This window comes from Canis lupus, chromosome 14 (genome assembly GCF_011100685.1).
Source record: "Canis lupus familiaris isolate Mischka breed German Shepherd chromosome 14, alternate assembly UU_Cfam_GSD_1.0, whole genome shotgun sequence".
Classification (NCBI taxonomy): domain Eukaryota; kingdom Metazoa; phylum Chordata; class Mammalia; order Carnivora; family Canidae; genus Canis; species Canis lupus.
In genome coordinates, this window is record NC_049235.1 from 24,964,452 (window position 1) to 25,036,540 (window position 72,089).

The window sequence follows — 72,089 nt, forward strand, 5'->3', positions numbered from 1 at the left end:
GGGGTGCCTGGGAGGCTCAGTGGGTTAAACGTCTGCCTTCTGCTCAGGTCATGATCCCAGGGTCCTCATTGGGCTCCCTGCTGAATGGAGAGCCTGCTTCTCCCTCTCCCTTTGCCCCTCGCCCTTCCTTGTATGTGCTTGCTCTCTCTCATAAATAAATAAATAAATAAATAAATAAATAAATAAATAAATAAATAAATCCTTTTTATAAAGTAGATAATAGAAAATATCTAATTAATAGGGTTTCTTGGATTTTATTCCTTTATGATATAAAGCTAACAGACCACGCTTGCAGTGTAAATTCCCGATTAAGGAGATAAATTCTCCTAGAGCATAACAAACTAAAATGTACAGCTGTCTCTCTGGAATACATTAAATTACAGGCACCACAATATTGTTAGATGTTTCCAACCTACTGAAGTTCCTTGTCATATCTACATTTGCCACCACTAACTGACATGTCTGAAGTTTTGTATGCCTTCTAGATTAAGTTGCCATGACCATGACATGGGCTCTTTTACCTCTTTGCTACTCAGACTGTAATGTGCCCAAATATGTAGAATAATCAGTATAAAAAATCGTAAACTAGAATGACTATAAAAACTCTGACTAAAATGTTTAGATTCTAATATAAAATTTAATAAATTTTGATTGATTTGATTTTCATTATACAGGAAATAAAATATTGTCATCCACAACTCATTCGCTTCAGAAGAAATATCATTTTTAATGGTTGTACCAAAATATTGGAATAATATTAGTTGGGAGATGATTTGGTTCTCTTTTTTACAGTATCTTCTCAAAGATTATACTTAAGAACTCTGATACAGAATTTCAGTTCTTATGATAACTTTATTTTAGCAACACAAAAACCAAGTGTAAAATATGTATAGGTTCAGTTGCCCAGTGCTGTACTAGCTTCAACCAATTCTTAGCTAAATATACTTTCTACTGTCTCTAGAAGAACAAGCACAGCCTTTTATGTGCCAAAGTCACTCCTTATAAACATCATTCCTATGTTTTCTCATTGTATAGGAGTAGCCAAAACATGGCAGATAATATATCATACAATATAAAATATAAGCAATACATAATATATATTAGACAAATATGAGTTTTTCTTCTATTAATGACATCTTCATTAATTGAACCAATAGAATCAAATTCTTGGACTTTTGTTTAACTGCTCATCTATCTCTTATATTTTGTCATAAGTCTTGCCAATTATTCTGTGAGGTATCAGTGGTATTTATATTTTTCTTTCCATTTTTGTCACTGTTAAACTTGCCCAAACCTATATCAACTCATGCCTGGCTATTTGAAATAAACCAGCTAGCTAGCTGAGTTCCCAGAATCTAGGTTAAACTGCCATATTTCCCTCTCCTCCCAATCCCCCACCCCACTGCAATGATTTTTGCATATCACTGACAAATAAAACTAATGGTCTTCCCCAATTCTGAAGTTACTTCTAATTTTGAAAACTTTTGCCAATTTTACTAATTTTTTTTTAATTTTCAAGTGCTTTACTCTTCAAACATCTGCCAAGTATTTTAAAACTCATGTAAGCAATGCTTCTAGATGTAAGAAAATAACAACACCAATCAAGATGGCATCAGAGAGTGAATGCCTCTCTGTCTTACTCGCCCACTCCCTCACCCACATGTGGCTCTGTGGAGTGAATTCTGAGTTCTTTGAATTCTTTTCCTGAAGATATTTGTATACCAGATGGGCAAATGCTCTCATCAGTTCCCCTGCAGTACAGGCCATGTCTCTCAGAGCAATCTTCAAGCACTGCTATGGAAACAGTTGGCTTGGTTTCCTACTGGCCATCTTTATAGGATGAGCAAAGTGAAAGTAACATTTAAAGAATTTAACATGTGGGAAATGAACTGACAATAATGATTGACCTCTAGCATTCTTGTTACCTGTGTAACACTTTGAAGTATTATTAGCTATTTATTCCAATGTTGCTGCTTATTTTATGCCACACAAAAACATAATCTTAGGATGAAAGTGTTAGTGATGCTGCATATCAATTTTCAGTACATTAACACACTATTGTGGTTTTGAAAAGCAATTTCCTGAAGTTCATTTGAAACCAAGTTTTGGTACTAACTAGTGGTTAGATTTTATGAAAATTAGTATTTATCCCTCAAATATTTCTAGACAAAATCAAGAGGTTAATTTAGAATGTTTTTATATTTCCAGAGTTAATCCTTCTACTGCTTTCAAAGTTATTTATTCAATTTGACAGTTCCGATTTAAAGAGATAATAATCAATGTACTGGGCAGGCTCTAGGGAAACCTGTGCAATCCCCATCTGTCCCTTTCTCATTGTTCTGATTCCTCCTGCCATACTTCTATCCTAAGCTACTAGCATCTCCCACCTGGAGTATTAGCTTGTCTTTTAACTCATCTCCCTTCTTGTACTCTTGCCCCTTGGGAATCCATTTTCCATTGGCGAATTAGAATGATGTCTGTTTTTTTTTTTTTTTTTTAAGATTTTATTTATTTATTCATGAGAGGCACACAGAAAGAGGTAGAGACATAGGCAGAGGGAGAAGCAGGCTCCTCGCAGGGAGCCCGATGCGAGACTCCATTGTGGAACCCAGGGATCATACCCTAAGCTGAAGGCAGGCGCTCAACCACTGAGCCACCCAGGAGTCCCAGAATGATATGTTTTAAAAAGAGAGTCAGATTGTGCCACTTCCCAACGTAAATCTTCTAAGGGCTTCCTCCCATTGTATTTCTAACAAAATCTTAAAACTAGTATTGTTACTGTATCTCATATCACTCCTCACTCATTCATTAAGTTCCAGCTACTGGCTATCTTTCTGTTCCTCAAAAAAAAAAATCAAACTTGTTGCTGCCTTAGAGCTTTTGTACCTGATTATCAATCTGTCTAGACTGTTATGGTAACTGGTAGCTTCTTCTCATCCTAATCTCAGTTCAAATGTCACTTTCTCAGTGTGTGGCCTTCCCTTACTGCACAATCTAAGTACCACAGCAATAACTTTAATAGTACCCTATTTTATTCTTTTCGCATATATTACTGTCTGAAATTATCTTAATTCTTTTTTTTTTTTTTTACACGTTTACTGTCTGCCTCTTCCCCCAGAATATAAACCCTCTGTGAGCAGGGATTTTCTCATTCTTACTCATCATTGATTATTTACTCCCCACTATATTACTGGATATGTAATAGCTACTTGAAAAGTATTTAAGTGTATAAAAATGATTAATTTTATTAACTTTTTTGTGTAATCTTCAAGATACATCAATGAAATATATAAATAAATAGCTCATTTTAAAGTTGGATAGGCTCTCAAAGCTCCATAACCCAAAGTAAGTTTGGTAATCATTGGTTTAGATGATGTTTAAAATAAATCTATTTTAGGGATGCCTGGATGGCTCAAAGGTTGAGTGTCTGCCTTCAGCTTAGGGCGTGATCTCGGGGTCCCAGGATAGAGTCCCACATCAGGCTCCTTGCATAGAGTCTGCTTCTCCCTCTGCCTATGTCTCTGCTTCTCTCTTTCTCTCATGAATAAATAAGTAAAATCTTTAAAAAATTAAAAGTAATCAATCTATTTTAGACTGGGTTCCCTAGAAAGTGGTTGTGAGACAAGGATTTAAAAAACTGATACTTCATTTGAGAAATGCAAGCCCAGAGCAGCCACAGTGAAGATTAAAGGAAATAATAGAGGAAAAATGTAAAGTGATACAAGGTGATGTATTACCATGTTGGTTATTGATTCATAAATAATCATGAAATACACAGTGGATTCCTTATCATCTGTATCTATGGAACACATGGGGATTTCTATCAACAGGCTTTAAGGCAAAATCATGACAGCGCAGTCCGGAAAGAGAAAAGAACTTATGACTCTGATTCCCTACTTTTTCCTCTTTCTAGAGGTCAAAATTCACCCCATGGGTTTTTAATTCCTTTATCGTCCTGAATGGCAGAATTTCTTTTCTCCCTCTTAACAGTGATAGATATCCTGCCTTATGGTTTGGCATTTTATTCCACCCCGGGAGAGATACAGGAGGCCATAAACTCTGCACCTGCAACTGGTCAGTCTAACTAAGTGGCAGTAGCCAAGGAGGAGGATCTGACACTCCCAGGGCTGATTCTTCTCAGCACATCATCATGAACTGATTCCCTGAGCGAGAGAATTTTGCAATGAGTAGTACATCTTTGCTCATTACCTCTTTTTCTATTTCAAATCATTCTCTCCTCCTATACTGCCATTCTTGGTTAATCATGCCATTGTAATCACACCATTGTCTTCCCAAAGTCTGACGGAAAATGAATCTCATTCCCTCATCCAGTGTGTTACTAATTCCTGGTAATTACGTCGCTTAAATATCTCAAATTCTTCTCTGCCAATATCCTCAATTACTTCCATAGCTGGCTCAGCCTCTCTTACTTTGATTAAGGCAATGATTTTTTAAATGTTGTGACTTGAAATGTGTCCCCAAAATGATATGTGCAAGTCTTAACTCGCAGTTTCAGTGAATGTGACCTTATTTAGAAATAAGGTGTTTACAGATGTAATCAATTAAAGACTAAATGGTACTGGATTAAGGTGTTCCTGACTCAGTATGATTGGTGTCCTCATAAGAAGAGAAGAGATACACAGCTGCATAGGCATACTGTCACGTGAAGACAGAAGTAGAGATAGGAATAATACAGCTGCTAGCCAAGGAATGAAGCACACGATTGATGCCCAGCTCCTCTAGAGCTTTCAGAAAGAGCATGGCCCTGCTGACACCTTGATTCCAGACTTTTAGCTTCCAGAACTGTGAGAGAATAAATTTCTGTTGCTTTAAGGCACTGAGTTTGTGATACTTTGTCATCATAGCCTTAGGAAACTAATGCACTGACTAAACTCTAGACCCTCAGTCTTACAGATCTCATGGTCATTTACCACTCTCCAAATGGCTACTATGTCTCATGGGTTCTTCTGTGATCTGGCTCCTTGCCTATTTCTGAACTCTAACATCCTGCACTGACACCGTACATTATGTAGGTGAACCATTTGAGATAGAGAAGAGCTTTGGCTGAAATTGTTTGTATTCACCAGACAAAATAGTCAAATGAAACAAACACAGTCACTAACTTTGTTTATTCCTTTCTTTTTTGTTTTCCTGCTTAAACATTTTTAAAGAAGCTGAAATCAAATGACTACTAGCCACAATCATGATATTTCCCACACATTTCTTCTCCCTTCCCTTATATTCCCTTTCACTATTATTTATATTCCCCACATGAATGAGAACATATAATGTTTGTCCTTCTCTGACTGACTTACTTCACTCAGCTAGCCACAATCATGAAAATCAGGAACAGACTCTACTACATGAATAATCATGTAAAACGAAAAAACACAAGACAATGCAGAAGGCCAGAGCATACTACTGTAATCAAATATAATTTATTTTAAAAATCTGACATGTTAATAATATGCATAATTGCTATTTTGCATATCGTAATCAGCAATAAATGGCAAACACTGTTTTTAAATGAATTATAATTAGTAACCAGGAAGTTACAAAATTTATATATGTACATGATGATATTGTGATTCCATCAGTAATTTTGACTCCCCTTCTGGAGCATCAATTAGCCACCATCCTTTGAATAATTTACTAAGTGTAAACTCAGATCATCAGAGAAATTTAAGACTACTTTCTGCTCTAAGCAGGCTTCAAAAGCACTTGACAGAACCATAGTAGACAAAGACCTTGACTATTGAGCTTAGTAAGATTGCTCACCTCAAAGTGTTTGGACTTGGGAGAGGGGTGGACTGGTGCAGTGCATAACAGAGATTGTGATAAAGATGAATACAAATTAACATTGGATTGCCAGAATATGGGGTTCTTGAGATAAAGATGGTAAAATAATGCTTGGATATGGAGGTGAGAAAGAAAAATAGCCAGGTAAGAAGACCTGGGCTCAAAAATGAAAAGGTACCCATCTTAGGGACAGGAATCTTTATCTTAGAAATAGTCTCTGGAATCCAGTCTTCATGGCAAAACACATAAGAGCATTTGACATGATTAATACAAAATTATATTTTAACGTGATAGTAAACACTGAAAAAACCAGGACTACATTGGGAAAATTAGTGGATTTCTTAACTAAAGAATTAGAAGGAATTTATCATTATTTTTAGTTTATTATTCTCAAGAACGACACTATCAATCTCATCCAAATGTCCACACTCTCTGGCTGCATACACTTTTTTAAATGTTTTATCAAAATGTCAAACATACTACTTTTAAGAAGGCTTTTACAAAGCACATATCACATGCCTCTGTCTTCCCTGCTCTATGTCCCACTTCCCAGAAGCAGTCCCTTTTAATAATTAAATTTCTATAGTTAGGATATTCTGATGATTTGTCCCTATATCTCTAACATACTTTTAGAAAACAATTTTTCTAATTGTAAAAATATTACACATTTATAGAATCTTTACAAGGCACAGGAATTTTAAATAAGAGACTAAAATCAGTTTCTCTTTATCACATGAAGATGATTATAAGCATGTATAAACATGATGGTTTGTTATTTTTTTATTTGAACTGTATATGTGTGAACATATATTTTATGCCTAAGTACTATATATATACACACTTTATGATGTTCACATTTAACAATTATTTTAATATTTGTATAATATTCAACCAATGGAAGACATTAAGTGATTTTAATTGTCCATAGTTTTTCTCCTCCACATATACTATGTGGTCATGCACTCTTTCCATTTGATTGTCTTTTTGTAGTATCCTGAAATTATTGTTAACTTTCCTGCCAATCATTCGATTTTCTATGACGCCAAATCTATTCTTTTATGCCTCTATTGTACGTTGTAAAACTTTTATTGCATTTTATTTACTTTATAGTTTCATATTACTTTGCCCAATCCTTTCTTCTTCTAGAAATAATTTCTTCAAGCATCATTTTTTAATCCTTTAATTCCAGAGTCTTATTTTTCTTCTGTATATGTTTTATTTTCTAAAAGGTAATTCTTCCTAAGGCCTATTAGACACATTAAGTAATTTTACGAATTTTACTATGCTCCTGATATAAATACTTTTCAAGCAGAACTCTTTCATTTGGTATTTTTCTTTTCTAAAAATATTTCCACAGATGGATGCCACCAATCTTAATTTTACCTTTGCTGAAGGTGAAATGAAGACATTTATCCAAACTCCATGTTGCCTTTGGACAATCCCATTCCTTTCCCAATTGTCTACATTCCCTCTCTCTTGGATGGCTGTCAAATGACCTTATCACATCATAGTTCACAAATTGGTTGTTTCTCAACCCTTTGTTCAGGGTCATTGGGGATTGATCTACCATGATTCTGCTGGACCGAAGTGAGATTGTTTCCTCCTCCCATTACTTGGCTTTATGACATTCTGAGATAATTGAATGCCCAAAACATATGTCCCTATGATGTAATATCTCTAATGCTCTTCTGTCTCTGCTGTCCACAAAAATGATTCTCACATAGTACTTAGTGCTCACAGTGTAGAGATTTCCACTGACAATCCAACACCACTTCATAGTTACTGCAATTTCCTAGGAAGTACAAAATAAGCATTACTCAAACTGTTATCTAATGCAGTGTATCCACAGAAGTCATTCAGATTAATTGAATTAATTAGAATAAGTAATTATTTTTATGTAATTTGGGTCTGGAGTATTGTCATTTGTGTTGAATATTTGTTGAGCAGCCACTAGGTATAGGGTACTGTCCCATACAAGTTGGATTCAGTTTTAAAGTCAAAAGCAGTCATGTAATAATATTTGTTAGATCACATATTTATATTATGTATTAGGCCTATGGCCGAATGTGTTTTGGAACACAGTTCAATTGTTCCACTTTCTCGCTGACCTAAAGGAAATCTAGAGGTCTGCTTTCCATTAACCGAGCTGCTGTTTGCTTGTCCACTGAGGAACGATGTGGCATTTATGTAAAGTGACAAAGCTACGTGATATTACCATTATACTGCCCAGTGAGCTGTGGCACTAGCCATTGCCCAACAGACAACTAATTACTATATGCATGTGGGGAAGTACAGAACACTCATTCCAGAGATTGCTTGGAAAGAAAAATAAATTATAGCATACAGCTTATATTAAAAATCATTTGATGTAGTTAGAAAATAAATTTAACCACATTTCAGAGTCACTGAACTTTGAATAAAATATAAGACCAACCCATTATGCTGTGTATTTATTTTAGGTTGTTTAAACTAAACAGCTTTTAGTTGTTTAGATGAAAAAAATTAGATTACAAAAAAAGATATTTTTTCTCTTAAATATAACCATATGTCAACAAATTTGTGATATTATTTTTTTATCTTTAATAGAATGCATTCTCTCACTAGTACTCTTAATTACCTTAAATGACTCAAATACTTCTTAAAATAGTTTGGAATGCCTAGTAAATCCCTTTTATTGCATCAAATTTTTTAATCTATTGTTAATTAAAATAGAATCATGAATATGTCATGGAGTGATAGTGTCTAAACTCATCAAAAATCTAAAATTAATTAAATGTGAGAAATAATATCTAAATTGTTTCACGTTGGTAAAACACTGTTCTCTGTAGAACTTGTTCTTTGAGTAAAGAAAAAGAAAAAAAAAAGAACTTGTTCTTAGATATTTCACAATGACTATATTGAACTTTAGCAGAAAGTTAACCAGTTCTTTTATTATTGTCATTGGCAGCTGATATTAGATTCAGAAAATTCAGATGCAGATCACAATATCTAGTTGCTAAAAATACCTAGTGACTTATATTTTCCCCAAATAGTTATTGACCTATATCTAATTTCTCTGAGTTCTTTTGGAAATAAAGATGTTAATCTCGGTGTCAGTAACCTCAGTACAATTGATTGATATCATAAATGTTCCCATTTCTTAAAACAGTAGCAGCTTTTATGAACTTAACAAAACTTTACCAAGCCCCTATTATATGCCATACTCTGTGTTGCATAGAAAATGACTTCACATCCATGTTACTTTTTTTTTTTACGTCTATGTTACTTTTGATCATCCACAAGTTGTAAATTTTCCAATATCAAAAGGTAAGAGATACACTTTTTAGAAAATACGGTTTTGAGTATGAATTAATGTAAGGCTTCAACTTCCTTTTGCTTCATTTATATAAGACTCCTATTAAAAAGATGATGTTGGAAAATTGTGCAAGTTACGTGTTAGGGGTTTTTGTTGGTGAGCAACAGACATTGTCTCTGGCAAAACTAAGAAAGGTAATTAACAGGAAGGGCAGAGAACAAGGTGCTTATAAATTCGAAGAGAAACTTAAAGAGCTGGGTTTAGAAAACAGAAAATCAACACTATCCTCTAAGTAACAGGAACTGAGTGAGAATCTGGGATGACCCAGTGAGGATGAATTAATTTCATCTATTTCTTCTATTTTTGCAGCACCTAGCTCAAGATCCAAATTTCCAGGTGACAGAAATAGGAATTGGCTAAGCTTAGGTTGCTTAGTTTTGATAACTGAGCTGTTGAATGGAAAGATGTAGTAGAAGCAAACCTTAGATATTCTAGTAAGATGGTAAATGTCAGACTTTACAATCCCATTTTAGTAGCACAAAATGGAGGAGGGTTAATTCATTAGAACGAAACTGGGATGCTGTCTAGTAGGTAGAAGCATGGGAGCCGAACTGCTAAAAGTAATTCAAAACATTTATGATGGTTCCTGTTCTTTTCTGTTGTAAACTCTTCCATATATAAACCCCCACCAACCACATGCATGTGTGGCATGCTCAGATCTCTAATGAATTGCTTACCGTCTTCCAAGATAATTGAACCTCTGATTTAGAAAGCTACTGAGTATACAAATGGTGATGCCAATATGTGACCATCAAGTAACAAATAAGTAGAGGTGCTAATGTCAAGCAAACATTAGCTTCACAGCAGCTGAAAATTAAATGGACTATTGACACTCTAAAACATTAATATTGCTCACATTTTTATATGGTAGTTAATATATCAAAGTAACCAATAGGTACTGGTGAATGTAGAATTGTAAAAGTACTGACACTTGCCTTTTTAAGAGGACATTATATGTAGGGAACAAGATCATGCCACCAAATAAGGAACAGTTTCTATGGTTTCTGAAGTGTGCAAGCTACTTGATAGAGATCCCTTTTTGACAAAGTACATCTATCATTATACATGTAAATGATGACCAGTTGATGCAAAAAAAAAAAAAAAAAGGTTGGGAAGAAATTGGGTTAAAGAGAGAAACAAAGTTGGGACTCTAGGAACAAACACTAGTTTTTTTCTTTGATTTTCTTATTAATAAGACTCTGGAAGCTATAAGAAACCAGTCAAAGGATAAACTCATATTTAGGAAAGCACAGGGATAATAAAATGTTCTGAAGACAGGTATATAAATTGTACCAGAAGTACTCTTTTTGTCTCTGAATTCAGTAAGTCCTAGCATCAGTCCTGGAGGTGAGCTCTCTTGAATGGTAAAGCATCTAATGAATGATAAAGTGGACACTTGAATGGGTCTAAGTGTCTTTGTTCAAAGCTCTAGGGATCACTTAAGGAGAGGTCAGAAAATTATTGCATATTTGCATACGAATTTTTATGAGTTTGGTTTTTTCAAACACTTATAGGGTTTTGAACTTACTTTTTTTTAAAAAAGATTTATTTATTTATTTACTTACTTATTTATTTATTTATTTCAGAGAGAGAAAAAGTGTGCTAGAGCTAGCCAAGTCGGGGGAGAGGCAGAGAGAGAGGGAGAGAGAATCTCAAGCAGACTCTGCTCTGAGTGCAGAGCTAAACTTGGGCCAGATCTCATGACCCTGAGATCATGACCTCACTTGAAACCAAAAGTCTGATGCTTAACTGACTGAGCCACCCAGGCACCCCTAAACTTACTGTTTAAAGTAGTTAAGACAGGAGATCCCTGGGTGGCTCAGTGGTTTAGCACCTGCCTTCAGCCCAGGGCATGATCCTGGAGTCCTGCGATCGAGTCCTGTATCAGGGTTCCTGCTTGGAGCCTGCTTCTCCCTCTGCCTATGTTTCTGCCTCTCTCTCTCTCTCTCTGTCTCTCATGAATAAATAAATAAAATATTTTAAAAAATAAAATAGTTAAGACAGACGCACTAACTTTTGAAAATGAATTGGTGATGACATGCTACAATGGAACACAAGTTTTAGAAAATAGTTGCTAATATTATTTTCATGGTTCTGTGTTTCCTCAAATCATCTAATGATGATTGATTATGAGACACTGAGCAGAATCTAACATGATTAAAGTTTCTTATTTATGAAAGGGATGGCATGTCATTTTCATTTTTACACAATCTTTAATGAATAGTCATAAATATTTTTCTTCAAGTAAAATATCTATGATTATTTCAGGTAAATAATCTCTCATAGACCAGTAAAAGAAGGATTTACTATTCTGGAAGGTCTCTGTCTGAATTTTAAAGACACTTATAGGTGGCTATAGTTTTAACTAGATTTTAAAGGAAAAAAGTTGGGATAGACTGTCTCACTAGAGAGAGGAAGTTAATCTGGAAAACTGGTTTCAAAAAGGCTTAGACATTTTGTAAACATTTCAAGTACATTTGCCTTCTATAAACACTTCTTTCTTTATGCAGTGATTTCATGATTTGGAGGTCCAGATGGTTTGATGGCAAGTAAGACAGGACCTATTAAATATAAAAAGGATGGCTCCTTTGCATTTCTTAGAGAAGAAGAAAAAAATACAATGGATACTAAAATTTGAAAACTGGGAAAGGAGAATTTTAAATATTTTAAGTGTTTAGAGTTTGTTAGAGTACCTTCAGAGAATTTTTTTTTTACCATCTAACCAATAAAATAAAGTGATTGCAATTAATAAAAAGGATACCTTAGTGAAAGCCTACTGATATTATTTTCCTTGGATTACCTAGGAAGTACAAAATAATTAGGAAATAATGAATCCATGCTCAAAGGATATCAGCATCCTTCTGTTACAAAATTAGGATACACGAGGCTTTAATTTTCAATCCACAAACACTTAGGAACCCCAAAGTAAGGGATGCTTAGGATGCTATTATTCAAACAGTAGGTTCTCAATTTCCTTGCACAATAATACATTGCAAATACAGGATAATTTCATCAGAAATATACAGACCAAAAAATCCGTTAAAAATAAGTTTCTGTTAGTTAGGTATACACCAAATTGAAAGGATCTTGACAATTTTTCTTAAAACTTCAGTTTTAATTGCCTTAGCCTCAAGGCAGCTATAAACTTGAGAAGTGACAATTTATATGGATTTTATGAGCCTATTTACTCTGTTATTCATGAAAAAGTTACTTCAGCAACTGATGTTCCTTGTGTTACTTATACTACCTATGAATTAACTAATATATTCTTAAGCAAAAAGAGCTTATATTAAGAAGGCAATATATTAGCAATGTATGTTTGAAATCAATATCATTGCATAATTAAGAGTTAATTTAGCAGAAGACTTTCTACAAAAGGACATTTGTGAGAAGACTGTGGTCCATGGGAAGCTCATCTACTCTAATTTGATTTGCTCACCCAATCAACATTTATAGGACATTCAGCACATAATAGAATAGGTACTGGCTTACAAAAGATATAAAAGCAACTCTTGGGATCCCTGGGTGGCACAGCGGTTTTGCGCCTGCCTTTGGCCCAGGGCCCGATCCTGGAGACCCGGGATCGAATCCCACGTCGGGCTCCCGGTGCATGGAGCCTGCTTCTCCCTCTGCCTATGTCTCTGCCTCTCTCTCTCTCTCTCTCTCTCTCTCTGTGTGTGTGACTATCATAAATAAATAAAAATTAAAAATTAAAAAATAAAAAAAATAAAAGCAACTCTTCCTGCTTGAGATGCTCACATTCTAAAGGAAACATTTCAAATCATTCTCCAGCTGAGAATGATAGTGACTTTTTTTAATTCCTGGAAATCTACAACTTCCTATTGAACAAATAAAGTTATAAATCAAATTTATATCTCATGCTAAAGATGAAATTGAATTTCAATCACAAATACAGAATAAAAATTTCTATATTAAACTTGCAATACATATATTTTTTGATGATTAACCACCATGTCACAAGCTGGTGATAATTTTTTTAGCTGTCAACCCCTTTGATTCTAGTAACATTGGTGGGCATTCCATAAACAGCAAAAGGTATTTTTGGTGTTTGACATGAAAAAATTTGAGTAAATACACAATGTGGCAGAGAATAATGTAACATAATTTTTGCTTGAGGGAAAAAACTAGGTTTAAACTCTGGATCTGCTGCTTCTAGCTAGTTGAACCAGAGGGCAGGGTGAGATGGGGCACTTCATTTACTTAAGAGTTTCTTCATGTTTATAGTGACAATGATAAGTGAATCTTTGTCTTATAATTTTGTGGTCATTATAAGGATTAAATAAAGGTGACATTTGTAATATAGTGAAGTAGCAATTAAAATTTTATCATTATTGGGACGCCTGGGTGGCTCAGTGGTTGAGCATCTGCCTTCAACTCAGGGTGTGATCCCAGGGTCCCAGGATCAAGTTACTCATCGGGGCCCCCACAAGGAACCTGTTTCTCCCTCTGTGTTTCTGCCTCTTCCTCTGTGTCTTACATGAATAAATAAGTAAAATATGTTTAAAAATAAAAATCAAGTTAAAAATAAAATTTTACCATTATTGATACTGAAAAGTTCACCAGAGTGTAAGCTCCTGGAGAACAGGGATGATAGTTCAATGCTATGGAGCAATATGTACTGTCCAGAGACCAACAACATCAATATTACTTGGCCCGTACTACAGGCCCTTTGGAGTAGAATCTCTGTGTGGGACCCAGGAATCTTTGTTCAACCAAGCTGCCATGCTAAATTTTGAAAAGCCCTGCTCTAGTCTGCTCTCAGGTATATTTCCAGTGTCTAGTGTCCAGAATTAACAGCAGGTAATAAATAATATTTCAATTAATATTTGTTTAGTCATTCTATCATTTTTTTTCTTTACCTTAAGCCATCTTTTGTGACTGCTTCCCCTCATGCTTTTGGGAAGCACATTCTGACAAAAGCTGGCAATTTTCTTCTTTTGTGTGTGTGTGTGTTTTTTGTTTTTTTTTTGCAAAAAAAAATAAAGAATCAAAATTATATTTGCAGATATTTTATATTGTTGGAAATTCCCTTTGGGATTACAGTAATAGTGGTGTCCATATCATATGGCAGTTGTGAAGTTATTGGGAAATGCATATGAAGCATTTAGCAAAATTCTTGCTATTATATTGTGTACACACAAAAATAACATTGCATCATACTCTGTTGGTCTTTTCTTCCTAACTGAGCTAAAAAAATAAATTTTATTAGAAATATGAATATATAGAAACAACAAAAGGAATTCATCTTGCAAGAATGAGATAGAATATTGCCTTTCTTTACTATTCCTTTGTCTCAATTCTCCTTTTCAACTTAACATATACCATTGTGATTTTAAAAACCTCCTTACTATGCTAAAGATAAGAGAGTTTGAGCTGTATTTAACTCTTTTATTATACTATAAGATATGGTGAAAAATAAGGATTAATAACTTAAGCAAATTACTACTGCAGATCTCGATTCAGAGGTTTTGCATGCAATATGCATAGAAATGGAATCTTTGGAAAGGAAGGCTTGTGTAAGTTTAAATGCAGTAATAATCATGAAAATGAAGAGTAAGTTACCCATTCTACAAACATTTGATTCTCTCAACTAATTATGTCTAATGAAATACATGTTCATTAGTGAAGCATAGGACTTTGAGTCTGTCTGTTTTCTTTTGGTCATTGGTTAGGTGGAGATGCAATGCATTCGATGACTTCCCACTGAAAGAAGAAATAGGATAATATGCAGTTATGCCTGCAGTTACAAAAATGGTGAGAAGCCTCTTGTAGCTTAAAAAGGTTTTCCTCTGGGAAATGCACTTTTAAAAGCTTCAAAGAATGTTAAAGATTTTCAAATAAGCTATAAATGGACATCTGCAGTCTATGCTGTACTTCAATAAGATGAGAATGGTTGTCATGTCAAATCTCTACAGGCTGTCTTTGCTCGTGTTTTCCTGGTTGAGAAATTCCACTCAAGCAGAATGAAACCTAACCTTTAATATTACATTCTGTAGAACAGGCCCCAGTGACACGTAAGAGGATCTTATCATGGGATCTCAATGGATGTGGTTTAAAACAGCTTCTTTTTTGCAAGACAGATATCAGATGGGAGTTCTCTTCAAGAGAAAGAGCCTATTTCCTCTTCAAAGTACAATCTGAAAAATGAAAAGTTGTTCAAAATAATCACAAAAAAGCAGACAAGGATATTAGCATCACAAAATGCTTCATGCAGTATGCAAGGCTCAAAAACCTACATTGATCTGTGAACAAAATATATATTTGAAAGATGTCCTAATCTATTTCAAGTTGTAACTACTAAGCTATAAAACTCACAGACCATCAAAAGTGAATAAATCCCATGTAAATGCATGGTAAAAATACATATATATGTAAAGCTCAATGATTTGAATAATTAAAATTAAGTATTATAAAATAAAACTAAGATTGTCATCAAACACAATAAATGTATTTAAATTGATAATAAGTTTGATTAATTTACTAATATGATTTCTATTCACTTATTAGTCATTTGATTTCTTACCTTATTTACCCTGGAAATTGAGGTGGAAGTTGTTAAGTTCTGAGGCAAAGTATAATTTCTTCTTTGATCAGAAGAAAATAGATGTGAACTTGATATTAAATCTAAGTTTTAGAACTTTAATAAAAGATTATTGGCTATGTACATTAGCAATGTCTTGCCAAAAAAAAAAAAAATGTGAACTTGGGCAGAAATTATTTGGACTATTACTAACATTAATTAAAAATATTATCTTTTGGGTAGCCCGGGTCTCTCAGCAGTTTAGCGCCACCTTCAACCCAGGGCGTGATCCTGGAGACGGGATCGAGTCCCACGTCAGGCTCCCTGCATGGAGCCTGCTTCTCCCTCTGCCTGTGTCTTATGCCTCTCTCTCTCTCTCTCTCTGTGTGTGTGTCTCTCATGAATAAATAAATAAAATCTCTAAAAATATATATTATCTTTTTTAAAATGTGGATTTTTGTATCTGGAGATATCATGTGATAACAAAGTAGATCTTTGGGTATAAGATCTCTCTTGTGAGGAGCACCATATCTCGATAGAGAACTAAAATGAGGATATAATTAAACTGTTATTTTGATGTCTGTAGGCTTGAAAAACAAGCAACTTAAATTACCGAACTTACTGTGATTCTTGAATGCATTGTCAATATTGATTGCATGAATCGGAAATTTCAAAACTTTTAAGAAGTTTAACAAATACTTACATAGCAGTTACTATGTATACAGATACACAGAACTTTAAGCACTCTGAAAATATTAGCTCATTTAATCCTAAAAATAACTCCTTGAAATAGATATTACCATAATCACCATTTTTTAAAAATTTATTCATGAGAGACACAGAGAGAAAGCCAGAGACATAGGCAGAGGGAGAAACAGGCTCCCTGCAGGGAGCCCGATATGAGACTCGATCCCAGGACCCTGGGATCACTACCTGAGCCAAAGGCAGACGCTCAACCACTGAACCACTCAGGCATCCCATTCAAGATTTTTGATTAGGGAAACAGAAGCCTCAAGTAGCCAGCTACCCCACCCTAAGGTCACAAAGTCATGGGGCTGGTATGAATCCAGCCAGTGTGCTGCCAGGACATGTGACTTTAACCCCCCACGTTAGCTGCTACTTCAGGCAGCAATTCGTTTGTTAAAGTTAAATTTTCTTATAGAATACACTTTAATTGAATGGGTTAGAATTTAGGGATTTTCAGAAATATTTGTCTGGTTGACTTTATTTATTTATTTATTTATTTATTTATTTATTTATTTATTTTATTTTTTTAAATCAAAGTTGCATATCATCTGTCCTAAACTCTGGGGGGAAATGAATGTGTTGATAACAATTCAAAATCAAGTTTGTAGAAAGAGGAAGTGGAAGTTCGATCAGTTTAAAAACAGCAATATTTTCAACATACAGAATACAGGCCCCAGCCCAGTTCTCGTGAGCTCCAATTTGAGATTTATGACTGAAAAATGAATTTTGAATTAAAAACTATGTGGAGTTTAAGTTAAACTGTAATATAAAACTTCAGGGAACATGAATATACTTTTAAAATATTCTTTTTAAAGACTGGTAACTGATCATGGATATTGGTAGAGGCGTGAATCATTGCTTGTGTGAGGCAAAACAATGAGACTTCTCATGCTGACAAGGAAACTTGAGAACGAAGTTTTAATTAAACACTGTTATTTCAGGATGAGAGCATTTTATATTTATTATTTAACTTTTGTGAATCCTCTGAAAAGAAAGGAAGAGCCAAGGTCATACATCAGGGAGAACATAGGAAAGAATTGTTCAACTCAGTTGTTTACTGGGCAGCTCAAGGTGCAAGGTGGCAGAGCTGCGGACTGTGATGAGATTTTCGAATGGCCTGGCCACTGTCCGACTCTGGGTGACCACTGCAGGGCATCAGTGGGACCACAGAATTGGCAGATCTTCCAAATTTCAAGAGAAGTTGAAAAGCCAACTTGTTTCCAAAATAACGCAAATTTTAAGTGATAGTTATAGACCAGGCTGTGACCTCCTGTAAAATAAGACCTTTAAAAATACTTTGCTGGATATTTAATGTGTACATATAATTAAGGGCAGGTAAAGGAGGAAAATCGTGAAGAATAAACATCACTGAAGAGAAAAATAAAAGGATAACAAAGAAGAGTAGTGTTTTGAGAACAAGGAAAAGGAATATTTCTAAGCAGGACCACGTTGCCGTGCAAAAGCAGTAAAGAAATCTTGTAGATCCCTCTGAGAAATGTCAAATCACTGGATTTGAAAATTAGAGAGTTCCCAGTAACCATGAATATTCAGTAGAGAAATTCAAACAGCAGCCAGATTGTGAAACCAAAATTCTTAAACCTACAGTCTATAAACAATGCAAATTATATGTAAAGTAGATATTTTATTGAGTGATAAAGAGTGAAATAATATTCCTTTTTTTTATTTTATTTTATTTTATTTTATTTTATTTTATTTTATTTTTTTATTTTTTATTGGTGTTCAATTTACTAACATACAGAATAACCCCCAGTGCCCGTCACCCATTCACTCCCACCCCCTGCCCACCTCCCCTTCCAACACCCCTAGTTCGTTTCCCAGAGTTAGCAGTCTTTACGTTCTGTCTCCCTTTCTGATATTTCCCACACATTTCTTCCCCCTTCCCTTATATTCCCTTTCACTATTATTTATATTCCCCAAATGAATGAGAACATATAATGTTTGTCCTTCTCCGACTGGCTTACTTCACTCCGCATAATACCCTCCAGTTCCATCCACGTTGAAGCAAATGGTGGGTATTTGTCATTTCTAATAGCTGAGTAATATTCCATTGTATACATAAACCACATCTTCTTTATCCATTCATCTTTCGTTGGACACCGAGGCTCCTTCCACAGTTTGGCTATCGTGGCCATTGCTGCTATAAACATCGGGGTGCAGGTGTCCCGGCGTTTCATTGCATCTGTATCTTTGGGGTAAATCCCCAGCAGTGCAATTGCTGGGTCGTAGGGCAGGTATATTTTTAACTGTTTGAGGAACCTCCACACAGTTTTCCAGAGTGGCCGCACCAGTTCACATTCCCACCAACAGTGCAAGAGGGTTCCCCTTTCTCCGCATCCTCTCCAACATTTGTGGTTTCCTGCCTTGTTAATTTTCCCCATTCTCACTGGTGTGAGGTGGTATCTCATTGTGGTTTTGATTTGTATTTCCCTGATGGCAAGTGATGCAGAGCATTTTCTCATGTGCATGTTGGCCATGTCTGTCTTCCTCTGTGAGATTTCTGTTCATGTCTTTTGCCCATTTCATGATTGGATTGTTTGTTTCTTTGGTGTTGAGTTTAATAAGTTCTTTTTAGATCTTGGAAACTAGCCCTTTATCTGATATGTCATTTGCAAATATCTTCTCCCATTCTGTAGGTTGTCTTTGAGTTTTGTTGACTGTATCCTTTGCTGTGCAAAAGCTTCTTATCTTCATGAAGTCCCAATAGTTCATTTTTGCTTTTGTTTCTTTTGCCTTCGTGGATGTATCTTGCAAAAAGTTACTATGGCCGAGTTCAAAAAGGGTGTTGCCTGTGTTCTTCTCTAGGATTTTGATGGAATCTTGTCTCACATTTAGATCTTTCATCCATTTTGAGTTTATCTTTGTGTATGGTGAAAGAGAGTGGTCTAGTTTCATTCTTCTGCATGTGGATGTCCAATTTTCCCAGCACCATTTATTGAAGAGACTGTCTTTCTTCCAATGGATAGTCTTTCCTCCTTTATCGAATATTAGTTGCCCATAAAGTTCAGGGTCCACTTCTGGATTCTCTATTCTGTTCCACTGATCTATGTGTCTGTTTTTGTGCCAGTACCACACTGTCTTGATGACCACAGCTTTGTAGTACAACCTGAAATCTGGCATTGTGATGCCCCCAGATATGGTTTTCTTTTTTAAAATTCCCCTGGCTATTCGGGGTCTTTTCTGATTCCACACAAATCTTAAAATAATTTGTTCTAACTCTCTGAAGAAAGTCCATGGTATTTTGATAGGGATTGCATTAAACGTGTATATTGCCCTGGGTAACATTGACATCTTCACAATATTAATTCTGCCAATCCATGAGCATGGAATATTTTTCCATCTCTTTGTGTCTTCCTCAATTTCTTTCAGAAGTGTTCTATAGTTTTCAGGGTATAGATCCTTTACATATTTGGTTAGGTTTATTCCTAGGTATCTTATGCTTTTGGGTGCAATTGTAAATGGGATTGACTCCTTAATTTCTCTTTCTTCAGTCTCATTGTTAGTGTATAGAAATGTCACTGACTTCTGGGCATTGATTTTGTATCCTGCCACGCTACCGAATTGCTGTATGAGTTCTAGCAATCTTGGGGTGGAGACTTTTGGGTTTTCTATGTACAGTATCATGTCATCGGTGAAGAGGGAGAGTTTGACTTCTTCTTTGCCAATTTGAATGCCTTTAATGTCTTTTTGTTGTCTGATTGCTGAAGCTAGGACTTCCAGTACTATGTTGAACAGCAGTGGTGAGAGTGGACATCCCTGTCTTGTTCCTGATCTTAGGGGAAAGGCTCCCAGTGCTTCCCCATTGAGAATGATATTTGCTGTGGGCTTTTCATAGATGGCTTTTAAGATGTCGAGGAATGTTCCCTCTATCCCTACACTCTGAAGAGTTTTGATCAGGAATGGATGCTGTATTTTGTCAAATGCTTTCTCTGCATCCAATGAGAGGATCATATGGTTCTTGGTTTTTCTCTTGCTGATATGATGAATCACATTGATTGTTTTATGGGTGTTGAACCAGCCTTGTGTCCCAGGGATAAATCCTACTTGGTCATGGTGAATAATTTTTTTAATGTACTGTTGGATCCTATTGGCCAGTATCTTGTTGAGAATTTTTGCATCCATGTTCATCAGGGATATTGGTCTGTAATTCTCCTTTTTGGTGGGGTCTTTGTCTGGTTTTGGAATTAAGGTGATGCTGGCCTCATAGAACGAATTTGGAAGTACTCCATCTCTTTCTATCTTTCCAAACAGCTTTAGGAGAATAGGTATGGTTTCTTCTTTAAACGTTTGATAAAATTCCCCTGGGAAGCCATCTGGCCCTGGACTCTTGTGTCTTGGGAGGTTTTTGATGACTGCTTCAATTTCCTCCCTGGTTATTGGCCTGTTCAGGTTTTCTATTTCTTCCTGTTCCAGTTTTGGTAGTTTGTGGCTTTCCAGGAATGCGTCCATTTCTCCTAGATTGCCTAATTTATTGGCGTATAGCTGTTCATAATATGTTTTTAAAATCGTTTGTATTTCCTTGGTGTTGGTAGTGATCTCTCCTGTCTCATTCATGATTTTATTAATTTGAGTCTTCTCTCTCTTCTTTTTAATAAGGCTGGCTAATGGTTTATCTATCTTGTTAATTCTTTCAAAGAACCAACTCCTGGTTTTGTTGATCTGTTCCACAGTTCTTCTGGTCTCGATTTCGTTGAGTTCTGCTCGAATCTTTATTAACTCCCTTCTTCTCTTGGGTGTAGGATCTATTTGCTGTTTTTTCTCTAGCTCCTTTATGTGTAAGGTTAGCTTTTGTATTTGAGTTCTTTCCAGGTTTTCAATGGATGCTTGTATTGCGATGTATTTCCCCCTTAGGACTGCTTTTGCTGCATCCCAAAGATTTTGAACGGTTGTATCTTCATTCTCATTAGTTTCCATGAATCTTTTTAATTCTTCCTTAATTTCCTGGTTGACCCTTTCATCTTTTAGCAGGATGGTCCTTAACCTCCACGTGTTTGAGGTCCTTCCAAACTTCTTGTTGTGATTTAGTTCTAATTTCAAGGCATTATGGTCTGAGAATATGCAGGGGACGATCCCAATCTTTTGGTATCGGTTCAGACCCGATTTGTGACCCAATATGTGGTCTATTCTGGAGAAAGTTCCATGTGCGCTTGAGAAGAATGTGTATTCAGTTGAGTTTGGATGTAAAGTTCTGTAGATATCTGTGAAATCCATCTGGTCCAGTGTATCATTTAAAGCTCTCGTTTCTTTGGAGATGTTGTGCTTAGAAGACCTATTGAGTATAGAAAGAGCTAGATTGAAGTCACCAAGTATAAGTGTATTATTATCTAAGTATTTCTTCACTTTGGTTAATAATTGATTGATATATTTGGCAGCTCCCACATTCGGGGCATATATATTGAGGATTGTTAAGTCCTCTTGTTGAATAGATCCTTGAAGTATGATATAGTGTCCCTCTTCTTCTCTCACTACAGTCTTTGGGGTAAATTTTAGTTTATCTGATATAAGGATGGCTACCCCTGCTTTCTTTTGAGGACCATTCGAATGGTAAATGGTTCTCCAACCTTTTATTTTCAGGCTGTAGGTGTCCTTCTGTCTAAAATGAGTCTCTTGTAGACAGCAAATAGATGGGTCCTGCTTTTTTATCCAGTCTGAAACCCTGCGCCTTTTGATGGGGTCATTAAGCCCGTTCACATTCAGAGTTACTATTGAGAGATATGAGTTTAGTGTCATCATGATATCTATTCAGTCCTTGTTTTTGTGGACTGTTCCACTGAACTTCTTCTTAAAGGGGAATTTTAAGAGTCCCCCTTAAAATTTCTTGCAGAGCTGGTTTGGAGGTCACATATTCTTTTAGTTGCTGCCTGTCTTGGAAGCTCTTTATCTCTCCTTCCATTTTGAATGAGAGCCTTGCTGGATAAAGTATTCTTGGTTGCATGTTCTTCTCATTTAGGACCCTGAATATATCCTTCCAGCCCTTTCTGGCCTGCCAGGTCTCTGTGGAGAGGTCTGCTGTTACCCTAATACTCCTCCCCATAAAAGTCAGGGATTTCTTGTCTCTTGCTGCTTTAAGGATCTTCTCTTTATCTTTGGAATTTGCAAGCTTCACTATTAAATGTCGAGGTGTTGAACGGTTTTTATTGATTTTAGGGGGGGATCTCTCTATTTCCTGGATCTGAATGCCTGTTTCCCTTCCCAGGTTAGGAAAGTTTTCAGCTAGAATTTGTTCAAATACATATTCTGGCCCTCTGTCCCTTTCGGCGCCCTCGGGAACCCCAATTAAACGTAGGTTTTTCTTTCTCAGGCTGTCGTTTATTTCCCTTAATCTATCTTCATGGTCTTTTAATTGTTTGTCTCTTTTTTCCTCAGTTTCCCTCTTTGCTATCAACTTGTCTTCTATGTCACTCACTCGTTCTTCCACCTCGTTAACCCTCGTCGTTAGGACTTCTAGTTTGGATTGCATCTCATTCAATTGATTTTTAATTTCTGCCTGATTAGCTCTAAATTCTGCAGTCATGAAGTCTCTTGAGTCCTTTATGCTTTTTTCTAGAGCCACCAGTAGCTGTATAATAGTGCTTCCGAATTGGCTTTCTGACATTGAATTGTAATCCAGATTTTGTAACTCTGTGGGAGAGAGGACTGTTTCTGATTCTTTCTTTTGAGGTGAGGTTTTCCTTCTAGTCATTTTGCTCAGTGCAGAGTGGCCAAAAGCAAGTTGTATTGGGAAAAAGAGAAAAAGAGAGGAGAGAAAGAAGGAAAGAAAAGAGAAAGAGAAAAAAAAGGGAAGAAAAAAAAACGAAAAGAAAAAAAAAGAGCGAAGAAAAAAAAGAAAAAGAAAGAAAAAAAAGGGGGTGGGGGAAGGAAACAAATCAAAAATCAAAACAAAACAAAACAAAACAAAACAAAAAAAAAAAGAACCACGGGGGAGTATCTTCTGATTCTGTGTACTTTAAGTCCCTTGACTTCCCCTGGAACTTGTCCGTCTAGCTGGTCTTCTGGGGGAGGGGCCTGCTGTGCTGATTTTCAGGTGTTAGCAGTTGGGGGAGCTGCTGTGCCCCTGCCTGGTGCAGGGCTCAGTGGGGGTTGTTTACCCCGTGAGGCCGCAGGAGGAACAACCCCAGTGGCGGGGCAGCTCTGGAAACCTGGATTCAGCTCCGGCAGGAACCCCGGAGCTCTCCGTCTGCAGGGCCTGGAGGCTCCGGGGCGGGGCCGCTGATCTGCTCAGCTGGGGCAGGAGCGTCCTTGCTGTCCTGGGCCCTCCCGGCCTCTGCCTGTCCCGGGGGAGGCCGGATCCTGGGCTGTGTCCCGGCGCCCTGTGCTCCGGAGCCTGCGCTGTTGGATTCGCGCTCCCGGGCCGCGCAGCCCCCTCCGCGGAGCCGCCCCCGAGCCCCTCCGTACTGCTCCTGGAACCGCGCAGCCCCCTCCGCACGGAGCCTCTTCCTCCGCCCGAGCCCCCCCCGAGCTGCTCCGGGTCCCGCCGTGCGCGCTGCAGCCCTTAGGGAGCTCGGCGTATCTCCCGGGGCGCAGGTGCCTGTTACTGTCCCAGGGAACCCGAGGGCATCCCCGCCCTCCTGGGTCCTGCTCCACCTCCCCGCGAGCCCCTTTCCCCCGGGAAGGTCGGTGCAGCTCCTGCTCCTCCGGGACGGGGCTCTCCTGTCCTGGGGACACTCGCTCCGGCCTCAGCCCGGCTCCTCGCGGGCCCCTCCCCCTTGGAGGCCTTTGTTTCTTTACTTCTTTTTCCCCGTCTTCCTACCTTGATAGAAGCGCGAACTCTTCTCACTGTAGCATTCCAGCTGGTCTCTCTTTAATTCTCAGGCCGAATTCATAGATTTTCAGGATGATTGGAAGGTTTTCTAGGTAATTTGGTGGAGACAGGTGATTTGGGGACCCTACTCTTCCGCCGTCTTGCTCCTCCCCCCCTGAAATAATATTCCTAACAGCAAGGTTGGTGCTTGCATGAGGAGAAATTTCCTGTGCTTATAAGTAACTTGGAAGGAGCCATAGAAAGAAAGGGACTGGAAATAAAAGGGGATTAATTTATGGAGAAATAGTCTTGAAAGACACAGAAAGATGAGATTTTGATCATAGAAAGTGAGTTAGCTTCGGAAAAGCACCAAAGGAACTGATGATACGCTTGATACATGATATTCTTTTCACTCTATTGCTAACTCTCTGAGGGCAGGGTCTATGTCTATCTTATTTGCTTCACACCGTATTAAGTGGGAGGCACAAAGATCCAGGATTAAATGTTGATGGGAATGATTACTTGGATTTGTTTAAAAGTTTGCAACTGAAACAGCAAACAAACAGTGCATGGGTAAGACTATAAGGGGGTGGATGCCTCTTTCCAATGCTTCCATTACACAAATTCATACAAACAGTCCATGCCCAAACTTTAGTCATCAATTTGCCTTTTTAGTATAAGAAACTTTCCAGGTCATAATAGTTCCAAACGATAAGATCACTTTTTCCTCTTCCTCCGCCTCCTCCTCCTCCTCTTCTTCTCCTTCTTTTTTAAACACTATAGGCTGTAGGAAGGATAAAGAGTAGGTACATAGGGTAGCCCTGGGGGCGCAGCAGTTTAAAGCCACCTGCAGCCCGGGGTGTGGTCCTGGAGACCTGGGATCGAGTCCCATGTCAGGCTTCTTGCATGGAGCCTGCTTCTCCCTCTGCCTGTGTCTCTGCCTCTCTCTCTCTCTTTCTCTCTGAATAGATAAATAAATCTTAAAAAAAAAAAAAAAGAGTAGGTACCTAGATGGCATGACGTATCATCAACAACAAACAACTCTTCTCATGTGAGGAAATGTTAATTAAACCACTGTTACGTATTTTTGAGAGTTTTTCTTATGTATTACTGAGCTTATTCTGTACTTGGAACTAATGCACTTTTGGGAAAAAAAAGAGTATACTAAAGGGTTTTGGAGGTTCAGCTGCAATTAAAAGTCACCTCTATCTAGAAGTGCCCATCAGGACGGCATTATTTTCTCTGCCAATGCTAAGAAACTTGACATTAGGCTTAGGATTTAGCAAAGCAGATGAGAGAATTTAAAATATTGGTGATAATACAGTTGTAACAGCTGGGCAAGTATGGGGAAGAAAGTAAGATTCAGAGCAGGCTGATGGATTTGAAAAATAAGAAGCAGTCGAAGAATCACATGTTGAGAAAAATAGGAGAACAAGTTCAGTAGGTGACATTGACAGGATATTCCCATTAGACACTAAACTCAGAAAGTAACATTGCTAATATATCATATCCAGATAGCGTACTAAAGACTACAAGTGCATTGAATTTTCTTTCAATTCCATCAATAGTCTAATCAGAGAGTTATTATTCTCTTCTTATGGTCAGGGTAATGGAGGATTAGAGAATTTAGTAACTTTTATTATAGGACATGATAAGAAAAGTGTCAGAGCATGGATTACACACTAGATCTCTTTGAATTTAGGTTTTTAACTTTTAATCACTTTAATTCTGTTATCTGAATTAAAATGTTTTTATTTGAAAAGAGGTAGCCATGTAGAGGATCACTAGAGTGGAGTATAGAAATTATCTTTGTAGATGAATGAGCCAATGTTATAATACACAAATTGAACATGAGTGGTGGCCAGAATGATGGCAAATGATATGACAAAGAGGAGAGTGGTGAGTTACATGCCTAGATCCAGAGAATATGAGGAGTGCTGATACAGAAATTTATAAAGACAGAAGAAAGCAGAATAATTAGCAAAACCTTCAGTGAAGAAAGCTGGTTTTAAAATAATGGTTTTAGAGAGTCAAAAAGTAAATCAGACTCAATGTTATCATTTCATTCTACTTAACATGTCTGTATTATGAAGTGTTCCAATTTATTAGTTATCTATTGCTGTGTAACTACCACAAACAGATCAGCTTACGTCAGCTTAAAAGAAGCACACATTTATGCAACTCACAATTTCAGTGAGTCATTTATCTGAACTCAGTTTTGCTGGGTTTTCTGTTTTAGGGTTCCCCCACAAGGCTGCAATCAAGATGTCGGTCAGGGCTCAGAAATGTCAACTGAAGAAAGATCCATCTCAAAGGTCACATGGTTGTTGGCAGGATTCAGTTATTTTCTGGTTGTCACACTAGGGACTTCATTTCTTTGCTGATTGTGAGCTGGAAGCTGCTCTTAGTTCTTTGCCAGTATGCCTCCTCAAGGAGTTCACAATATGGCAGCCTGCTTCATAAAAGCCAGCAAGATAAAGAATTTGCTAGCAAGATGGAAGTCAGAATCCCACATAATCCATTTATGGAAACAAAAATCCCATCACCTTTGCTATATTCCATCTGTTAGAAGCAGCTCACATGTCCAGCACATACTAGGGACATACAAGGACAGTGGATTATACAGAGGCATGAATACCTCTGAGGTATGAGATATGAGGACCATCTACCACAACTTTCTAATAATAATCCTCTTTTGGAATGACCTATTTTCTGCTTGTGGTGGGATGAAAGAGGAGGGTAGAGAAAAACTTTATAGGAAAATAAGCCCTATCTGCAAAAGGAAGGTCACAGAATATGATTTCATGACTCCCAGTTAATGATTGTTGCCTCCCCTCTGCTCCCACACACTTGTAGAAATGAAGGCTATTCTCTCAGGGAAATCTTATTTCTTGCTAACTCGACTCTTGGTTTGCCTTGTAATTTATTTCCTACTTTATTATTGATAAACTGTTTCATTCTCCCCTTTGCTATGAGAAATTTTAATCCCAGATCAAAAACCTACCAGTTCCTTGGGAAATCACTTTTGATTCACAGTTCACATTGCTGATTTCATCGATAATTATAACATCTCCAGCTATAAGGGCAATTCTCAAAAAGAAATTATCTAGCAAGTGTTCATTATGTCCAAATGCCTTAGATAAAGAACATATTTTGTGTTGTATTGGAATAGCCAACAAACAGCAAGAAATATGAGTCCCAGTAGGTATGAGGCTTAATATGCTATGCGTTTTAAAAAAAATAAAGTACAGGTTTTAATACTTACAACATTTAAGGCCTCACACAGTTACCAGTAATTTTACTACAGGAATTTTCTGTGAAGATAGTAAAGCTTAAGTTCCAAGAACCTTCACTTGGACAGGCCTCTTCTAAGGCTAGTACACTCTACTCCAGAGACATGGGGAGTGCAGGAGACAGCAGGGAACAAAATACCCAGCTCTGGGCTGAAGATACAAAATGCCCTACACAAGGTATCACCTTCTGCACCCTGGTGCTGATTTTGAAGCTGCCATGCAGTGCTTCTATATACACCTGTCCCTAACAATTATCTGTCTTTGGGAGTCATGAAGGGACACAGTTGTGATCAAGCACCTTTGATCCCAAGGAGAGAGTTGGGAGCAAAAGAGACTACTGCACTAAGGTTCCCTGTGAAACGACCTGGAAGGATTAACCCAGGGGAGGCAGGAATCTGTTTGTGGTAGGGAATGGGGAACTAGGGAATGGCCAAGATAAACACGCTCCTCTGTAAGAACCACTGAAAATCACATCCACAAAATCCAACATGTGGAGGTCTCTGGGAGCTTTCCTTAGAGCAAGAATCATTGCCTACATAAGTAACTGCAGAGCAAATTACAGATGTGGCATCTCCAATAAAGAGTTATGAAGCTGAAAGAAACTTTTCTAAGCTATAAATAATTGTTTTTAAATAAACCACACTTGAGTTAACTTTCTATTCTCCTATGGAAAATATTTAAAAATTGATGCATATGAAGAGACGAAGGGCGTGAAGCCAAGAATCACAGATGTGTTAGACAGCTAATTAATAACAATACATTATTTTTTTGAATGTTGCAATGTTTGTGATATCGCCAGTTTATATTATAATTTGTTGGGATTTATCATCTTAAACAAAATAATGTTTACATTAGAATCTTGTTCTCTATTTGTAAATTTGTCATTTTTTTTTCTTTAAAGAATCCCCTAAACAGTATAAGCTTCTGCCCACATAAACCTGGATCTACCCTGAAAACAAGGAAGTTTTTCACCACTGTGTTTGTGTGTCTCTGTGTGGAGTAGATCTTAGATGCCTAGATTAGATTTATTGACTAACAAAGATTTTCAAGATAATACCAGTCAGGAGGCTCATTTTTAAAATCTATAAATGAGGGCAGCACGGGTGGCTCTGCGTTTAGCGCCGCCTTCAGCCCTGGTGTGATCCTGGAGACCCAAGATCGAGTCTCACGTTGGCTCCCTGCATGGAGCCTGCTTCTCCCTCTGCCTGTGTCTCTGCCTCTCTCTCTCTCTGTCTCTCATGAATGAATAAATGAAATCTTTTAAATAAATAAATAAATAAATAAATAAATAAATAAATAAATAAATAAAAATAAATAAATAAACCAAACAAACCTGCAAATGAGAAAGGAAAAATTGGCTTGTCATCCAAGTTCAGGAAAAACTTAAGAGGTTCTTTTTTTCTTAGTAGGGATTTAAAGAAAATCTCCACAATCCCATTGGCATAGATTGCAAATGTAATCACCAATAAGAAAAAGGTTAAAGGCTCTGAAATGTTGGGCTATGTTGCCTTGGCAGACAAAGATCTCATTGTTCAGAGAGCAGAATGTGGCTTCTGGGTTTCTATTAAATGGTGTTGAGCAGAGAAGCATTCTTAAACCTGGGTCAGACTAGCATTAGCACCGTTATAGCCAATAAAATACAAACTATGATAGATATTGTCTTCAGATAAGAGAAAAGACTAAAATCTTCCTTTACATTCCTACCTCATATCTTGCCTTACTTGATTCTGGCAGCCACTTCCAGCAAGGCTCACAGAGGTTTAATTGATATCTAGGGTGTGGAAAGAACATAAGGTCTCCCTTAGTAAAATATGTTGTTTATAGTGCTCAGGAGAAACACCTTCATAATTCATTAGGCACTTCTGGGAATGAAAGCCATTAAGTTAGTCACAAAAGAGGATTCATGCAATCAAATTAGTTTATTTTCATTGTGTTTTTTCCTCCTTCCAAGATTGGGGGCTGAACTTTCTAGAATGCCTAAAACAAATATATAACAGGCCAAGAGGTGCCTGTAAGATTAGGTTAAGAAAATAAGCAAAATAAAATAAATGCTACTTTTGCTACTATTAATTCTGACTTCACTCTGATTTGGAAATGGTGGGTGGTACTTCAAAAGCAAATCCAATTTCTCCAGTCTGGAGAATTACATGCATTGAGCATTAGATACAATGAGTCTTAGAGTCAATGCTGCACTTCTGTGTTCTTAATAATCTACTTATAAAGCCCACTTGAGTTTCTTGAGAGTATGATAGAGATTTCAAATTTTCACTCTTATTGGAAATCCCAGATGAGTGTTGGGCATATCTTCTTTGGAGTTAGCATTTTACTTTCATCGTTCACTTTTATTTAGATTACTTACTTCCTCTCTTTCTTACTACTTACATAAGAGCCATAATGTGAAAACCTTTGGAAAATCAAAATTCAGATGGGAAACAGTAACGGGTCAGTTTATTATGCATCTTACTGAGAATCTTAAAGGTTCAAAAGACTATTAACCACCTTTCAGAGATGATGCCACTAGACTAAGAGACCGTGGCTCACCAAGCTAAACTCACTGGGGATGTGCATTCAGGCAGCTGCAATCCAGGGACAGGCAAGTCACTTACTTGCTTGATGACTGTCCCCCCCCGCCATCTGTAAAATGAGGTCAATATTGCTGCAAACTGAGAAGTAAATCTATTACGTGTGATGGTAAAGCTCCTTGGAAACATAAAGGTAATATGTAAATGCTGGAAGGCCCAGGTGGCACACTAATGAGCGCATATCATTTCTGAGTAGGAGGGAAAGGTTTTTAAACCAAACAGGTGACTGAACGGATTGAGCTCACTTCAGTAGGCTCTCAGCTATTAAAATGAACTTGAAAGACAAGAAAAGCAGGATTGAAGAGCACAGAGACTGAGGGAGGAAGAAAAGGAGAGGAAGGGAGAGCTAGCAGGGATACTCAGGGATTACTACATATGTTGAATACACTAATGAGTCAAATTGCTTTATCCCCCCCCTTTTTTAACTTTCTTATGGTGCTTATTTTTATTGCCCATAATAGAAACCCATAAATTTCCTCACCTCAAAAATACTGTCTTCTAGAAAGACTTTATTATTAATTCTCCCCTTTGTGATCACTCTACTTAAAAAATCTCTTAAATGATATTGATTCTGACTTTACTGATATGGTGCTTGACAGTATGCTTAAGGTAAAATGTGCATATTATATTTTGTGTAAGAAGTAATTGGAAATAAGAACATGGGCATGTTTGCTTAGTTTGTTATAAAAAAAGGATAAACTAGAAACTAATTAAATGCTGATTTGCAAGGGATTAGTGGGAACTAGATGAAGAGCATAGGGATATAACCGAGGCTTTTCTGCATATATCTTTTAATATAATTTGGTTTTTTGAATTATATCACTAATTAATAAATGAAAATACAAACAAGTTTGAATTTCTCATCAAACTGAAAAATATAATACTCCAATGATAAGAATTGATTCAAGGAAATTTTGAATTCAGGATCCTTACTCTATACCCTTAATAGTCATAAACACATACATCATATGTACACATAGGGAAATCTTAATCTTATTTATTATAGCTCCTTGCTCTGCTTAGTAGTAAAATGGTATGAAATTTTTGCATGTATTGATGGGTAAGCATCAATCTGGATTGGAAAATCAGCAGTAGCAATAGTTTAAAACCATGTCACTGCTATAAGGATGTACTTTTACAACAGTGTTCCACAACGACTACCCATAGAAAGAAGGGGAAGTTATCAAGCTTGAGTGGGCAATAGTAAATAACAAGGATGTGTGACCCATGGTTTATACTGCTTACAATTTAAAATACATAGTCATGAGGTCATAGCATATAGTACTAATATAGTTATATCATATGTAGACAATAATTTTTAGTGATTTACTGGCATTCATCCAGTAAATGGCACATAATTTCGACTACATCACCCATATTGTTAGGAATAATAACTATGACAACTCCCATTAAGCACTATCAAGCACTGTCTTTGTACCAGGCACTGTGCTAAGTTACATTATTTAGTTACATTATCTCATTGAATACTAAACATAGCTACATGATGCAGATATTAATATTCTCACTTTACAAATGAGAAAACTGAGGTTGAAAGAAGTCAGGTGAGTGGAAATCCTGCCCTTCTCATGATTTCTGAACCTCAAACTAAATATATCCCGTACATCTCTATTATCAGAAGTGTCTGTGAGGCACTTTCACAATTATATTTAAAAAAAAAAGCAAATTATAGCTCACGAATGGATAGAATATGCCGATAGTTTTAAAAAGCTTCTTACAGCATAAACTGCATTATGGAAATAGAGCTTTACTATGTGTGAACAGCTTGGATAGGGGTGTGGAGATGCTATTTGAAAGGACAAACAGCTTCAGAAATAGGGCTGCTGTGTCTGACAAGTTGCTTTCAATGGTTAAATAACAAATAGAATAGGTAACGGATAAATGCCACGTAGGCAAAATGCTTTAGAGATACTGTAATCACTGATTTATGGGGAATTTGTGCTGCAGCCTTGGAATATGTGGTCACTGAATTATGCGCCAGAATGGATGTGGAAAACTAATTATGTCTAGATGAAATGGAAAAGCAAAATGGATATCTGAAAATTTTTCAGGATTAAGCAAAATTGAGCATGACAACAGAGAAACGGACACAAAGATTCAGATATTACTTTGGAGTTTTAAATGTCATTTCTGCTCACTTCAATGGAGGCAATACATCAGCAAATCAAACATGTCAACATATGACTCTTTACAATTTGACAGTGGAGTTGAGTATTAGTGTATAGTATCTGCATCTGCTTTCCAGATATTCTATGAATCTGATGTTTTCTGTCAGTGACAGAAATATTTTAAAGTGCACAGATCACCATATACTCCAATTAAGAAAAGAGATAGATTCTTTCTGTATTGCAATCATGCCAAGGCATTAACATTTCATTCTAGTTCTGTTGTTAATACTGTATATATTCTTCACAAAAAAATTTTTCAGATGATCTGTTTCATTAATAAAACTTGTTTTGCATACTTAGATTGCAAGAAAAATTGCAAAAATGACTGGTAGACCAGTATATAAGGTCTATAAATTATTTTATTTTATTTGAAGCTTTTATTTATTGTATTTATCAGTCTTCATTGTAACTATATATATTTTACTCTCAGAAAATAATTTTTTCACAGGATTTGCATAAATATCCCATGTCTCAAGAGTTGCTTTTCTTCAGAAAGTAGATAGGAAAAAAAAATTATATGGCTAGGAAGAATTCACAACCACAGTAAGCTAAAATTTTGTACAATCTATGTGTACCCTATATGTAAATGACCTCAGATATCATGAGAAAATTGTCAGGCTGTAATGTGGGATAGCATTTATTATAAAGACTTTCTTGAAACACTTTTAGATATTTGTTCTACAACTTTGGTTGGTATAACTAATACTTTTTAAAAAGAATTTGACTAAAATGATATAATAATATCACCTTATCATTAATTTGATACTAATAATAATTGGAAAGATTTGACCTTAAAAGAAATTCACATATTGTATTTGACTTCCTTCAGGTATTGGAGGTCTAATATACATACTGAACTATGAGAAATGTACAAAATATCATGCACGGTTGCTAAATTCAAAGTATTTAATCTGTTAGGTCAGATGCAAACACACTGATACAGTAACCACAAGGGTCTATGTACATAGTGTATGCGGTGTTTAGGAAAGACAATGATACAACCGAACCAGTCAGGAAACACTATATAAAAAGGAATGAATTAGGTAAGAGTTTAAGAACAGGTGGAACTGATTATGAGGGAGCACTCCAAGCAGTTGAAATTGTATTTGAGGTAAGGGGTTGGGACATTGGAAAATGTAGTCAGAGAACACAATGTTAAATAAACAATCTGAATTAATAGAGTCAAGTTGGGCATAACTGGAAAGGTAGGGTTTTACACTCTACATCTTAATATCCATTTACCAGCCTTTTCCACAGTGGAAGATTACTCTGGAGATAATAGTAGGTAGGTTCTTTTGAATGAAGTCTCCTTCAGCCAAATCAAGTGGGATAACTGCATATTTTGTCCTCCTAAAGGTTCTGAGGTTCATAGAGTAGAAATTCCCAGTATTCTAGTTATTTGACCATTGAACCCCACCTATTTTTGCTTTTTCTGTTCTCATCCAGTAACTTGCACAAATAGAGCTGTAGGCAGTGAGAAGCCATAAGCCATTGGTTTCAGAGCAAATGACTTGATAAAATCAATGAATTCAGAGGAATCATTTAATGAGTGTGCTATGTGGAAAGAATGGTAGAAAAGCTGGAGATGGAGAGCAGAGTCAGAGACCAAAGGGAAAATTAGCAAGCTTATCAATGCATTAGACCTAGTGTGATAGCAGGGAGAATAGATAGGAGCACTAAGAGCACAGAATAAAGAGTCTCTGATAGTAAATTAAATATAGAAGTACAAGCAGAAGGCCAAGTTAAGATAATTCAGTGAAGTAAAACGTCAAAAATCAGCCCTCACATATTGATGCATGCTAAAAAGCCTCCAGAACAAAAGTTCCACATCTACCCTAGAACGCCAATGTTTTAACAACTCTGCCAGAGAATTGCCTGAGTGTTAATCATTCTAGCTATATTTCATTCCTTTTGTGTTATTTCAGATTGTTTCAAGTAGATTTGAACCCTTTAGAACTTCTTGTTAAGCTAATTTCTCCTAACTTGTAAAACACAAAATAATTTGGTTCTTCTATAAAATGACTGAAACAAAGACCTTAATTAATATTAGGGGAGCAGCTTGCCTATATTTTCTACATATGGTTTTCAAGTCATTCTGTACTTAACTAAATTAGGAGCAAAGAGAATATATTGAGAGCCAGATGTACAGGTTTACTTTAGAATACTTCCAACATCTTTGAAAATCTTTTCTTTGATGTCAATGAGTTAGTATAACCCAGAAATGTGGGACCATTTTTTTTTCTCTTGATACCAAAATGTGATATAAAGGAAGTGGATTGAAGAGGCATTTGACTACCTTGTTTAAATCCTGCCTGTACTACTCATTAGGCATATGACTTTAGGCCAGTCATTTCAAGGATCTGTATCTTCCTCCCTCCATCCACTACCATCCTTACTTCTCTACTACAGACATAGCGTGAGGGGTGTATTTGGGCGGGATGGAGGGGTGAGGATGGAGGGATGGAGTGGGCGGGGGGGAGGGAGTCGTGTTGGTTTCGGAGTACTGGAGGGAGGGAGGTCGTGGTTGTATGGGGGTTTCGTTCTTGCTTCTCTTTTGCTTTTTTTTTGTCTTTCTTTCTTTCTTCTTTCTCTCTCTCTCTCTCTCTTTCTTTTCTTTCTTTCTTTCTTCTTTCTTTCTTTCTTTCTTTCTTCTTTTTCTTTCTTCCTCTAAATCACTATGCTGCAGAGGTAATTATGTTCACCTTGATGACTACAAAATGTGTTTATTACTGCATGTGAAGTGGCTAGCATGGTGTCAGGAATATAGTCAGTTATCTGTATCCCTGAGTCCTCTCACTTCTCAAACTTTGAGCCATGTGTTAACTGAATTTTTAAACAGCATCTCAAGAGTTTGCCATTAATTCTTACTTAAATCATTTCGCTGCTTTTCATCTTTGTCCATTTTATGATAGTGATTCTTTCTCTGTAGCACTGTTTTTTTTTTTTCCCCAGGCACACGAAGACCAGGGTTTTATAGATTTATCATTCTCCTTCTCTTTATCACTGCCATCATTGCCAAGGTAAAGAAACATGTTTGTTTCCAAAAGAGCTGATTCAGTTTATATGAAAACTTAGGTCCTGACTTTTGTGGAAAAGGCCAGTTAAGCTGGAATGTGTGTTTTGGGATGTAAATTTAGTTTCATAGTCCTATAGACAAGATAAACATGTTCATTTTGTAACATGTTTTTCTGAGAATGTCAGTCTAAATGTTCAACTACAGTGCAAGATAACAACTCTTCACAACCAACTTCCTTACTAGAACTTAGAGCTCCCATACAAAAATTCTTTCTTTTAAAACACAAGAGTAGAGACAGCTGTAATTCCTCATATATCCCATAGGCTGCCATTATATTTTATATCATTTTTTACAGCCTGATGGCCTCCTAGTCCACTGGAATAGGAGCTGCCAACTACCCTAATGTACCTGAGGATCCAGCAGTACTGAATACTCAACTGCCCTGCTAGATAGGCCCACTGGTGGCTTTTGCTTGAGTTTCTCTCATGCAGAGCATGGATGATAAAAACTTAACATTGATTCATTACAAAAGTTCCCCATCTCTCATCTTTCCTACTTCAGTAGGACACTGGCCTCTGTCCTTTTCCACTTTCTACTCATACCATAGAGGAATGCCTTTCAAAAAGGTGAACTTAGCCCTTACCTGCCACAGCCAGAATCTACCACATCTGGCAGGGGTTTGGGCTACTCTGATTCATCTGCTCATTCAACAGAAGTTACTGAGTTCTCACTACACAATGGTCAGGTAACAAATGTGGTTATAGACAACAGGTTGAGAAAGAACCAAGGTCCCTGCTTCCAAGGGCTCTTGTTTCTTCAGACAATAAATAAACAGAAACTAGAAGGGAGGCTTCTTAAGCATAGATACTTCTGCTTTGTTGTCTCATCTTATCTGAAGGCCCAGAACAGAGCCACACATTAATGAAGCCTCAACAGATATTTGTTGTCTAAAATAAAGATATGATATAATGTAGAAAGTAGTAAGTATAATGGAGTACAATAAAGCAGAGTTAAAGTACAGAATGCAAAAGGTGACACAGGTTATTTTTCATGGACTCTTTTCCACTTCTCATGAGTGTTCTGCTCTAGCAAGTAAAGTGGTCCACTGACCCACACAACAGTCTTCACTGCTCCACATCCCTTTAGCATAACTCTCTTTATGTTGCTTGCCTCCCCTATAAACCACTGTTTGTCCATATTTAGGTCAACTCTCTCCTTCCAGAGTTAACAGTATAGATTTGTCTTAAGGTTTTGTTTCCCTTTGAAGTATTTTCTACATTTTTAATTTAACTCTAAACACACTTTAATAGATGAAAGATCAGACTTTTTCATTCTTGGTAAGCTTGCAAAGAAGAGTGGTTTGCAAAAGCCTGCCAAGACCGAGATTTCACTGTCCCCAGTGAAATGAAATATATGAGATCAATATATTAAGTTTTTTTTAAAAACTAAATTTATTGCTTCTAAGAGGCCCCATCTGCAACTTTGACATTTCCTTCATTTTAAGTTTCAAAATACCCTTTATTATACTATGATATTCATTTCAAAAAGCAATACTGTTCTTCTGGTTGTACAGTTAGCAAAAATAAAAGTGAGTAATACTTTATAAATATCTAAATTTAGGGAGGATAGGAATTTTTCTGATCTATAAAATCAACATCATAAAATTATTGTCACTGACAGTCCAGTGATAAAGAAGAATTACTATTCACACATACACACACACACTCATTTGTGACCTCACTGGGGATAGAGATGGACTGTATATTTTACATTTGAATTCTAAGTATGTGATGCTTGAATATAATCATGGTCATTAAATGCTTGTTTACTGAGCAAAAAAACAAACAAACAAACGAAAAACTACCATTAACAAGAAATATAAAGAAGGAATACGGAATAAAGTAACATGTACGGGGTCTAATAAATAACTGGAATCCTTTGGAGGTGCTACCAGACCAGTAGGGACAGAAAATAAAAAATAAAAGAAATTGAGATATGGGGCACCTAGGTGGCTCAGTGTTGAGTGACTGCCTTCAGCTCAGGTGGTGATCCTGGGGCCCTGGGATTGAGTTCTGCATCTGGCTCCCCACAGAGAGCCTGCTTCTCCCTCTGCCTGTGTCTGTGCTTCTCTCTGTGTGTCTCTCATGAATAAATAAATAAACAAATAAATCAATAAATAAATCTTTAAAAAAAATTGAGATAATGGATCTTTGTGGGTAACAAATAATGGATAAGAAAGAAGAAAGAAGGGCAGCCCGGGTGGCTCAGCGGTTTAGCGCCGCCTTAGGCCCAGGGCCTGACCCTGGGGACCCGGGATCGAGTCCCGCGTCGGGCTCCCTGCGTGGAGCCTGCTTCTCCCTCTGCCTGTGTCTCTGCCTCTCTCTCTGTCTCTCATGAATAAATAAAATCTTAAAAAAAAAGAAGAAGAAAGAGGAATTTTTGTTTAGTTAATCCCTTCCACTCCACTCATTTCCAGACTGGTTAAAAGATAACTGTAAAGGTTTGCTAAAATCTATTTATATCTTATACATACTTTACTACATGGGAATGACGAGTAAAGCAGCTATATAAGCTAAAGCCTTTTATAGGTTCAAGTTGCAACATGGAAAATCACACAAGTGATCCAGCTTTGATTAGATCACACTTATAATTATGAGCTTATGTTGTATTTGCTTTTTCTCTCTGCATACTATCGGGTGTCCTCTTCATAGCCTAGGTTCTTATGATCTCATACTGTCTAAATCATTGTTTCGATGACTAGGTCCCTAATGTTGAATATGAAGAGGTGTGGGGATGTGAATGAAGGTACTCTGCTGGAATTTTACACTTTTGAGAGAAAGAGAGATAAAGGAATTGGTACATCAACTTTTGTCTGTCTCTTGAGACAGTAAATTTTTAAAATTACTGTATTTGAGGCTACTCCTATCTAGCAGTCAGCTATACTGTTCATCAAACACTTTAACACAATAAAGTTGAAAAATAGTATAAAGAACCTGAAGACAGAAATAAAGCTGAACAGGCACATCGGCACTAGTGTGTGCAAAATTAAGACAGGGGGAAAAAAATCACCCTCACTTAAAAGCATCCCAAATGGTTCAGAATGCAACTGAGATAATGATATGCTATTTCATATAAATATCTAATGGCTCCAACATGAACAGCTTAACTATAATGAACGGTCTTATTAAAATATAAAAATCACCGAGGGAGCATGTAGGAGCAATCCAATCTCAGCAGCACACTTTATGGGCAGTTCTCGGTTTGAAGATCAGGGAAGGCGCCAGTGCTTCTTCATTTATGGTAAGCCCAATAATTTGCGGTCGTCTGCAACTTTGTCTCCTAACAAAGCAGAACTCATATGTTGAAATGAAATCAAAGTAGCACAATATTATTTTAAGGTGTTTGTACTGAAATTTAATTAAAACATCAAATCTCATGAAATACTAAAGACTAGTTATAAATAAAGCTTTTAGGCACACATAAATTAGATTTAAATCGCAAATAGTAGTTGAAACTTTACACTTTGACTCCAAGCAGTGTTTGTTTGTTTAAAGGTAATTGAGGAAAAATATGATATTTACACTTTCCATAATTCATACTGGTATCACTGAGCACACTTGAGACAATAATAAAAATAAAAACTAGAGTGCTTCAGCCAGCATTGACAGATTTTGCAAAGAAAATTGTGGGATGCCCAGGAAAAATCTGAATTTCAGATAGGCAGTAATTTTCTTTTTCATATAAGTCTGGCCCATATAATTTGGGGGAATATTTTACTAATAATTACTTATTGTTCACCTGAAATTCAAATTTAACTGGCCATTCTATATTTTATCTGGCAAACCTAAGGTCAGCCAATGATGATAAAGATATATTGTATGTATCATTGCTTTGATGAATATTTTTTTAAAAAGGACTGTTTATATATTATCATTAATTTAATACTCTTTTATCCTTCATCACATCAAAATAATGATTCTAAGTAGATGATAATTGAGAGAGGCAATATTACAGCTCAGCAATATTTATATTTTATTTCTTCTTCCAGGAAACATCAATGGACATCACTGTGTAAGCCCCTTGGATTTAGGTAAAGCCATGTGATTGAGATCTAGATAAATGATTGTGGGCAAATCAATGTTCACCATTTCTATTCCTCTCTTTTTCTTTTTCCCCCTTGTCTGACAGCTGGAGGCAAAGGGTCTTATGAAAAATGCTGAGCCTCTGATAATACCAGAACCATAGTATGAAAGAGACCTGGGTGCCTGATAAACCACATGGAGTAGAAGACTGACCCCTCATTCCCTCTTACTACCAACGCCCAATAGATGGTGATATGAATGACAAAGAAACAAGCTTCTGAGATTCTAAGGTTGTTTTAACAATTAGTGCAATTTAGCCTGATACAGATATTAGTACCTTGTAGTAGATTGTTTTTGCAATTGAAACTTCTAATATACAATAATTGGCTTCATAGCCTGGGTGTGGATTATGAGAGAACAATTCAGCAGGCTGAACAGCTGCACAACAGTATCAGGCAGTGTCAAACATCTGATAAAACAGTAAATGGGAAGTATGTGTCTACTGGGCTCTACTTTCAGGAAAAAAGGTTGGTAAAAAGAATGTTATAGATATCTGTTGGATATGGTTATTGAGTATGCTGGGCAATGTACTACCTGCTCCCCCCCCCCCCAAAAAAAATAATTTTAGGAAAGAATAGGCCAATTGGCAGCATTAAAAGGGAATAGAAAAGGAATCCAGAAATTTGGATCTTTTAAGTTTGGAAAGTCTACTTGTCTAAACTGCAAACATTATAAAAAAAGAAGGGTAGAGGGGGAGAGTTAAAAAAATCTTTCATCTACAAAACTCAAATAAAATTTCTTAGTTAAATGAAGTGACTCAATTCTGGGACAGATTTAGATTAATAGTATGACTATCACATCTATTGCTTTCGGATAGTCACCAGGTCATTGCCCTTAAAGTTGAGAGGGGGGATGCCTGGGTGGCTCAGTGGTTGAGTGTCTGACTTCAGCTCAGGTGGTGATCCCAAGGTCCTGGGATGGAGTCCTACCTCAGGCTCCCTATGGGGAGCCTGCTTCTCCCTCTGCCTGTGTCTCTGCCTCTCTCTCCGTGTGTGTCTCTCATGAATAAATAAATAAAGTCTTAAAAAAAAAAAAAGAAGTTGAGAAAAGGGAATGTAAGATTGAGAAAGCAAATAAATATGTCTAAGATAGGATTTTGAATATAGCTACTGTCAAGTCAATGGCGACTAAATAGTTTAGGAGTCTACTAGTACTTTAGGAAATCTTCCCTTCAATCGTTAAATCTGTAGCACAAACTAGAACTCCGATCTTGCTTGTCTAAGAAACAGGCTGCAAAAGTCATCCAGGATTAGTATCTGCCCAGAAGACATGGATAAAGACAAAGTGTCAAAGACACAAGAAGAATCTTCCACGGCCAAGTCAAAGAACCAAAGAGAACAATGGACGATGCCATATTGCCCAGAGATCTCAGACTTTGATGCATTAACTAGTTGTGACTTTGTATTGACTCCCTTTGGGAGGGGCTTTGGGTATTTCATGGATAGGAGTCAATGGAATAAAAGGATATTTGATGATTGGAAGGACAGAAATCCACATATTCCCTCTTCTTTTAAAGATTTTATTTATTTATTTGAGAGAGAGAGAGCATAAGCAGGAAGTGGGGGAGAGAGGAGCAGAGGAAGAAGCAGACTCCTCTCTGAGCAGGGAACTCAATGTGGGACTCAATCTCATGACCTAAGCCCAAGGCAGGCACTTAACTGACTGAGCGATTCAGGAGCACCCCTCTTCTTCTTTTATTTTTATTTTTTAAGATTTTATTTATTCATTCATGAGAGATACAGAGAGAGAGAGGCAGAGAGAGAGAAGCAGGCTCCATGCAGGGAGCCTGATGTGGGACTCTATCTCGAGTCTCCAGGATCACACCTTGGGCCAAAGGCAGGCGCCAAACTTCCCAGCCACCCAGGTGCCCCCTCTTCTTCTTTTAAACCATGAATTTCCCAGTGCCTTTGCAGTCAAATGAGGTCACATGAGTTCTCACTAATAGAAAACAGGAAGAGGAATATAGCACACTTCTGTAAAAAGCAGCATGTAACACATACTGCCTGTCCCTTTATCTCACAGCTGAAAGAAGAGGAGCCAAGGGAAAATGGCAAGTCATTGACAGAGAAGCCATGGGATGGAAAGAATTGGGAGTGAATGACAGCACAGAGCACACGGCACTGTCTCCCTTGACACCTCATATCCTCTAGGGCTCCATAGATAAAGGTATATTTTGGTAAACTAGTGAGATTTTATCATTACCAATTGATTTGTACTGATGAACACAGTAATGGAACAAATATAATCCTACAATATTGTATGGTGATGTTCATACAAGGTTTAAAAATCAATTTCAATGCATTTGAGAAATAAATCTTAGGTCTGGTGATTTAGGACACACCAGCCAAAATGGTCTCTCATTTCTCAGAGCAAGCACAGAAACTTCAAGCTTTACCCTTGATTTTGGACTAATCTTTTATTAAATCTTTCCTTATATTCCAATTAGATCATTTTTATTCATTTCTATGGGTAATAACTTTGAAATACACTGTTCTTGAAAACTAGGTCATTTTATACTCTTCCCTCTTGAAACATGATGAATTAATCTGGTTGATTATTTTAAAACTTTTTTCAAAGTTTTATGACTTGTCAAAGCTTGTATCATGTTTATTATAGTCTTAAAGAGAAGTTTATGTAACAAGACAAAATCACAACAGAATGAGCCAGTTCAACAAGCTATTGTTGACTGGATTTATATAAGAAAGGAAAAGGGATTAGAGGAGAATCTGCATGGAATTTGGCTATGCCAATATGCAACAGTCTATAGGTGCTGTTTGTAAACCTAAAAAATTTGACAAAATTAATGGATTACTCAAGAATCAAAGTTAGAGAACTTTCATTGCATTTATTTCATCAAAACCCTTAGTAACCTCCTCATTTATTAATCACTCTGTTTACAATTTCATACTGCAAAAAAAATGTGAATATCACCACATTCAATACAGGTGATTTTATCATTCCGTGTTTGGAAGTTTGATAATTTTTCCTGATGCCAGACTAAATACGTTTTAACGCAGTGGTCTTCATACTTTATTCATATTTAATCCACTTGAGAACCTTTAAAAATCGCCAAGACCTCCAAATATTCTGATTTAATTGGATGCAAACAGGGTATCCGGAATTTTTTTAAGATTCTCAGGTGATTCTAATACTCAACATAGTTAATCATCAGCAGAGAAATCACTGTTTTAACTATATTTCTGGTCTCTAGATTCACCAGATTTAACTTGGAGGAAATAATATTATGAATTTTTTGTTAATGTCTTTCATAAAGGTCCTTGAGGCAGGTTTTATAACTCCAGTCTACCTTAGACAGTTTAGCTAAGGTAAAATTTCAGAGTTATGCTGATAATCACAGTCAATTTGAAGAACAGCTAAACCTCCTTTAGATACGAAAATACAATGAGAAAAAATGAGGCCTATTGTGATCAGGAAATGTTAAATAATATCAATTTGGTGTTGGTCATCTCCTATGTATTTTTATGTGAACAGGCTTTCCCTGAAAGGGACCATCTAAAGCACTGATTATGCTTTTTTTTTGTGATGGAGGACAGTAATTAATCATAGCAGAGTCAATAAACATGGCTGTTACTAAAAGTAGCTAAAATGCAAGTTTGAAATTTTTAGTGAAGCAAAGTTCCTTAAAATAAAACTTCTATATTATGATGGTCAAGATAATTCTGTTCCCTTATGAGCAATAATGTATAATATATGGCTTTCATATTGATTTTCAATTTTCAAGATATTGGGAATTTTTCCTCATATAAATCTGAACATCTTACTTCCACAATAATTTTAACAAATACATTTGGCAACAGAATTAAATTTAAGCATGGTTATAAATTTGCTAAGTATCAATTTGTTCTGGCAAGTTCTAAATTTTTGGATGAAAGTTCTAATGAAATGTTGCTAACATTTTCTTTCTTTTGCTGTAGCTTTCTCCTTTTCTAACAACTTCATAGTTATTTCTCCATCTGACCTTCCCTCACAAGAGGTAGTTACAGTAAATCAATCATATTTTCTTGCTGTGCTTGAGTGAAGATCATGTTTTTTCATTTCAGAAATAATTTCCTGAGCTGTATTTAAGTGGCACATTTTATGTCAATGGAAAAAGCAGTGTGAAAGAATGAGAACAGGTCTGAGTTAAGAGAAAACAAAAATGATCTGGTTTGTGACTTTCATATATATTATCTTCGTGACTCTTTTAGTGAGAAGGTTCACAGTGCTTTCTCTATGCGTGTACTTATTTTAAATATTTTCTTCATGACAATATCCCAAGATATTAAAGACATTAAATCAGTTAAAGACTTCTTATAGGGCAGCCCGGGTGGCTCAGCGGCTTAGCACTGCCTTCAACTCAGGGTGTGATCCTGGAGCCCTGGGATCGAGTCCCATGTCGGGCTCCCTGCATGGAGCCTGCTTCTCCCTCTGCCTGTGTCTTGAGTCGCTCTCTCTCTGTGTCTCTCATGAACAAATAAAATCTTATAAAAAAATAAGACTTATTAAATATATTAGTAATATGATAGCAAACGTTACTCATATCTTCATCACAAAGACTATACCAAGTGAACTACTGAATTGAAAAACTATAGAGGCATTGAATATATTAGAACTCAAAAACTAAACTTAATACTTCACAATAATAATCCTGCACAGATTTTCCACTAAGATTTTTTTCATTTTAAAATTACATTATTTTCTTGGTTTTACCTCTATTGATAGGAAAACAATTATGGGAGTTAGATCTGTTTAGTACCTTATATTACTTTATTTCAGAAAACACAAATATTATTTTTATTTTTAATGTATACTAATCTTGGGAAAAAATAGGAAATTAATGGGAAAAACTTCCCCAAAGGGTTCACACATTTTCCTGGTTAATTTTGGCCAAATTATTAATTTTGAAATAGCAATTTATTAGGTTAATGATTTTCTTTTCCAAACAAGGCCACACACCTATGTGTTGTCTAAATGTTGGAGTTTATGGTTACAGCTTGTAAATTAGTGGGAAGATTGATGATTCACACTCAAGTAAGAAATTTGCAGTCTCTTATTGTTAGAAAAAACCTCAAATATTATTTTGAGTTAGAGAAATTATAAATATTCAGAATTGACCAAGATGCCCTTAATGTTCCCTCCACTTGACTGAACTGTAGATAGGTTTCTTCCTGACTCTAGGTCCTTGACCTCCCTTCTCTCAGATCCTTTACTTGAGAATACTTACAATGAAAACTTGTTTCTCTGCTTTTTGGAGGTATAAACCCTCTCCCTGATTCTTGCTAATTCACAATTTAAGAATTCTTTCTCAAAGACCTGAGCTCTGTCCCTCTATAAATGTAAGCATCAAAAGAGATAAGCCCCTCCCCACTCCCCCCAGGAAGTCTCCAGGACTTTTCCACAAGCTCTCCCTAGTGCTTAAATTCCCACTTTTCCTTTCAAGAGAATTGACTTGAATCTCCCTCCACTATTTCAAGAGCCTTGAATAAATTCTTCCTTCCTTTTTTTAAAAATTCAATTTCATGCAACTTTCTTGGACAGAGTCAATGCTGTCTCTCTGACAGTCTCACAGCGTGTGTATCTTAGTTCTGTTTTGTGGTTTATAAATAATCCTTATTGGTTTCTTTTTTTAATTATTTATTTTTAAAGGACTTTATCCACATAATGTGAAAGTTGTGTGGCTCTAAGGACTGATGGAAGATACAAGCAGGTAGAAGGTAAATGGAAGCATGGGCTTCATGATTAAGAAAACAGTATATATATGTGTGTGTGTATATATATATATATATACACACACATATATGTATATATATATATATATATATATTTAAAGAGTTTATTTATTTATTCATGAGAGACACAGAGAGAGAGAGAGAGAGAGAGGCAGAGACACAGGCAGAGAGAAGCAGGCTCCATGCAGGGAGCCCAGTGCGGGATTCCATACCAGGTCTCCAGGATCACGCCCTGGGCAGAAAGCAAGCGCTAACCCAGTGAGCCACCCAGACGTCTCAAGCAAACAGTATATTCATTTAAATGACACAAAATAACAAATAAAAGTTTGCCTTTAGATATTGAAAATAAATTTGAAAACTTCTGTAAATCTGCATAAGTTTTACTTAGGAAAAGTATCCTAATGATCTGAATATTTCAAAAAGAGTTCAAGAACAAGGCACTAAATTATTCAGACACTTGCTTCATTTCTCCACTTTACTTTTCATTAAATACAACCACAGTACCTTTCCACAAGATGATTTTTAATCCTTTTAGACTGGTAATGGGAAGTATAGTGTACTAATTTATGTAAAATGCTCCAATTGCTGAGATAACTGACTCCTTTTAACATTTTGTCATTAATTATAATAGATTTTTAATTACCATTGGAAGGTTTTGTAATTAGTACCATCTAGCTTATATAATCAGAGACTCTAAGCTCTGTAATTGACATAACACCTAAAAATTATTCAAAGCGTGTTGTAATGTTGCTTCATGTCAAGAAATTGGATCTGAATTACACTTGTTTTGGAGAGGATGGACTTGTGAAATCCATCAAGGATGCGCTGTGGCTCAGTGCTTTTTGGCACACCTACATTTGTCCTTGAAGAGACTAGAAAAGGAAATTCACAAAAAAAGAGTTTGGAAAAAATGGATTTATATATATATAATGTACCCATTATTAGCTGATTATTAAGCTGTCATCATAGAGAATTACAAACCATCAAATTATAACAATATATACTTTTCAAATATATATATATTTATATATATATATATATATATATATATATATATATACTTTTCAAAGGTACAAATAGCAAACTTGAATTTAAATAATAAGAGTAATTCGTTACCAAGATTCATTTTTTTTTCCAATTCTTGTAGCTTTTGAAGCACTGATAAATCAGATTCTAAGAAACAGGAATTAGTGAAAATCTAGAAGAATTTTGATGAAGGGAGTTGCCATATGCAGTGATGGTTTATATTCTATCTGCATTTAAACATAATACAATTACAGTTCTGTTTGAACTCAAAGATAAACAATGTATTTTAAGTACATTAAAAGAATGTGGCCACTTTAATATAATTAGTTCTTCAGGTAACCATTTCTCACAATGTATCGCACTGAATTCATTTAATGAAATGAGCTTATACATTAGGCAGCATTTACATTTTACTTTTTACATTTTACAAGGCAATTTCCAGGATAATGCTTAAATATCACTAATGGGTGTTTTTAACAGAATGTAACGCTCTACAAAATGCTAGATTTTTATAAGTATTTCTGTAATAAAATTTTACTAAAAGTTTAGCAATAGCTCAGAATATGTTTTCAATTGTATGCAGTTGATTTGGTACTTAAAACATTGGTTTTTTCAAAGCAATAAAATTTGATCAAATAAACATTGCCTTTAAATGGAAAGATAAATGACATTGTTCCAAAATTTTCTCATCATCAAAATGACTGTCTAGAATACTTGCAAGATTTATTTATATATTAATTGTTATATATAGTTTCACAAACAATAAGCTGCAGATTCCCAATACTTGGAAATATTTTCTTTAATAAGTATTTATTTTTTTAAATATCCTTTTATAACTTTTTGTATCATCTTATTACCACCTTCTCAGCCCTGGCTTTGGGTTGGTTAATAAGAACATGGTTTTTAAATATTGAAAATTAAGCATCATATTCATTTTTTTTAAGATTGTATTTATTTTTTCATGAAAGACACACAGTGAGATAGGCAGAGGAGACATAGGCAGAGGGAGACACCCCGCTGGGAGCCTGATAAAGGACTGGATCCTAAGACCCAGGACAAGACCTGAGCCAAAGGCAGATGCTCAACCACTGAGCCACTCAGGTGCCCTGAACATCATGTACTAAGAAAATTTCAGTGCAGTATAAGCATTGTTGAATATACTCATAATATAATCATTGGGATCTTCTCATATCAAATTGGTTATGTGCTCTTTTTTTTTCTTAAGATTTTATTTATTTATTCATGAGAGACACAGAGAGAGAGAGACAGAGATACAGGCAGAGGGAGAAGTAGCCTCCATGCAGGGAGCCTGACATGGGACTCGATCTGGGTCTCCAGGATCACGCCCTGGGATGAAGGCAGCTCTAAACCGCTGAGCCATTCTCTTTTTACAGTAATTTTTTACAGTGCTCTGTGTTCTTTTTACAGTAATATCTAAAGAGCACACAAAAATAAAAAATAAATAAAATAAAAAATAAAAAATAAAGAGCACACAAATGTTGTGGTAAAACCCATATATTTATGTGTAGTGTAAAAACAATGATTATTCAGTAAAAGGATCTATACTATCAATTCATTGAGAAACGGAAGATCATATGATGTTTCTCTTGTAGAGCTGAAAAATTGTTTTAATTTATTTATTTATTCATGAAAGACATAGAGAGAGGCAGAGACATAGGCAGAGGGAGAAGCAGACTCCTCGCAGGGAGGCTGATGGGGGACTCCATCCCTGATCCTGGGATCAGGCCCTGACCCGAAAGTAGATGCTCACTGCTGAGCCATCCAGGTGTCCCTAGAGCTGAATTTTTCTTAAAGCTAAAATACTTTGGGGGCACCTGGGTGGCTCAGTGGTTGAGCATCTGCCTTCAGCTCAGGTCGTGATCCCGGGATCCTGGGATCAAGTCCCTCATCAGGCTCCCTGCAGGGAGTCTGCTTCTCTCTCTGCCTATGTCTCTGCCATTCTCTGTCTCTCATAAATAAATAAGTAAAATCTTAAATTAAAAAGAAAGCTAAAATACATTTAACAACTTTCCTCATTATACTTGTAGAATAATTACAAGTAGTATTATTCTTAAGTCTATACTGCTTTTGGTGTCTATGAACAAAGACAACATACAAATATTTCCTCAATGTTTATCAGTGGTTTACTAGCTGATACTCTGAACTTTTCCATTGTGATTCTTCCCCATTGAAACTGCAACAGCAGAGTTCAGAAAACCAAAATGTTTCAAATATAGAAGAAATGACTAATAAGACTCAATGATTTCTTTTAGTTAAAAACACATTAAATTGAAATTACTTAAAAATTTGTTCCTTAGTGCACCTGAGTGGCACAGTCAGCTAAGTATCTGACTCTTGGGTTTGGCTCAGGTTGTGATCTCAGGGTCCTGAGATTGAGTCCTGCATCGGTCTCTGTGCTTAACATGTGGTCTGCTTGGGTTTCTCTCTCCTTCTCCCTCTACCCCTTCCCTTGCATTTTCTCTTTCTCTTTCTCTTCTTCTCTCTCTCTCTCTCTAGTTCAAATAAATCTTATAAAAAAATTTGTTCTTGGTATCTAATATTTGATACCAAAATCTAATTTCTTTAAAAAACTTCTTCCCAAAACCATACAGAAAGTGGTTTTATATAGTAAGACATCTTAAAAATATATGAGTAATGGTAACCATATAGATGTCATTTATCTAGGATAATTTTAGCCCCACAGTGGATTATTTATTTATCTCAAGAAACTTATAGACTTAAATATAGCCCTATGAAGAAACTATATTCATTACCCAAATTAGTGAATATACTTTATTAATACAGATAATCTTTTTAAAATCATGAAATTTTTTAGCACTATGCATTTAAATCTCATTAAATTCCGGCATATTAAGACATTCCTACAAAAGAACCTCTCCATCTTTTGTACCTCCTCCTTAATGTGAATCAAGGTCACACAGCAGAAAATGGCAGAGTCCAAATTCAAACCCCTGCTGAGTTATCCTACTCTCAGTTTTACTTACCCCATTAGAGTTAGCACTGTAAAGAGAATAAGTGGGCCTGTCCCAGAAATATATGCTAGACAACAATTCTTAAAAGACTCAGGAGTAAAAGTGCCCTCTCTTAGAGGACCCTATTTGCCTAAGCATAGGTTTCCAGCAGGGACCCATTTTCCAGTTCCTCCTTGAATTTTCTGCCTCAGTAAAGACTAGAATTCCTCATCTGTCTTTCTTCTCAATCTTTATTTTCATTTTGAGAAATTTTGTGAAGACATAAAAGATCAAAAGTTAATATGTACCTATGTAGCCAACTTGTGAATAAAAAATAGTAAATATCATGATATTTACTTCAAGTATTGTTTTATAAAAACAAATGCAGAATTATGAAACAAATTGAAGTACATTTTGTACTGAATTCCAGTTTTATTACTTACAGCCAACCATATACAGTGTATCACGCATACAATTAATTCACCTTCCTTAGTTACCTTCATTTCAATAATCTCCCTTATTTTTCCTTCCTTTTACATGCCCAGGAGCTCACATACATTTTTAATTTGGGGGATGGGGTGGGAGGTGGGGGGAGGAGGTCAGCTTTGGAATAAGCTTACTTTGATATGATACGGCATTTGTATAAAATAAAGGCAGCATGTTCACAGGGATAAAGGTGGACTTTTTAATAAATGAGAATAAAACAATGAATGGAAACATTGAGATAGAAAAGTTGGCTTCATACTGCAAATAAAGATAAGAAAAACACCAAATGACTCCAAGTTTCACATGTAAAAAGCATATGTGAGCACTCATAGAAGAAAATATGAACAAATTCCTCTAGCTCCTTTGTGTGAGAAAGTCTTGCTTATCATTCAAAATGTAGACACCTTTGACTAGAAGTTATTCTCACTACTCCACAGAAGATTTCTAGAAATAAAAAAAAATGAACTAATTCTAATAGAAAATTAGTAATATGTAAACAGAAAAAAAATCCAAACGTCCTTTACAATTTTTAAATGATTTTCAGACTTATACATGAGAATAATACAAAATAAGACCCACTGAAATATGAGCTCACATATATATGATTTAATTTATCATCAAAATATATCAACATTGACTTCTGTTTGGCCATTATAATATTTGCTGTTTTTGTTTGTTTGTGGGTTTGTTTGTTTGAGATAGAGAGAGAAAGCATGAGCAGGGGGAGGAGCAGAGGGAGAGAGAACCTCAAGAAGACTCCTGTCTGAGTGCAGAGCCCAATCTCACAACACTCAGATCTTGGTCTGAGACAAAATCAAGAATCAGTTGCTTAACCCTCTAAGCCACCCAGGTGCCCCACTTTGTTTTCTTTTTAATAAACTTCATCTAGCTAAATTCTTTCCATTCCTAATTTCCAAAGTTTATATAAAAGCTCAGAGTGAAATTTTGAAAAAGTATTTTCTGTACCTATTGAGAAGATCATTTTTTTCAATGTGTTAATGTAGGCAATTGTGTTTTAATGGATTTTCCCTTAAATTCCTCTGGCACTTGATGAATAGGTATCATATTTTTTATGTCTAACTAATTTTGACTTGTGCTATTTTCTTTTTTGCATTGTCTGGTTTTAGAATCAAGGTGATACAGGGCTATTAACATGCATTTGGGTAGCTTTCTTTATCTCTATAGCTTTGTAAAGAATAATAAATTATCTTTTCTTTGCACATCCTTTAAAATGTGCCTGTAAAAAAATATGCCCCTTATATTTTTTTTTAATTTTTTAAGGGAGAAAACTTTGTTTACCAAATCAAATTTTTAATGACTATTAGGTATAATTGCTTATTTCCTACTTCTACTGCAGATGCATTCTTCACCTCTCTTCTTTATTGTTTTGCTTGATTAATTTCAGCCATATCCCCTCCCACAGCTCCAGTTCTCAATGGATTCTAGCCAAATGGCTCCTTTCCCCTCCAGCTGTAGGTGCTAACAGGTTTGCACTGTTGCTACATGTTGTGGGCCTTTCCATTGAGGTTGAGTGCCTTACCTCTGCCCCATCTCTGCTCAGAGACTCTTTATCAAATTACCTTCCCTTAACCCTTTGGTATATGTTGTTTTTCTGTAAGAACCCTGTTTAGCAGAGGCCATTTCGAATGTTCTATTCCTTTCCTTGAGTCAATTTTAATAATTTATAATTTTGTGCAGCATGACATGATATCTTCATCTAAGGTTTCAAATGGCATGGAGTACAGTTGTTGATATTATTATTTTACATTTTTTATCTTTTACATCTCTAGGTATCTTGCTTCCAAAAATCTTAATTCTGCATTTCTTCTTTTCTTCTTTCTTTAAACCTTTGCCTCTGGGTTTCTACTGAAATAACATAGTTCTGAGGAGAATTATCTCTGGAGCTAGGATGTCTGTTTGAAATGTAGCTTCACATATATTGGACTAATGACTCTTTTTTAAAAAAATATTTTATGTATTTATTTATGAGAGACATAAGCACGAGAGACAGAGGCAGAGACACAGGCAGAGGGAGAAGCAGACTCCATGAAGGGAGCCCGACGTGGGACTCAATCCTGGGTCTCCAGATCAGGCCCTGGGCCGAAGGCAGGCGCTAAACCGCTGAGCCACCCGGGATGCCCTTGGACTAATGACTTTTTATGACTTAATTTCTTCCTTTTTTTTTTTTTTAAATAAACTAGAGATATGACCAGCACCAACCTCACAGGGTTTATTCTTTTTATTTTGTCTGTTTGTTTGTTTAAGGAATAACTGAGTTAGGTTGACATAGAACACATGTTTTATAATCTTAACTGTTACCATTATTATTTGCAAAAGTGCATCATTCAATGAATAAAATTATTGTCAGTGTAGGGCTGAGGGTAGGAATTCCTTTTACATTTTGTATGTAAGGAAATACATTTTTCTCTCATCCTTGACTAAAGATTGGTTGAGTACGAAATTCTCAGTTTGCAAATAATTTCCTTCAGCATCTTGACAATATTGCTAACTTAATTTCTGATATCACTTGTTACTGATAAGTCTACTCACATCCCAATGACTGTTTCTTATCATTTATTGTCATTTTTGTCTGAGAGCTTTTAAAATTTTTCTCCTTAACCATAATATTTATTAGTTACTCTGGGTTTATATTCATTTTTATTTGTGTTTTTTGGAAATTATTTATTTTCAGTCTAAAAATGACAAAAGCTCAGAATCACTTACTCAAATATTACTTCTCTACCAGTCTTTCCATTCTGGTTTATGGATATTTGAAACTCTCATCAAATCATCTATTATTTGCATAGCATTGTTATGCAAAAAACTTTTTTGTGATGATGGAAATGGTCACATGTGTCTAGTGACTACTACACTGGATAATATAGCTGTAGAGTACTAGTTTATCTATTACTAATTTTCATTTGTCTATATGTGCTGAATTCTGAATAAATTCATAAGTACACTCTAGATGAATTCTTAAGTATATTTTTCTCAGTCACTAATTCTTTCCTTGTATTCAGTACAGAGTTAACCCTATCAGTTTCATATTTTCAGTTATTATATTTCCTCCAAGATTTCTAATTAATGTTCCTATACATTTTGCTCTTGCTGCATTTTGACTTATATTTATTTTGTTGCGCTTTATTAAATGAAAATTTTGAGAAAAAAATGAAAGCTTGTTCTGAATGGATCTCATTTAACAATTTGAACGTGCACATGTTTTGAAGTCTTTATTAGATATTTACATAAAACTGGCTATCCCTGAAGCTTATTCATTTTCTAATTGTTGATTCTATTGATTTTATAAACAACTTATGTGTGCATATATTTTAAATGTATCTAAAAATTTCAATAAAGAAACATGTTTAAAAAAAAAGAAAGAAAGAAACATGTTTTGAGGATTGTTTTTACTTTTCACTTTTGTTTGCTTTTAGCTCTACCTGTCTGACATCCTTCTAGTTTCCTCTGTCTCCTCCCTAGACTGTACAATCAAAAACAAATTTTAAGGTTTAATTTTAGAGTTCTTTTGCCAAGATTAAGTCAATGATATCTCAGATCCAGATTCTACAGATCTAGATTGCTTGGTATAGCTTCAGATTGAATAGTTTAATCTGTGCCCTCCTGCTTTTCTGGGTCAATCCACCTTGATGGTGGTAGTTGAAAATAATATTTGTTTGTTTGTTTATTTTTGGATTTATTCCTTTCACAAATAAGGAGATCCACTTGAGCTTCTGATTTCAAGCAGGGGATCAGGGACCTATTGTAAAAAAAAACTTTTAAAATATTTTTGCCTTGGATGAAACAAAGCACCAGTTTCTATTGCCTTTTTCTGACCAAGAACTGGGTGATTCCATGGTTTGATCCCATTCACAATTTTTGTAGTTTCATTTTATTTCTGTTTTGTTCTGAACTTATTTTTTTTCTTTCCGGTTTCTACTTATGTTTGTGTACTGGTTTATCTGTCATTGAATTTGAAGGGATGTATCAAATACATTCTTATGAAGTCATCCTAATGGAAGTCTAAAATGTATGTTTATAAAATAAGCCCTCTTATCTGTTGTCTGTTATTAAAGGACACACTGAAAATCACTGATTTTAAATCACATTATATCTCATTATATCGAGGATGCCACTTGAAACTTAGAAAGTGGTTTCCTCATTATTGTAAACACAGCAAAAAGATAATTTCTTTTACTCTAGAGTTTTAAAAAATATTTTTGAAAGGTTGCTTTTGGCCTGAATTTACTATTTTCCTTGTCACTGTAATGACTAGTATGAGAGACAAAATAGTACTAAAATACACCAATCATAGATGAATATATGACTTACAGTAAACCCTTACAGAAATGAAATATGTATTTACTAAGAGTTTAATTGAGCAAATATGAACATTTTTAAATTAGTAATTCTCCCAGGAGAATTCTGGGTCGAATAGGGGATGTTGTGTTAATTTTGCCTAAATGTATGTGAAAACTTGATTTATATTGCTTAATATCTTTTCAGTACCTTAGGACTTTCTATTTATAACGATCTTCTTTAAATGATCAATACATTCTGCTTTAAGAAATAACACATTAAATGTGTATGTGCATACCTGAAAAGCCTTATGATTGTTAAAATCGATGCATGTATAAGAATTGCTTAGACAGTGGATTTAATATAAAAGGTGATGAGTACTCTAAGTTTGGAAATTCTGCTTTTCAGGCACATGAAGGATGCAGCTGTAAAAAAACTGGCTTCCAGGTGGAAGAATTGCAATTTAAATGTTTACCAACCTCAGCTTTCTAACCTCTGAAATTTAAAGGACAGTAGCTATATTTAATACATTTCTATTTTCCTCAGTGGGAAAGTACATTTTTCTAGGAACAATCCCAGGATTTCCTGCAAAATTCTTCGTGACTATGAAAAACCATATATGCACATGTATATAGTTGCAAGAGGCCAACTTTTGTATATAAAGAGTTGCTCCTTGTACAGAGAAAAATTGTTTGAAAAATGTACAGGACCTACAGTGCTATACTAAATTGCTTTCTTATCATAGAATTTTTCCCTGCTATTCCTTAATAAAGAAGACAGGCATTAATAATCATCAAGCACCAATGATAGGTCAGGAACTGTCCTAGACATTTTATACATGTTCTTTCATTTAGTCTTCAGAAAAGCATTCAAATCTACATGTTATCTCTATATTTGGATAAAGAGAGGGAGGCATAGCCAAAATTAAATCTGAATCTCTAAAATGAACTTTCTAACATAGCAATGATTATATGTATATGGCTATTGACATGGATAGTTGATTAGCCAACTTTGTATCAGAATCTATTTCTCATATTTAATAATAATTAAAGAGGATAAAATTATTTCATACATTTATTTTAGAAAGAAATTTTACACCAAAAATTGCAGTGAAGTTTGGAGTGAGGGCTTCCACGACAAAAGATAGAGTCAATGAACAAAAAGAGAGAGGTTAGATTGTTTCCCTAGCACAAAAACATTTATATTCTGAAATGAAATTGTTCAGCCCCTAGAAGAGAGGAAGATACTATGGCAGACATTTCATAAAATGTAACAAACTCCAGAAAAGAATAAAACTACAAGAGAAAGCTGTGCTGCTAGAGGGTTTTTCTAGGAGGATTTGGTGGAAATGCATTCATTAGAACTTTAATTTGTAAAAGAAAAAAAAAAAAGGAACTTTAGATTGTTCAATTGATTGGCTAGAAGTGAAATTTCCTTATTCTGAGTCCAGGTCAATCGTAGTTGTTGTTTTTTTTTTCCTACTTGTAAGCTACTGCCAAATATTTTCTCTGTTGCAGGGTAAAGTGTAAGAGTGGGCCCAAGATTGCTTCACGTTTAGTTAAGGCTCAGATAAGAAGAGCAGCTTGTTCAAGTTCACACCATCAGTTGTGCTGGCTCTCAGAGTCTATGTTCTTGTTACCCTCTCCTCTGGCCTCTCTGACCTAGGTTTAGCCCTTCCTACCACCCTTCCTGCCGATCCTTCCCTCCTTTATCAGCTTTCTATTTTTTAATATCTTTGAGGGTAAGGAAAATAAGAAACATTTTGGAGGCCTCATTACTTTTCCAAACTGTTCTTTGACTCCTCTGACACTAATGCATTTTCTCCCTTTGAGAGTTCTTTTTAGTGAACTGACATCAACCCCATTTCTCTAATTTGCTCTGTGTCCTACTTTTTAAATGTTTTATAAAGTTGAAGGACTGAAGATGACTATCAAATTAATATAATAAAGGAGCACATTTTTAAAAATAAATTAAGCAGTTTAACTGCATCTAGTATCATAAACCTTAGAACTAAAAGAAATTGCCTGCAATTATTACTTTAGAAGAAGAAAAAAAACAGAAGATAGAGTGACATAGATAAAGTTAAAATGCATGACTGATATTAGCCTAATTTATTTGGTCAAAGTGAAAATAAATTTTATTGAGAGATTAATCAAATTTTACTCTATAAGAAAACTATAGTCTAATGAAGGTACAGTACATGATTTCACATTTTTGATGAACTTTAAGTTCAAGTGACTGGAAGAACTGAAACCTTGATTAAGACATCAAAAATTACTTTTATGAGACAAATCAAATTTTTCCTTGGTGCTCTCTAGTTAATTTTGGGTGTTAATTTAGGCATAAATCAATTAATATTGTAGAGTTAAATGTAAGAAAATGTACTAAGCATTTGTCTTCCTTTTTCAGCTTCTTTTGTCCAAGATGAGCTTTAATAAAGAGAATATGATTTAACAAATTATAAATGCTGTTTGAAAACATAACAGCTATGCACATAAGGGTGAAAATAAACAAAGGTTACTAGAGATTATAGTATATTATGTTGGAAATTTTAAATAAAAAGGAAGCCATCATTTCCTTTTTATCTAAGGCATTTTATAAAATAATGCAGAGAAGGAAATATGTAAGCTAGTAATGATATATGTTTTAATTAAAATATTTTATTGAAAATTTAATACAGACAATTCTAGCAGGCAACTGGTTATGAATGTGTTTCTTTTAAAACAACTTTCTAGTCCACAAAATATATGAAGTTCATTTTTGGCAAAATATAAAGAGCATATCCTTATCTGTGAACCACTCTTGCTTCTATCTATTTACTACCACTATTTCCAGAATTTATAGTTTCACATTTCTCACCACCTGCACGGTGTAACTGCTGCCTTTGTAAAGACCTATATATTGCTGCAAGTATAACTGAACAAGCTACCATTGTTGCTGTTAGTTGTTGTCTCCCTTGTTTAAAGACTTGGGCTATTTATCTCAGTGTTCACACACAGAAATTGAAATGTATAAAAGTGGACATTAGTAAATAGAGACCCACAGGATACCTGTTCGACTTGAATGAAGACCTTCCCAGGATGCCATTACAGCTGCAGTATCTCAAAAGTCATACAGCGGTGAAGCCAGAATGACCATATATGGGAAGAAGGGTTTAGGAGCTGTGTTCTAGTTGGGGTGGAAAAGGGTGGGTCTCATACCCAGAGATCTAGTTAGAAAACAAGTTCTGATTTGCATATCTGGAGTGGAGTCTGGGATTCTCATTTCTAGAAAGCTTCAAGAGCTCAAAATGCTCCAGGAACAAACGTTGAGTAGCATGGTCTAGTAAACTAATTTGAAACTGCATATGAAGCACATGGTACTTTCTTAGGTTGCTGTTTATTTGGTGTGGTTGTGAGGGGGTGAGAATTTAAAGTGTTAATGAGGAATCTAACTTATATTCTCCTGAACCCTCTGTCTCTCCAGCTACCTCTTATTCTTGCAACTGAATTCTTGAAATCAGAACTCAAACTAAACTTTGACTGAATCAGAAACTATTATGAACTAAATTATCCTCCAAAATTCATATGTTGAAACTAACTGCATTGTGATAGTATTTGGATGTGGGGACTTGGGAAAGTAATTAGGTCACGAGAGTGGAGCCCTTATGAGTGAGATTAGTGCCCTTTTAAAGAGACCCCAGAGTCTTCCCTCCCCTCTCATGCCATTTAACAGCACAGCAAGAGGAAAGCCATGTATGAACTAGGAATGAAGCCTCACCTGATACTGAGTCTTTGGCATCTTGATGTGGAACTCCCCAGCCTTCATTACCATGAGAAATAAGTTTCTGTTCCTTATAAGCCACCCAGTCTATGATTTTCTGTTGTAGGGACCCAGACAGACTAAGACAAAAATATCAAAAAGAATAAAATGTGATGGAGTTTACACCTCTGTTCAAGCCTTGAGTGATCAACAACTTCCTCAAAAGTGGGTGAGGTGCGATGATTTTTTAAATATCTCCCTGATTGAGCTCTATACGCGCCTTAGATTGAGAAATAATTAAATATTTATCATGTTTTGTGCTGATGTAGAAAGAGTAAAAAAGGCAAAAGTATTGCCAAACATTTTGAAATAAATGAAAATCTGTTTACGATGAAAAAGTTTTTTTCTTGGGTAGTACTATTACTATTAAGATTGTTTTTGCTTCTGTAAATTAGCTTTATGACTGTGCAGTGTAAATTTTACCTGCTAATATAAGTACCACTGTAGCCAAGTCAGATTTTTTTATGTTAGTTACAGTCTAAGGAATTAAGAAGATAAGAAACGTGCCATTTATAGTGATTACATTGAAAGCCTATCATTTAAGAAACTAATAAAATTGAACACCTTTGTCACTTTTTTCCATATCAAGGACTAGAAGTTAGTGTCAGAATTAATGGATCATTTATAAAAATATTAAATGGATATCTTGATAAGCCAACTGAGGAAAAAAAATAAATAAATTAAATCTATGTACTATTTTTCTCTAATTTTATCTGGTCCAAGCTTGGGTGCTTTTGTCTTATTCCTAATCCCATAGACTCTCTCCTTAAATCTCCCTCTTCCCCTCATTCAGACTGTTAATTGTCCTCTTTTACCCCATATTCTCATATTTTGGTGGTTAATTGTTAACTAACCCAGCTAGGAAGTTTTTTGTGATAGTGTGCCAACGGAATCAGGATATTGCCTTTCTTGTAGGTAGTATTCATGCAATTTTGGTTTTCCCAATATAAATCCTCCAGGCTTTCCAGTCCAAAGAAGAGATGATTCCACTGGTGGCACTCTCAGCCCAGGCAGAAAAGGATAACAGTATCGTGTTAGGTTGATAAGTGACATTAATCTTCTATGTGTGTATATAGACATTTATTCTATTAATTCCATTGCTGCACTTATATAAACACCAGTATTGGTCCCTAACTTTTGTAGGTCACATTCCCCTTTGAGAAACAAATGGGAATGAATGGGAAAATACCTATTATCTACAGAACTTTGCAAATAATTTAACAATATTCCCAAATTCACTGAAATCCATTCATATACTTTAGAATTATAGGACTCCATTAATAATCCTTTATAAAATGAAAGGGGGATCTATATCAAGGTCCCCCTTAACAGCATGTTTGAAACAAAAAAGATGCTCCAAAGTGATCCAAACAGTAATTTTAAAATAAATAATTATCAAAATAACTTTTATTTTTCCTTTCTCATACAGGCATAAATTCTTTTTGAAAGTTATGAAATTTAAGAAATACTGTAATCACAAACACTCAGCATTTCAAGAATTGACAAAGCTTAGAAGTAACTGTAAACAAAATAAAGAAAAAAAATCTTTACTAATATTTATATGTTTGTTTTTGTACCCGTCAATTCATTTCGGTATTCTCCTTCCATAAGAAGATACTGATTTTTTTTTTTTTTTAAGTTTTTCTCCTCCTTTTGATATTTAACTTTAGCAACTGTGTTTGAGAGGTTACAAATCTCAGCAACCACGTCACACGATTGTTCCGGCTCATGAAGAAGCAGGTGCAGCGTAGTGTATCATGACAGACTGAAATGGATTCCAGCCATGGGAAGGTAAATTTTCCAGCCACACTCACACAGATTGAAATAACTCACTCTTGACTGCTGCCGCAGAAAGCATCAGTCTGTATCTCAGACTATAGCTATCAACTTTGTGCTGCTGCCTCTAGCAGACACCCAGAGATTCCAAAGTAACAAGGGGAGGCTAATGCATTTCCCTAAAGTAACTCAAAACTATTTAAACAGTTTCACTCTCCACTTTTCTACCAAAAATTCTTGTCTCAAGGACAAGAACATTTTTTTGTTATATTGGGTAATATATGCCTATTATGGTGTACGGATTTACTATTTCTTGTTTCTCTTGAAACTAGATATGGGGCAGCCCCGGTGGCTCAGTGGTTAAGTGTCTGCTTTCTGCCCAGGGCCTGATCCTGGGGTCTCAAGAATGAGTCCCCACATGCGGCTCCCTGCATGGGGCCTGCTTCTCCCTCTGCCTGTGTCTCTGTCTCTCTCTCTGTGTGTCTCTCATGAATAAATAAATGAAATCTTAAAAAAAAAAAAAAAAAACTAGATATGTATTTATAAATTGTATTTTGACATGAAGGAAGTAAGGAAACAATGTGAACAAACTAGGATGCTTAATCATATTTCATGATGAAAGTTAACAGTTAAAATTTTGTATATGGTTTATGTTTCTTAGCTTCAATTAAATTGCAGTGTAACTTTTACCAAAAACTTTCAGGTAAGCAAGAATTAACCTTTTCTAAAAGTAAAAATGTTGATTCTTTATAATTGGCTTTTAAGAAAAATTAAGACATTAAACAGTGGTGTGTTAGAGTCAGTTCTTATTAGAATCAGGTCTTACTGGCCCTTGTGAGCCAGTTATGCACATATCTTCCCCGCTCCCTGATCAGTGATGTCACTTTGAGAGCTTGAAGTAGGTCATGGTGGGAGTATTTAAGGCACAGAAATTGTGAAGATTCCAAAGTTCCCTTACCTTCCCAAGCCATGTGTTAATCATTTGCCAGCATACTATAGACTATCATAAATAGTATAGAATAATATATATAGTATCATACTCTATATAATATGCTGCAGATAGCATACTATATATATGTGTATGGCTATACAATATGCATTAGGTTCTTTAGATAACTGTCAATATACTCGGGAGATTATTAGAGATTAGATTAGATTAGATTAGAGATTAGAGATTAGAGGTGAAAGGTTAATATGCTGTTCTCTTCTACAACTTTGCAGTCAGATGTTATGTTACAATGAAAATGAGTCTTGGGCCATAGTCTGACAATCATGTACACATTAATAAGGAAAAAATAGTAATATGACCAATTCTTCTAGGCTCAGTAAAGATCCCAGTAAAGATCCCAGAACGTTCTATAAAAGATGTGCTCCCAGGGGAACACATCAAGATGGCAACACTATTCAAACTTCTAAGGTGCGTTAACAGGGTCCTTTTAGATAAAGTGTGAAAACAAACAATCAAAAATTATTCTCTTAGAGTCCTGCTCTAAAAAATGTAAATTCCTTTCTAGTCAATTACATGTGTTAAGCCCTATTCATTTCACAAAAAAAAAAAAAAAAAAAAAAAAAAATTCTAAGACCTCTTGTGCTCATTAACATTTCTGTGATGTAGATTTTAGTAATAACTGAAGTACTCCTGTAGCTCCCCTGGAACAGAGATTCCTGATTAAGTTACCACAAATACTCACTATAGATTCCAATCAGTATATATACACACATGTATAATAAGATATCATTCATTACCAAATGGACAATGTGGTATGATGCCAAAATATCTATACTAAAAAGTTACTAATTCTGCATATGAGGAATTATTCTCCATGGTCTTTCTGCATGCCATTTCAGCTTTGGCTCTGGAATATCCTGTCAAGGATGTTTGTACTAAAAACAGCCTTGGATGATATAGATAGTGCCCCCAATCCCCACTGCCCCCAGGCAGAGGGCAGATTTGTTTCCTGATTACTATAGTCAAGATAATGTCTTCCTTAGGGGTAAAGAGTAGGCAGGTTTGCTAGCAGTTTTAAAGATTAGGAATTCCTAAAGTCAAAATTCTTTAGCTGTGATACAAATACACTACATGTGAAATATCTGGCTGGACCTGATTCCACATCACTCCCTACAGGACTTGAATGGCAAGAAAACTGATGAGAACATGAAGATCATGCTTTGTGATAAAGTCCTTTGTCTCTGGCCCCAAGTCTTGTGTCTTCTGCTAGTATCAATAAAACTATATTAAGAAAATATATTTTCTTAATGTATTTATACATTAAGAAAATATATTGAAATCTCAGGTCATTAACAGGTTTTGATACTGTAGACAGATAAGTATAGAATTTATGATTTTATCAAAAGCCAGATTTTTTTAATGTTAAATAACACATTTTATTTTTCATTTTCCCAAAACATTAAATAACACACGGAGGAGTAATTTAACACACAAACAGAGAGAGGCAATGAATAACACCGAAAATGGTTGTTTTACTTTAGGACTCCTTAAAAACTCATGCTCTTAGGTGACCTTGATTGGAGTTCTCAACAACCAGAGGGGTTACCTCAGAAAAAAGGTTAGTGTAAGAGATACCTCTGGTCCTGGAAACTGGAAAAGTTCTATAGGGGAAATAGGAGGTCTGTCTCCTCAGGTCTGTCTCCCTGAGCTACAGCAGATGGTCTCAAGCTTGTTTTTATTTCAGGTGACACTGCTAGGGCTCCTTGTTTGAGAAAGGATTATACTAAAAGAGCCAATCAAAAATTGAAGATATCACATTTATAAACTAGTTATAAATTAATTCATTATCTTTGTCTATACTTTTAATTTATAGACCTAATATAAAAATCCTAATTAATCATTTCTTTCTTTTATACATTGGGGAAAAAAGGAAATTTCAGAAAATTTTAATGATTATATACAGGCTCAGCTTTATTATTAGATTCTGCATCGCCAAACTTAAGACCATTATAAAAATGCAAACAGATATTTTGACACTACAATATATCTTTGAAAATATTCTGATATTTAAGGCAACACTTGTCTTATTGAATGCATTTCATAATTTTTTCATGAATAATTATTAGAACTGACCAAGATAGCCTTAACATTTTCCTCAGTTTGACTAAACTTTAGAGAAGTTTCTTACTGACTATGAGTCCTAATTTTCTTTTCTTAGGGCATTTACTTTAGAAAATTTGCAATTGTAAATTATTTCTTTGTCCTTTTGAGATGTAAATCTTCTCCCAGACTCCCAGTCTTATAATGCAGGACTGTCTTTCTCCAGAATCTGAGAGCCATCCCTTTGAAATATAACCATCAAAGAAGATAAGGCCAGTACATGAAAAGATATTTAGCATCATTAATTATTTGGGAAATGCAAATCAAAACCACAATGAGTATCATCTCACACCTATCAGAATGGCTATTATCAAAAAGACAAGAGATAGTAAGTGTTGGCAAAAGATGTTGAGAAAAGGGAACCCTTGTGCACTATTGATGGGAATGTAAATTGGTGCATCCATCATGGAAAATAGTATGAGGATTCCTCAAAAAATTAAAAATAGAACTACTATATGATCTAGCAGTTCTGTTTCTGGGTATTTATCCAAAGAAAACAAACACTAACTCAAAAAGTATGTGTCCTAGTGTTCGTTATTTACAATACCCAAAACATAGAAACAACCTAAGGGTCCATTGCTGGATGAATGAATAAGGAAAATAACACACACACACACACACACACAAACACACACACACAGAGGAATATTATTCAGCTATTAAAATGAATGAAACCTTGCCATTTCCAATGACACAGGTAAACCTTGAGGGCATTAAGCTAAGTGAAGTAAGTCAAGTAGAGAATAATATCTCACTTATATGAGGAATCTAAACAAACAAAAAATCAAAAAAGCAAACTCATAGATGTAAAGAACAGATTGGGGATTGCCAGAGGTAGAGTGTAGGGGGTAGGCAAAATGGATAAAGGGAGTCAAAAGTAACTAACTTCCAGTTATCAAGTAAGGTAAATCATAGGAATGTAATATACAGCATGGCAACTGTAGTTAGTAATACCGTATTGTATATTTGACACTCGCTAAGAGTAGATATTAAAAGTTCATCACACACACACACACACACACACACACACACACAACTGTAACTATGATGATGGGTATTAAACTAGATTTACTGTGATGATCACTTTGCAATATTTACAAATATGGAATTGTTATGTTGCACACTTGAAACTAATATGTCAATTATACCTAAAAGAAATTCAATAGAACAAAGAAAAAGATAAAGCCCTTATTTTCCAATCTCTGTGAAAGATAGGAGCATAACTTTTGTAAGTACCAATTAGCAAACACAGATTGCCTAATCACATTGACCAACCTTCCGACAAAAGTCATCCAGTACTTTTCCACTAGCTCATCCAGTCATCAAAAACTCTCCCACCTTTTGTTTCAAGGAGAGTTGAATTCAATCTCTCTCTCCTGTTGTGATAGTCTGAAATAAAGTCTCCTTTGTTTAATTTGTCCAGGATAATTTTTCTTTATCAGAACCCAATAAAAATGAACATATCTTATAATGAAATCATAAGAAATTATGTATACACACGTATATAATTACTATGGGTCATCTTAAAAAAGGACATTGAAATATTTTTTAAATGACAGAAAACTAACAGGAATAAATAAGTTAATTTTCAGGTCCATAATCTGGTTTTTAGTCTTTAAAAATGTAATATGAGTTTCTTTTTTGACAAGATCACCATAAGAAGAAAAAAAAACAATAGAAAAGACAAATTACATATGGAGAAAAAAACAGGTTTAATTTGTTTAAACGTGCAAAGGAGGATTTTGATTAAGTTTTTCATGCAGTTCCATTAATAAAACCAAGGAAATCATAGGGAGAGAAGTTAAAGTCTGATTAAAAGATAGGGAACAAAGAAAAGGCATAATTAGGCAATTCTCAGGACACAAAGAATTTGCCAGTGGGGTGCCCAAGGGATCAGCACTACACACTGCAATTCAATATATCTCTAAAACGTCTGTAACTAGGAGGGAAATTTATGCTTTAGTTAGTTGGGACTTTGTGTAATTTCTGGAAAGACTTAAAAAACCTAAATAATTGGTTTTGGGACAGCAAATGAAATTCAACCCAAGAGTAAAGTATGTCATATTAGAACGATCAGCTTAAGCTATTTATAGTGACTTGTAAGTTCTAAATTAGTTGTAACCTCTCAGAAAATTGACCCCAGTCATCTCAAGAATTCTCAATCAAGACATCTCAAAGTGAAATAGAGCTCATTTATATTAACAGTCCAAGCACAAGTGAGTTCATCTTTCACCATGACAGCCATGGTCAAATAACGAGTAACAGACTCAGGCAGACAGATTAATTCGAAGGCTGTTGGCAGTCTCCATTCTACTGTTAACCTATGTTCTAAATTTGGGAAGCCACTCTGACATTCTTAAAACTCTGAGAACTAAACCAGGCTGCCAAAACATTTCCTAATTAAGAAAATAATAATAGAACTAGTGATTGGGCAATTAAGATCCCCAAGACAATTTTTTAATATTAATTAAAACTGAGTACTTCAGCCTTACTAGACACAAAACACTCAGTGTCTGATCTTGCTTCTTGTCTTGTCATTTGCTCATCTGTTGACCAGAACAAATTAATTTGCATTACAATGCAAATGGAATGATACAAAAGATTTGAAGTAAAATTTTAATTCTAAGGGAGGATGAAGGGGAAGGTTCTGGTAGCAATGCAAAGTCGCATTGCTATTTTGGGGTAAGAAAAGTGGCTAGAATGTTAAACTTATTTGAAAGAAGACTATCAAGCTTCCATATTCTAGTATTAAATAATTTAACAGAACAAATGTGACTTTAACCTTGAATTAAAGTTTTCTTCTTGGAAAAAAGTTATATGAATTCAGTCCTACGACATTAATTTCTGGTCAACAAGGAAAAATTACTTTTATTTGAGAACTGAGGTTTTACCTTTTAAATATGTACATCTGATATATACATGAGAAAATGGATTTCATGTTCTTACTAGAAGGAGTATTAAAAAAAAAAAAAAAAAAAAAAAAGGAATACTCCCAGTCCACACCAAAAGCAAAATAGCCCTAGTACTATAGTCTTGTGAGTCCTCTCCCTGCCATTTCTAGTAAAATAGCACCTTTGGCTATGGGGTCTGAAATCATCACAACTACCTGGCTAACAAACATAGTACCATGGGAGCTGCTGATTAAGGGCACAAAGTATAGAAGCACAGAAGAATAATAAGCACAATAGCACAGAAAATAATAACAGAAGAACAAATGATATGTCTTCCAGAGCCTCACTGGGAAAAAGGCAACAACCTGATACTCCAAAGGTTCTGCAGGGTGGGACTTCAATCTAAATCCAAAAGACTATATAACTGAATGTTTCAGGCTAAACAAATATCCATCACCAATAATGGATTTCTCTCTAAAATGTTTCTGTCACAGGAAAAACCTGATCATTAGGTATATTTTTGACCAAAATCTGAGCTGGACTTTCCACTCTGCTTATACATCTGCAGTGATTCAAATTTTGGTTGTTTGGTACTCACAATGATGGGGGAACAAGGGCTAGCTGAGGACAAGGCATGAGCCTGGGGCAGCGCATTGACAAGTCCTTGAAACAGGCAAATGGATATTCCTCTGTGGACCCAACTGCCTGGATGTTATTATTTTGCTAAGGGCAAAAAGCAATCTTAGCCCAACCCCCAGGATCCTGTAAGTCTACTTTAACATATAAAAACTCCTTTAGAAATTTCCCTTTATGTCTATTCCTCAAGATACATGTCAGCAATCATCCCCCAAGCACATGGACCACTGATACACATCTGAAGGGTCTCATAACTAAGGTTCTTTAGATGATAATAGGTGACCTTTTCCCAATAATAGCTAGCCTCCTCAAGGTCCTGGAACCTTGCTCCCCAAATCCCTTAGAGAGTACACTATCCTTAAACCCCTCCCAACTTCCAGGTATAAAATCAGCTGCTCCTCATGAACCCTGGGCAGCAGCTCTTCCTGCCCATGGATCCTGTCCCCGTGCTTTAATAAGAGCACCATTTTACACCAAAGATGTCTCAAGAATTCTTTCTTGGTCATTGGCTCTGGACCTCACCCCACCAAACCTCACCTATATTCCAAAACTTCATCAACTCTACACCAACAAAAACAACTGCTGGTTCAGAGTTTGATTTGGTGGCATGGCACTATTATAGTCATTACCCACCCTGGGTTTTCAGACTTCTTGGTGAGGTTTCAAAAAATCAAGTTCTTATCCTGTTTTTCCCATCCCACACTGTGTTGTCTCTAGCTCCTAAAGAAAAAAAATACCTGGTATTAAACAGAATTCTATGTCTGGAAAATCCAATCATTGAGAAAAATGACAGGAGATAGAACTTTTTGCTACTGACATTTGAATAACCAATGTGAACTGATTCATTTTTATTTCCTGTCTATAAAAGGAAAGTCAATATTGGGATAGTTGGCCTGATATTTGGTATAAAAAATATTACTGATGAGGGATAGTTGGAAGAAAGGCAAGCAGGGATAAAGAGCTCCCACCCTAAGAGGAAACCACCCTTAAAAGCATTTTACACCACCCTGGAAGGAGCCCTCTCCCCTTCACCATGAGATAGATGACAAAAACCTGATGGATGACAAGCACAGGGAGGGTTGATCAGATTATAACAGCCCTCCAACAAGCCTATAAAACCCCCTAGTCTTAGAGACTCCAATGACAACCCTTTCAGATCCTCTTCCTTGTTGGGAGTTTTGTACTATTGCTCAATAAACTTTGCTTTGCTGCCCACCATGCTTCATCTGGTCTATCACTTCATTCTTCAAAGTAGTGTGACCAAAAGCCATGGGCAAGGAAGGAGAAGGAAATCCTGTAACATTATGTTTCCTAGGGATCCCTGGGTGGCGCAGCGGTTTAGCGCCTGCCTTTGGCCCGGGGCGTGATCCTGGAGACCCGGGATCGAATCCCACGTCGGGCTCCCGGTGCATGGAGCCTGCTTCTCCCTCTGCCTGTGTCTCTGCCTCTCTCTCTCTCTCTCTCTGTGACTATCATGAATAAATAAATAAAATCTTTTAAAAAAAAAACAAAAAAAACATTATGTTTCCTAAAATTTTCACAGACCCGAAGTTTATTTTCCTTAAAATATTTGGGCAATTTTGTTAGCATGATGTATAAATTGTGTAAACAAAAGTGTCATGACTGGGATAATTAGACAAGTCATTGGAACAAAAATATTTTCTTCTGGAATAGTTACTAAATAGAGGTTTATTTCAATTTGCTTGAAATATTTAGGCAATTTGCTACCTACAGTTTACTGTGTTAGTATAAATTAGACATAGTATAAATGAGAACTACATCAAGCTAATTAATTTCATTGGAACATAGTTTTCAAAGGTTAGAAAGAAATGAGAAATATCTCATAATGAATTCATCTAACATGTCCTTTGCTTCCAACTCCACAACATGGCCTTTAGCTGACATTTCCAGAAGAAGAGATTTTCCAAATCAGTTAATTTTAGTTGGCTAAGTTTCCTCTTACAAGCAACCAAATATTTTGACAGAAATATGTCCATCACTGCCATTAACTGAGGTCAGAGAAAACCTAAGGCAGTGAGCAAAGTGGGTTGAGGAAAAAGAAAGCCAGGACTAGGATACAGGAAAAGCAGTAAGGACAAAGCGAAATAAAATTGAGAAAAATTAGTTATTGAATCTGTGATCTCCTGCTTTCTCTAATAGTATATATTTGATGTAATTTAATCTGTGCACAATTATTGACCGTCAACCCTATGAAAAACCATAAGAACTGAACTGTAATACAGTTATACCATAGTAGTTTTGCAGTTATATAAAATATTAAGTAATTTTATGCTATCCTTTAATTTCTTTTCAGTTTTGCAGTCTGTTTTTATGGGTTTTCTATCACCTGCCTCATCAGCAAATTACCAGCAGTCAGTTCTCTCTGCTGACAATATCCCTGCCTATGGCATTCCTATCACCTTCTCATGTTCTGTTCTAAATGTACTCTGAGCTGAGACATTAGATAAGTTATAGTGACATTGGTTGTCTATTTCTTTGCAATATACGAATGCTTCACACATATTCTATGTTCTATCATTTTCCTGTGAATACATTGAGTTAGATTACTGTTAGCTTGCTGATTACTGAATTCTTCGAAGTCACTTAGAATCATGTCTAAAATAATATTAACTAGAGAATGAGAGATGCTCTCCTTTGAGTTATCTGCGTGGATTTAGTGCATGAGTTTTGTGTCATCTTTGAGCTTATCTGTGACATTTTTCTGCTTATTTTTAAATCCTCAACCATCTTTGGTAGTTGAAGTTATTTCACTATTAATAATGCTATGGATTTGAAAGATGAACACAGTAAAAGGACTTTGAAGATTTGAGTTCTATTTAAATAATTATAAAATTATTAGGTAAATGGGAGAAGATTAAAAACCAGCAGAACTTACTTTGAAATGTTCTATTTTACAATATTAGTAACTTTGCATTCCCAAAGAACTGCATTTCAAAATGACATTTTCTGGAAGCAAAGATTTAGAGGATGATACAGTTTTCAGTCCACTAGAAAAACCACACATCAGAATAGCTTTCACAGGACAGAGGAGAGTGAATCATTAGTGTGCACACCATCAGCAAGGAAGCAGTTTCCCTCACACCATCTCAGTGTTTCATTTTCTTGGAATATTGAAGGAAATGTGTGCTTTTTCTCTGTTCACTTCATCTCTATCATCATTGTGAGGCCTTCATATTTCAATTTGTTGGCTGAAACAACTTCGCTTTAATGAAGCTAGCCAACATCAGTGGGATACTTAGTTATTCCATTTTTCTAAGGATTCTTTTTTGGGTTAGTTTTTTTCTCTTTTTTTCCTGCTCTCTAAAACTGTATTCTGGGGGCACCTGAGTGGCTGAGTTGGTTAAGCATCTGCCTTTAGATCCCAGGATCCTGGGATCAAATCCCACATTTGGCTCCCTTTTCAGAGGGGAGTCTGCTTCTCCCTTTGGCTGCCACTCCCCCAACTTGTGCTCTCTGTTCTCTCTCTCTCTAATAAATAAATAAAATCTTTAAAAAAAATAAAACTGTATTCTGAAATGGGCTGTCAGTGAGCACCCCCGTACTCAGGATTAGATTTCCATTTCATCTCTAAATATACTCTCCATGTTTAAGGAATTCTCAATCCAACATTACTAAGCCTAATTCTGACAGGCCCTATATAGTACATAAAATTTCATATAACTGTTGTGCCCAACATTGTGAATCCGAGAAACTACCAAGGAGCTGACACGGATGCAAGCACACCAGTGTTTATTAGCAAGCTCGAGCTTGGGTCCAAGTATACCCGACACAGCGGAGCAGGGACTTGAACCCCAAAGTGGGTTACAGCTGGGTTTTTTATAGGCTAGTCTAGGGGATTTTCAGAAGGGGTGGAGGAATTTCTCAAGTTCTGTTTACATTCTGATATGGGGCTTAAGGGCATTGAGCTCTGTTCTCATTCTAATATTGGACTTTCTACCACAAGTGTGGGCTCTGTTGTCTTTCTGATATGGGATTCTCTGCCAAGGACATTGAGGACATTCTGCAGTTTTTCCCCATAAAGTTCAGCTCTTATTCACAGAGGCCTAAGATGGCTGTACTTGTGCTAATGCTAAACTTTAGGTGGGATGGCCTTAATTTTTCTCAGCCTCCACAATAACATGTAACTATATGAACTACATACATGCAAATTCAACATATCAAAAAATGAATTTAACATTTTCCTCCCTAAAAATGCTGCTTCCCCAATTTCTTTATAAGAAGGATTTGGGATTAGAGTTAACAACATGTTTAGATTGAAGATCCAGGAATTTAACTTGGAAATATACTTGTTTGACAAGCATATATTGTTCCTACATACTTGTATGGTATGTATGTGGGGAGTGGAGGCAGGGGGATGGGACTTCAAGGACCGCTGAAGCTATGTTGTTATTTTGTTTTAGGAGGAATGAAGTGAGGATGCAAGATTAAGCACACTTATCTTAAACCTGCCCTTGGCCTTCCTTTGGCCCTAACCTTGTTAAAATCACAATCCTTCACTCTTGTTAATGGTGTGATTGATTTTACATCTCCAAAGCTAGAATCAAAACATTTTTAATTCCTTCTTTATTCCCTTTATCTAAACAGCCACTTTTTCAGTCTTGCATAATCCTGTCACTTGACCCTGAGATCATAGTAGCCTCTAAACTGGCATCTAATGCTAAGTTCTTTGGGTCAAATTCCTCTGCCTTTGACCATCAGAAGTCTTTATTGTGTATCATCCTTGGGGGGGTGGGGGGGGTAAGAGAGAGAGAAAGAGGATCCAGGGAGACAGAGATAGAGATTCTTTATTTCCAAGTTGATCTTAATTTCTCATGTCTTCTTACTGAAATGTAAAGAGTATGAACTTTAGTATTAAATAGAATTGGACTTCTGATTTGAACAAATAGGTGAATTTGAAAATACCTCACCTATAACATTTGAAAATGAAATTAAAATTACATCTTTTCAAAGAGGATCCCAAATCACCTCAGGCAGAATTAGTCTCATATTTTTCATTGTTCATTTAAGAATATTTGCACTTGTTGTAGTATTAATTGCATATTCCTTATGAAAAATTTTTGTAGCTTTTTGTGTCTCTTCAAGTAGTTTATAAATTTATTTTGGCAAAGGTTTGTCTTGTTAATTTTCTTATTTTTAAGATTTTATTTCTTCATTTTTAGAGAGAAAGCTAGGGTGTGAGTGGGAGAAGGAGCAGAGTAAAAGGGGGAGAAAAAAAATCTCAATTTCGTGCACACTCCACACTAAGCATATAGTCCAACTCAGGGCTTGATCTCAGGACCCTGAGACCATGACCTGAGCCAAAACCAAGATTTGGATGCTTAACCAACTGAGACACTAGGGCAACCCTTGTCTTGTTAATTTTATTTGCTACTTCCCCTCTTTCAAGACATGTAAAATGATCACCACATAACATATGTGTTGCTCTTTATGGACTGTCAACATCAAGGGTTACAAAGAAATCAAATGTAGGAGTTGATAGGAGTTATACATTCATTTAATTGATATCTTGCTCTCTACTATTATACAAACCATTTAATTTTTCTCCACTGTGTTTAATTAATCTATGAAGAAAAAAAAATAATGTCATTACTTTTTAATTTCCTCTTGGATATACTGTGTGTGTATATATGGTAATGGGAGAGGATGTCATTTTGGAAACATTTAGAGAAAAAATGTCAAATGAATTTAAGTTAATATTTTCTCAAAATGTTGCCATTATTGGCATTTGTTCACTAAACATTTTACCTCATTGTACCTTTTAAGTGTTGTGTGTTATATCCACTTTGATTATTTCTTTCCAAGGAAAGTTTCAAAAATGATTTAATGTGCTTTGTTATTTTCTGCAACAAATGATCATGTTAGAGTGTTTTACAGTTACCAAGTAAATAATATATAATAAAGAGTTTGTATCTGTGATGTGTGGCAC